Here is a 72,089-nt window from a genome sequence, read left to right on the forward strand (position 1 = left end):
TTACCTACATGAAACATCATAAATTATCTGTTTAATTAAAGTCTCACCTTAATTACTCATCAGAAGAAAATCAACAATGAGTGGACTGCAGCTGTGGAGCCAGCAGTCAGAGGCAGCATTACAGATATGTGATGGTGTGATTTACCTAAGCACTTTATTCATCTTCATTAAAGTTATGCTGAGTCATCCCCAAGGCTCCAGATGAGAAACTCAGACAAGTCTGTAGTCACCCTTACAAGCACAGCTATTTACAGGGTAGGAGTCCAACAGCCGAAATGCTTGCTACAAACAGTGGCCCAGTTCTTTAGACCATACTTTAAGTGTTGAATAGCTTGAGAAGTAATTCCAGTTCTGTTAAGACATCCACCATTATATGATACCATTTCAGAGAGAGGAATCCTGAAATCTAAAGTCTTTTCCATGACATTTTAATTATCCCAAAAGATCTATGATCTTGTTACCTGTTATGTAATTAATGTAATTAAAAATGTGATGGTTTGGGGGTTACCCCGCCCCCCCCACACTTTGTATTTGCCCCAGCTAACTCAGACGGCCTCTGGGAATATAGATGAAGCAATTTATTTACAGCTAGCAGAATTTACAAGCAGCTATTTACAATATATACAGTTATATATAATTATATACAGAAATATACAAAGGATAAACAATACAAAAGCACAACTCCCCTCCCAGAAACCTGAGTCCCCAGGAGGGGCTCTCAAACCACCCCAACACCTCCCCCCGGCCCTCTCAACCTTACCCCAGTTCTCAGGAAGAAGAGAGGTGCAGCCAAGAGGTTAGGGAGCAAGGTTAGTAGGAGCAGGGTTAATGAGATGTGACTAGGTCTAAGGCAAAAGCAAGATCTTATGCTGCACCTACGCAGAATGTTCAATGAGTTAGGGCAGCTGTATTCTCAAAACAGAAACTTCACAGCTCTGTGTCATTGGCTAGCTCTACTCTGTTTCAGGGCTTCATCAGTTTGCTTCCTGGTACTTCAGGTATCAGCATATAGTTCTGTAGAGTTTTTTATCACGTAGCATTGATGTTTCCATGAAACATTTAAAGTGAGAGAAGAAACAGTTATCTCACAATAGCAGTAAGATCAATATTCACACATTTTGTAGTTTAGTCATAACATAAATTTTAGTAGTTTAGTCAAAACATAATTTTGTTTCATTTCAAAGATTAAATTTAATATTTGACTTCTAAGACTTCAAGAACCAAGACTGCTCTGGTTATAATACCTATGACAAAATGGTACTGCAGCTTACATGCAGTGTTATTTTGTGAAATGTCTTTGTGGTGTAAGGTAATATGAGACACAGCATGGCTTGTGGAGCAGACATTGAGACCTCCTTAAAGAAAGATGTACATAAGTGTCTAGATACTGTTGCAGTGCTGATTTGTTTTTCTCTTTGCACATAAACCAAGGATGGTTACTCATCTGCTGTGATTAGGCAGCAGAACAACAGCATCTTCAGTCCTTCACATGACTGAAAAGTCATGGGATAGCTGCTGTACTTCGCTGGTACCCACACAACAGAGAAGTGTCATAGGGTGAGCTTTAGTATGCTGCTCTTCAGACCATCCTGCCCTATACCGGCTTCAAAATAAAAGTGCTGTCTGGAGCAAAGTATTATGGGGCTTGAAGTTCAGATTGCAGCACAAGAGGCTTCCTGTTCTTGCTGCTTTTGGGTTCTGGGTTTTTGGTGTTAGTTTGCTTCTGCTGGGATGGCTGCCAGGCAGGGAGGGATGGGTGAATAGCTCCCTGGCTTGGGATTTTAACCTGCTTCTGCTTGCAGCTACTTTTTGCTGTGCCTTTTCTGCAAACGAGGTAATTGTGCATTCTGTTAGCTGTTTGATATTAAACTCTTCTCTCAGAGTTTTTTGTGTGTCTGTTACTTTTTTTAGGTGGAGGGGAAAGACTGTTAAACTAGGGCAGCCTACAGAAGTTCCCATTCTGTTAGCTTAGGTAGTTCCACAAGAGCTACATTTCTCCCAGTAAGTGTCTCACTGCAGTGCAGTACACTATTAGGTAATCTATGATACAAACACGATGAAAGACAAAAATATCCACTTTTGAGGAAACAGCATTTTCAGCAACCATTGCGTGTTTAATAATGGAAAGATACTTTGAAAAGAGGATGTTTGGCCTCATTTTTACTGGCTAAAATTTGAAGTAGTCTGAGCAATGACAGTATAAGAGTTTCCTGCTCACGTAGCATGTTTGCACAATATGATGTTGCTGATAATGCTCACTATAAAGTTTATAACACCCAAGGATGTGCATGTGTTCTGGGAATTCCCGTGCTGCTTCCTGTCTACCAAGAAAGGGTATGTAAGAATTAGACAAAACCAACATCTCTGTGCTAATTATGCAAACTCTTATTCATAGTTTACCACTCTTCATCCTGTTGACCTGTGAACTTTATGCTTCACATTTCTGTATCTGCACAGTCAATCATGAAGCTGGTAGTAATCTGGCTTAGAAAATAAATACCATGCCATAACAAAACCAACTTTTGTTTTGATTCTGATTTGCCTGAGTAACTGTTCTAGGAGGCAAAAGGTGAGCCTGCTCTGTTCCTGGCTTTTCTCTGAACCCATAGAAACCCATAGGGTGAGTAATGGTCTAGATGCTGTTGTTGAGTGGAGTATGTTGAAGCATAGCAGGACATACCAGCAACTTGCACTCACAGTGTGGCCCCATACCATTATTTGTTTGGAATAATTTGCTCATTCTTGTGGAGAAAATTTGCATATGATTTGGGTTATATGTAGGGGTCTGGCCTTTAGATAGCTTAAGGGAATGGAACATCTTTGTTATGAGGAGACCCAGAGGGAGCTGGGGTTCTTTAACTTGGAGAGGAGGGTCCTGAGGGGATCTCATCAATGTTTATAAAGATGTAAAGGTGAGTGCCAGGAGACTGGAGCCAGGCTCTGCTGGGTGATGCCTAATGACAGCACAAGGGGCAGTGGTGGAAGCTGAGGCATAGGAAGCTCCATGGAAACACGAGGAGGATTTTTTTCCATGTGAGGGTGACAGTGCCCTGGAACAGGCTGCCCAGGGGACTTGTGGAATCTCCCTCTCCGGGCATGTTCAAGACCTGTCTGGATGTGTTCCTGTGTGATCTGCTCTAGGTGATCCTGCTCTGGCTGGGGTGTTGAGCTGGATGAGCTTTCAAGGTCACTTCCAATCCCTGACATTTTGTGATTCTGTGACTCTATCCTTTTCTGTGCCTCACTCACTGCTATCAAGCAAGTATCTTCACCTCTCCATGCCTTAGTTCTGCTTCTTGTGTGAAGTGGAGGCAGCTCTGTTCACCTGCTTTCCTAGAGCACTCTCAGATCTATGTACCAACAGCAAGCTGCCTTTGCCACAAACGAGTTGTGAGAATTGTCTGCTGTGGGCCACATGTGGTATAAGAAGGAAAATATGTAGGTTGTATGTAACTTTGATACTACTTGCATAACAAGATTATTGAAATTCTAAAAATAGGAGCCAGTGTACATCAGTTTTGTTGTTTCCAGCTAACTTATTTTTAAAAAAATCAAATCTTCTCTCTTATACCAGGAAAATAGACATTGATCCCAAATATATTTATTTTAGATAAGGTAATCAGAGTAAAAACATTCAACTGTGATACATTTCCTCCAGGGATCAGCTGTCTGCACCTTGAGTGCTGTGCTCAGCTCCAGGCACTGCACATCTGAGAAGGACATGGAGGGCGTTGGAGCCCGGACAAGGAAGGGTGACTTAGCTGTGGGGGGGCTAAAGAACAAGGCTGTGAGGAGCGGCTGAGGGAGCTGGAGCTTCGTCTGCAGAAAAGGAGGCTGAGGGGAAACCTCTTTGCTCTCTGCAGCTACCTGAAAGGAGAGAAGCAGGCACTGGGCCCTGCTCACAAGTGACTAATGACAGAATGAGGGGGAATGGCCTCAAGCTGTGCGAGGATAGATTTAGGCTGGACATTAGGAAAAATGTTTTTACAGAAAGTGTTGTGAGGCACTGGAACAGGCTACCCAGAGATGTGGTGGAGTTGCCATCCCTGGATGTATTTAAAAGCCATCTAGATGTGCTTGGGAATGTGGTGTGATGACAAGTTTGATGGAGTGTGTGAAATGGCTGTGCTTGATGATCTGGAGGTCCTTTCTGGCCTGCATGATTCTATGGTCCATATCAGTGGGATGCACAGCTGGAGCCAAATTTCCTTGAGTTTTGTTGACAATCAGTACTAAACCCAATAGTTGTTTGTGCTATCTCTCCACAGAACACTGCCATTCCTATCCTCAGTGTGACACAGTCCCATATAGTATATGTGGACCTGATGCTTTGGACAGAACAGTAACCACAACCTAAGCATGTCTGCTCTGCACTACTTACCACTCCTACCAATGTCATGAAGGCAAAGTTGAGATCCAAAGCAAATGTTATTTCAGCTTCCCTTTAGCTGTGCATGTCATCTGAGCAGACCAGTATGGCCGAGGTATTGTGTTTCTTTGTACCTGATTGCTCAAGCTTCTCTGGTAATGTGTTTGTAAATCAGCCCACGAGTTCTCTTCCACCTTGCAGCTCGCTCTTCAGGCTTTTTCATGAGAAGACAATGTTGGAACTTCAGTATTCTAGAACACTTCAGATTTCTGGAACTATCCCTGGTTTTGGTAACTGGAGGGAAATTCCTTATTCCTCTTACTCAAGATTCTTGCAAGTTTTTGTAATCTAGAAATCTTCATGTGCAAACCTCACTTCCTTCCCTCTAGTGATCAGTGAAGTAGATTTCTGTTACTGGCTGAAGAGTTCTATTTTTCATGCAGTTGTCCATTCTTCTTTACATTCTGTTAATATGTATCCTGTGGAGAGATAAATGTAATACAGAAAAGTTGGTGGGATATAGAAAACAAAAGAACTGATGTCTCAAAAGTTCCAAAGTCAGAAGCAAAAGCTTCTGCAACAGAAAAGTTAAGGAGACAGAGATGGGAGGAGAGAGGAGAGGTGTGCCGCGGGACAACAATCTTTGCCGCAGGACAACAGTGTTAACTGCTCGGGTCATCAGGGAGGAAACAGGCATTGTGAGTGTAGACAGCAAACTTTCTCAGACCATCTCATTGCTTTTGTTTTTGCCCTTTTTTATTTTCCCCCCTTTTTTCTTTCAATACAGAATAAATTTGGAAATCTGAAGAGCTTCACTTTTAGGCATTATTGCAATGGCAAAATATAGAAACAGACTGAATCCTATTTGTCTGTTCAGAAAGGTTGTTAAATATTAAAAGATAGCAAGGCTTGGGGACAAAACTAAAAGCAGGCATTCAGTATGATTCGTTGCTCATTGTGGTACAGAGGAAAGAAAGATGTGGAAGAAGATAGAGTGATAACTAAGGTCTGCAGTCTCTCCTGATGTCTCCACAAGCTATCACAGTATCTCATGCCTTAATCTTTATGGTGGTGGGAAGAGGCACTTGTCACACCATCCCAGTCTCCTGGAGGTTGTGCAGATTGATTCAGAGCCTGTGAGGTAGGCAGGCTGTTATATACCAGTGCTGGCATCAGAATGCAGAGCATGCCAGACAAGCTTAGCTTCTAAGACACTTGGCATCTGAACAGTAGTCACTATGTATAAATTTTCCTCCTAGAATGAAGCAGATTGAAGAATGATTTCTGTGGCTGATCCAGTATTTTCTTCTCTTTATTACATGCCAGTGACAATTATTTTTATGCTGACTTAATCAACCGATACTAGCTTTGTTTGTCTGATTTTAGTTTGCTCATGACCAGTTGTCTGTTCAGCTGTGGTTGGCTGAGCAGAAGTATGTGTTACTGCTTATTTCTGCTGCTAAGAGTCTGAAAACTTTTATGGAACAAATACTGAACAAACAGTTTCACAATACCCATTTCACACTGCTACACTGAAAGTGATGCAAGCATGGACCAGGTGATTTATATACTTGTCTTGCTGCATGTGCAGCATTTGCTTTTTCAAATCTGACTGGTATGTGGGCAGCAGCACCAATTAGTATGTCATTGTCAACATATCGCATATAGTTACCCACACCGTGGTGTCTGTATTTAACCAGTGATGACAAAATGTCAAGAGCCTGTTGAATATATCTATATTAAAAGTTTAAAAATGAAGTTAATTACTAGTAAAAACTGTATTAAAGCTAATCATTGATACCTAACGTATTGTGATTCAGGCCTACCCACTTGCCAGCATCTTTTCCAGAGATATATATGCCGTGCCTGCACATTTTAACCTGAAAGCAGTGAAGATACAGTGGGTAGACACTTTGACTGCTGAAACCTGGCAGAGCAAGCTGGTTGGTAGCCATGTGAATACATCACATGGCCACATTCACCTCGCATTGTTCTCTAAGTTTAGCAAAATTTAGAATAACAAATTATTTGGCTACAGCCTTGTCCTTTCTTCATCAGAAAGCCAGCATGTTCTCTGAAGTTGAATCTAGACCAGTTGTGACCAGGGTGTTGTGATCAGGTTTGCAGTGCTTACACAGGGTATCTGCTTGACAGCCAAAATATTTTTCTGTCCTTATCCTGCAGATAATTCCTGGTCCCTAGAATTACCTTCATAATCCTTTTTTTCCCCACTGTACTTTTTACTGTTGCAATGCTATTCCATTCCCAGATCAGGCAGTGATCATCTTGATTGCTCTGTCACTGAGTTCTTGACTAATTTAGGAAACAGCATAAAAATGTCTACGGTAAACTAGGCCGCAGGGCAGCAAATAATATAGGAAGGAGCCATGCAGTATCTTCAAGACTTTTAAACACAACACAAAGTTTACTTAACAATAATCTCTAAAGTATATTCTCTAGGGAAAAGAGATGTTATTAACTCTCCTCCATTTACACTATGCAGAGTGCAGTCTTGTTCAACCTAATGCAAGTGTTTATTCCTCTGGAAAAAGGACAACTGTTAAAAATAACAACTTGCTGAATGGTGATTAGCAGTAAATGTAGAATTATGTTATGTAGTATTATGTTATGTATGTCACCCTTGAAAGAGTCATAAGCAAATTGAAGTGCTGCCCTGACTAGCTTAATCAGACATATAGGATGTCTCAGGTGGAGAAGGTGATGCAGTGGAGAAGGTGGAATAACAAATATAAAGGTGAAGCCTATTTTCAGATGTACCCTGGTGGTGATCACAGTCATCATCTGCTTGGCCATTATCATATTATTATATGAGCACATGTGATGTTGGCTAAATCTCTAAGACTGTATTTCTCCTTTTCTTCCTCTTGTGTACTAGAGGTCCCCTCCCCTAAATCCTCTCTTGAATCACTCTTTGCCAAATGTTTTGTCTTAGCCTGTGCCTTCGCTGGGGCCAGAAAGGCTTTGGAAGTACCTTCTAGCAGGTCTGAATCATTGAGGCTGAATCTGGTTTAGGGTTAGAGGCCTGTGGACTTGAACTAGGTGAAGAAACAGCGGAGGCTTGAACAGCTGGACCTGTTATTGTCAACAACTGAGACTTTGGCAGTTGTCCCAGAACGTGTGGGAGGAGATGCAGTGGTGGACGTGGCGACCCCCTCTGGCTGTCCGGCTGAAGAGACATTGTTTTCACTTTCTGTACGGTTTATCTCCAGCAACTCTGTTTCTGAGTAGACTTGTTTTCTTTTTTTCCTTAAAGGAACCATATTTGAATGTCTATTGCACAATGCCAGCGTTAATGCTAAACCCAGAATTATTAGGTCTAAGATCACACATGATAAATACACCACTGTGTAAAATTCGCTACAGAGCTTTGATAACTCCATTTTAGGGAGAATTACCCTCATCAGAGATGTTGAATAAACTTCAGCAGATGTATTATTTCCTGGCCTATCCAAACCAGAGCTAGTAATAGTTTCAGTAATATTAAATCCAATCCAGCCAAGAAGATACTCTCCAAAATTGAAAGAAAACATTGCTTTAATCTTCCTCCAAATGAGATCAAACAAGAGGGCACCAATTTTGGCTGTCAGCCAGTGGTAAAAAAAACATGCCCCTACCAGGTACAAAATAGAAAATAAAATGTAAAATAACTTCATTCTTAATTTCCAGACTTAGCAATCCATCAAATTTGTTTAGCCCCACGTTGGACACCAAAATAAAGATGTTATAGTTTGGGTGTTACCCACTCCCCCACACTCAAGAAAATCACCCAGACTAGACTCAGATGGCTGGAAATTAAAGAATGAAGCTATACTTACATCTTAGCACAATATACAAGCAGATATACACAAATAAATGTAGATATATACAAATTAAAAGTAAAACAGAAACACAGTACCCCTCCCAGAAACAATCAAACTCCCCAGGAGGGCTCCCAACCCAAAACTCCTTCCCCCTCCTTCTTTCCCTCCCTTCAGAAATAACCAGATCAATCCACATATATCTCCCATCATAAATCTGGAGATGTGAGATGAGATGTCAAAAAAAAAAAAAGACAAGGAGGTTAGAGGGAAAAGGGGTTAGGTAGTTTAGAGAATTAAAGGCAGAGTCAGACACAGAGACCAGACTGCACAGCCCAAAGTGAGAGCTGAGCAGTGCGTGTGTGTGTGAAGTGCCCATCTTTTGACTAGTTGTGTTTCTCAGCAGAAGAATGGTGATATAGGTCACTGATGTTTTTTTCTTTATTCTCACAGCTAAGGACTTAATTTCTCTCAGTAAAAATTAGTCTCAAACCAGCACAGCACGCTATGAGAAGTGAAGCTGGAGGAACCACCTAAGTAGCAATGGATTCTGCAAAGTGGTATTTCTCCAGTGAGAACAGAAACATCTTACCAAGCTAACAAGGCACTTTGATAAGTCAGCCCTTACTGTACTCGGTTAGCTGCAGAACGTGCAAGGCCAAACTCCTCCCCAGTGTCACAGACAGTGCTACCATCTGCAGCATGCAACTGGTGGATCTTGCAAAGGATGATCCCTTTTGCACAGCTGTGTGATGCACCCTTGAAGGGATCCAGTTTGAGTGGGTAGTGCAGAGAAGAGGCACATGAAACTCCTCAGATGCCATTTCCCTGAAGACACTGCAGGGAATACTATTTCATTCTGATCCAACTCGCAATGGAAACAGATAGATACTAAATATTTTGACTTCTAATGTTTCAATGTGCTTTTTCCTAACTGAGGATGAAGAAATAGAATGTTTTGTCATCTTGACACCTTTTTCTCTTTTCCCCCAGAATTCTGTGAAAAGCTCAATATTTCTCTTGTGATGAAAATCTCTGTTTTAGTGGTGGAATCCCCATTCTGATTTTTGCATTACTGTATGAGTTGATTTGAATCTATTTTATTTAAATAAGACTTCAGCCAAGGTATTTTATGAGATAAGTATGCATTAAATACTTTGGTTAATACAAAAATGTTCTCAATGCATTAAAGAAATATTGTAAGTAAAATTGAATTTTTCATTCAAGACAGGGAGCTGTAAAATAAAAATATACCATCTACTCTCTCCACAGTCTGTGTAGTCTGAAACATAGCTTAAAATCCTCTCTGCCAAGTGTGAGTTTGCATTTGAGATTTATGATTTTAGCTCTTTATTAGGAAGGATTCAAGCATCACTGAAACTGTGTTTCAGACCCTAATTATTGATTTGACAATCCTCAGGAGTGACTTAAAGTGATTTTTCTTCTGATGATCCAAAATTTATGTGTGTACCAGTCTGGAGAAGTCCCGGGTATGGGAAGTTCGGATTCTCGGGCACAGAATTAAGGCACAAACAGTGTCAAATACATAGTCTAGTTTTATTGCATTCACATGACATACACACATGAGGAGAGGGAGGGATGAGGAGAGGAAAAGAGTAAGAGAGGTGGGGGAGGAAAAAGAAATAAAAGAAAGATACGCCTACATAGAGAGAAGAAAGGTCACCTCGGAGTTACTCGGCGTCCTGAAAGTCCATTTGAAGGAAGCAGGTGGGGAGCACACCACCTGCAGGTTGGAGCTTCCCTTCTTTTACCTGGCTGCCTTATGGAATATGCATGTTTTTCTGAGAATCACTTGGCATTTCCCAGGAGTGATTTGCTTAGCCAGTCCCACAGTCCACTGTGTTGGGCATCGTCGGTGTGGTAGGGGGTTTCCAGAGTTGAGCCCACTTTGTCCGGCCAATTTCTCTGAAATGATCACTACTGTTGATAAACCAGGAGCCGCTAGCCTGCAACTGGGTCAGAATTAGCATCACCTGTCATAGCAGGAAGCCTTCACCTCCTGTATGTGTTAGGTGGCAGGAGCTCAGTTCCAGGTGTGGTGGTCCAGAATGGTAGTCTTCCAGTCCATGATAGCTGAACAGTAAGGCAAATGATCCCATGTTAGCACGCAGAAGCTCACTCTGCATTTCCCGGCTATTTTTTTGTCCAGTTGTTGCATAGTGGGGAGCTGCTGGGAGTCTGAGCTCATGCAAGAGGGAATGTTCAGGACAGGGAGTACACCAGGATGCTAGCTTAGCACTTCTCAGAAATTTAGCTCAAAAGATTTTTTTTTCTGAAATGTTTGGACATATTGTTTATCTCAGTCTTTGACAATGTGCTCGCATAGTATTTGATAACTCTCTTGGTTGTGATGGCAAATCTAAATCTAGAAAGGACTTCACCCTTTATTTACTTAAGCAGACATTGAAAAAGAAAGGTAGAAATATGTAAAATTTACTATCATTGTGAAAAGCAGAAATTCAGAGGCAAATATCTTGTAGCTCATCTGTAGTTCACGGCAACTACAGATGTCAGTGGACTCCATCTAGGGCTGAGAAGGTCAAGCCATAAAGAGTACAATAGAAAATACTTAATCCTGTGTTTTTGTAGTTCTCACTTGGGTTTAGCTGTTGGTGTATCATAGTATCATAGTATCATCACGGTTGGAAGAGACCTCACAGATCATCAAGTCCAACCCTTTACCACAGAGCTCAAGGCTAGACCATGGCACCAAGTGCCACGTCCAACCTTGCCTTGAACAGCCCCAGGGACGGCGACTCCACCACCTCCCCGGGCAGCCCATTCCAGTGTCCAATGACTCTCTCAGTGAAGAACTTTCTCCTCACCTCAAGCCTAAATCTCCCCTGGCGCAGCCTGAGGCTGTGTCCTCTTGTTCTGGTGCTGGCCACCTGAGAGAAGAGAGCAACCTCCTCCTGGCCACAACCACCCCTCAGGTAGTTGTAGACAACAATAAGGTCACCCCTGAGCCTCCTCTTCTCCAGGCTAAACAATCCCAGCTCCCTCAGCCTCTCCTCATAGGGCTGTGCTCAAGGCCTCTCACCAGCCTCGTCGCCCTTCTCTGGACACGCTTAAGCATCTCAACGTCCCTTTTAAACTGGGGGGCCCAGAACTGAACACAATACTCAAGGTGTGGTCTAACCAGTGCAGAGTACAGGGGCAGAATGACCTCCCTGCTCCTGCTGACCACACCATTCCTGATGCAGGCAAGCAAAAGCTGTTTTTCACTGCTTTTTTCTCCACAGCTGTGACAGCTCATGACTGTGCTCTTCTCTCTGGACCTTGTTGAAAGAATTTTATCTTAAAGAGAATGTATTTAGATGAAAGGAACTCCCACCTATACAGATTGTACCAAACTAGGGTACAAAGAAGTTTTGATGGCAGAGGGTTAGGGGCAGCAGGACTAGCTACATCAGGTTTAACTAGGTGTTGTCCAGCTAGAGCCTTACTGAGGCCAACATGATGCTTCTTGTAGCCCATCGCTGACTCCATCTCAGCCTCTGCTGTGATGGCAGAGCATAGGCTGAATACCTCCTGAAGGAGTTTACTGTACTGTGGTCAGGGTTTGAATATGTTGTGATGCAGCAAAGGAATGAGTAATAATGCATTTAGGACAATCTCTCCATGATATACTTCACTTTCTCAGTGTTCCTGGTGTCTTTTTCCTGCCCCAACACTTTTGTCACTGTCACCTAGCCACCCTTTCGGCTGTGGGATGTAACTTTGACCCTGGCAATGTAACTGTGCCAGATTTGGCCTAAGCCAGAAGTGTCAACATGCATTATGCAGGAAGAGGAAGGTAACCAGAGTTTCTGCCCATCCAAGGAGACCATACTCCTTCCTTAGCACCAAGAAGGACTTATGTACCAGGTTCTCAGCCCTGTGGAAGCATTTCTTCTCCCAGGTCAGTGGGAGCATGCCCCCACACTTCTGTAGCACCCAGTATTCCAGAAGTCAGTTGAAGAAGCTAAGCAGTGAACTACAACAGGTCAGTGCAGAGATCTGGAACCATCTGACAGCTGTGATGCTTGAAATCATGTTCTGTCATGGCAGATTAACATTTAATTCACTCCACCTAATAAAGCATAAATCCAGTGTTCATCTGAAGAGAATAAACCACAAATTAAGTGTGGGCAGCATCTCTGTTCAGTTCTGCATGTGCCTTATGACAGTGGCACTGAGCTCAAAGTATGTGGAGAGAGAGAAGACATGAGACATCGAATCTGGAGTCATGGGATGAGGTGTAGTGTTAGTGGGGATACAGCACAGAGCTTTAGGGCCCTGGCCTGAGCGAGGTGGTAAGCCAGGCAGGGCAGCACTGAGAAGCTGTGGCTGCAGCACTGTTTTGGAGGCAAAGTTTAGAGGCTAGGATGATGATGGGAACCAGGTGTGGTGAGCAGGTAGATAGCAGGGCAGTGTTCCAGAGACAGGGAAGGTGTGAAGGAGTGAGACCTGAGGCAAGGGAGGACCATGAGAATGCACCTTGAGCATAATGAGGAGGTGCAGCTCATAACACCACTTCAGATGTGGAGCAGGTGGAGATGTGTGAGGCTTGGGGCTGAGGAGGGCCACCAGTGTGGGCCAGAAATGATTCAGCTCCTTGGCACAGCTACAGAGAAGACAGGCCTCAGCAGCATTTCTCAAGCATGGGCGTGTGCTGAGGCTCAGGATCTCAGAGGAGGGCTGCCAACCTGGGCCAAGGACAGGCACAGGCATGGGGACCAGGGCATCATATAAATAAGGAGAAGCACAGCTGAGAGACTATGAAACATCAAAATGCCCAGACCTTGGCTGTGTGCCTAAATAATGATAAAGAAGGGAAAAAAAAAGAGATTGTACAAAGCAAGCAGTAACATGCTCTGTGCCATGATCCTCTCTGCACCTTCAGAAGTGAAATAATTCGTGATGTCATTATTGTTGCCATTGTTGTTATTTTGCTTTTTCCTCCAAAATGTCTCCTTTCCCCAGTTTCCAAAAAAAACCCCATGAATTATATACTCCCTGTATCCAGCTAAAACTTGAACAGCTGAAATCTCCAAAGAAGTCAAAAAGAGTTGATTCCTGTGTATGAAACTTGCTGAGTAATGCTACCCCATAAAAAAAACCCACTCTGCTCTAATTCTTGCAAACTATTTGCTATTATTTCAGACCACATCCTCTAGAAATGGAAGATCTTGTCACTGTGTTGCATAACATCTGTGGCAGTCGTGCTTTTTATCAGCTTCATTGGCACTTCAATATAAAAATATTTTCCAGACCTTTTGCCTGTTCTGTCTCTGTATGCAAAACGCTGTGTCAGAAATTGCTATGAATAGTACTGCTACATTCCTTAGCACTGAGCAGTATTCATTCTCTAAAATGAGGAAGTATAATTCCAAACTTGCCTTTTTTTTTTTGTACTATGCATGTCCATGTATATATATATATATACACACATACAGATATATATATATAAAATACTTATCTGTGTGTGACATACACATGTATATGGCAATATAGAGTCACAGAACACATCCAAGCTCATCCAGCCCAACCTTCCACCCAGCACTGCAGGATCAACACCAAACCATGTCCCTAAGCACCAGCTCCACATACTGCTTAAACACCTCCAGCACTGCCCTGGGCAGACCATTCCAATGGCTGAGAACCCTCTCTGGGAAGAAATATTTCCTAGCATCCAGCCTGAATCTGTCCTGGTGCCACTTGGAACCATTTCCTCTGCTCCTGTCCCTTGCTACCAAGGAGCAGAGGCTGCTCCCTCCTCCCTCTAACCTCTCTGCAGGGATCTGTAGAGAGCAATGAGGTCTGTCCTCAGCCTCCTCCACCCTGAATACCTCCAGCTCCTTCAGCCCCTCCTCAAAGCCCCAGTCCCCCGCTAACTTGAAGCTTTCCAACCACACATCCTCAGGTCTGTAGCTCCCCAGGGCGTTGTTGTGCAGGCCCTGACACTTGGCCTTGTAGAACTTCATACAATCAGCCTTGGCCCATGGATCTGACTTGCCCAGGTCCTGCTGCAAAGCTTCCCAACCCTCTAGCAAACGGATACAGCTACCCAGCTTGGTGCCATCTGCAAGTTTTACTGAGTGTGTCTCAATGCCCTCATGTACACAAACATGCTGCTGTACACAAAGCACTGTTTCTAAATGTTACTCTTCATATGTTCTATAATATAAATAGAATATTTCAAACATAATTTTTTTTTACAACCAACCTCCATTACAGACACATTTGGGAGTGTAATGCCTCTTGGTAACAAGACAAACAGAAATACCACTTAGTTTTGTTTCATAGAAAAGAAAACCCAGCACAGAAATACAACATGAATTCAACTTAGAGGAGCTTCTTTCTATCTACCTTGCTAAAACCTAATCATGTCTTAACACTGCATTCCTAGTGAACCCTAAAATCTTATCAAGGTTGGTAAAGCAGAATAAAGTGAAAGTTGGGAGTTAAAAATATATTCACACTGGTTTGTGAATGAATGTTGAAATAACTCTAAGTTTTCTATGGGTCACTAGGATGGAGAGATGAAAGTTTGTTTTCCTTGGAAACAGATCTTAGTGTAACAATAAGAACCTGCTCACTCAGGTCACCTTCCACATCTTACTTTGTTTGCTGGTTAAATATTTCCATGAATAGAAGTGTCTAGAAACGCACAGTGAGGCGTGGAAGTTGTAGCAGTGTGCTATTGAGTACATAACCTCTAAATGCCTGGATTGCTAACATTTCTCTCCACTGCTCAGTCCATTCAGCAAACCTACATCTCTCCATCATGGCCAGCAGGATGTTGTGGGAGACCCTGTCAAAGGCCTTGCAGCAGTCCAGATAGGTCACATCCAGAGGTTGTCCTTTGTCTGCTGACACAGTCACTTTATCATAGAAAGCCACTAGACTGCAGGGGCAGGATTTGCCTCTGATAAAGCCCTGCTCGCTGTCTTGAATCACCACATGTCTGTATTTTAGTAGAGCACCTTCTGAAGTCACATAGCTGCTGTCTCTTACACAGATGGGCTATATCTGAGAGAAACTTTGTCTAATCTCTACACCAGCCTGCATTTGTTGATTTCAGTCCCTTTGCCAAGGGCTCTCTCCACTGATCCTGAAGTTTAGCTTATCATGCATATTTCTTCACATCACTTCCTTTGATGTGCTGCTACAGTCAACTTAATACTACTATTATGTCATAGGACATGTGTTTCACAGACCTGCAAGAAAAGATGATGGCTCTCAACGCATGAGAGCAGAGCAAATATTGAGAAGCTGTGCTCTTGCAGCAAATACAAAGACAGGTACATTTCTAAATGCAAACAAATGCTCCATAGCAAAGCTGAGTTTGGAAATGGCTTTGCCTAAGTGCTTATTGCTCTGTGACCAAGTTTCCTTATCTGAGGATGGGACAGTATCATCCAGATTTTTCTTTCTCAGATTAAAAAAAAGATACCATTGACAGAATTACTTTGGTTTGCTTTCTTCAGAACACCTTGAAATACAAGAACAAACACATGTTCTTTGTCAGAAACTGTGGGAGTAAGGGCGCAATACTCATACTATTATGTACTAGCACAAGGAAGGAGCACTTTATGGCATATGATCAGGAACCAGTACAGTGGTGAGCTTCTTGGAGATAATTAGTTTGGGCTCAGACGCAGGGAAGACTTGCAAAGTTAGAATTTGGGTTTGATTTTACATTCACACTGCGTTGAACTCCTTGAACCTACTGAGATTTCAAAATTGTGATGATGACTTCATGATGAAAGAATATCCTCCTGATTTTCTGACTGTCAAATTGGCTTGTGTTGTGATGAAAATAATGTAAGCACAGTATTTCTCAAGCAATTCCTATGCTTTTTTTTTTTTTTTTTTTTTTTTTTTAAATTCTGGTCAGAAGTCCTAAGCATCTGGTTTAGAAGGCTTTTGAATCCCTTTTTGTAGCATATGCAAACTGGGTATGAGATGGTACAAGAACAAGATTTTCACCTTTGGGAACTTGATCCAAATCTGGGTCTGATCACATACATACAGAGGTTTAAAGTTTAGCACAGTAAGAATATTTGTGATTAGGAGACAATAGAATGTATAACTATCCAGTGCCCATAATATGTAAAGAATAAAATGTAGAATACTAAATGGAAGAGCAACTACCATGCACTCCCTTTGGCCAGCAATAGTGTTGGGGTTCGAAGGCTGGCGAGAGGTGAGATCGGGGTACTGACGACTCAGCAGCTGCTATGCATCAGTACGCTTTATTAAAGCAATACAGCGGTTTATATAGTGCCTCAGAGGAGGTGTGCACAACCAGCCTGGGGCTGGTACAAGTGGAAGGTACAGATTGGCTCAAAGTTATGCATAAGGCAGAGATAGGTTACCCTGTGGTAAATAACCTGTGGTTCCCACCCCAGGGGGCTGGCAGGGGTTAGCCCCCTGGAGCTGTGCCTGCCTCAGGGGCTGGCAGGTTCCACCCCCTAGCAGGTGTGTGTGAGTTGCTCACAGTCCACAGCCTAGCTTCCTGGGAGCCTACAAGACTCCAAGGACATTTCCCATCACAAGATCTGATGTTTACAGCTCCTGCCCCGCTGTGGGAGAAATTCTCCCACACAATAGTACAAATATAGACAAGCATTTTGCACAGTAAGCTGCTGCATTGTCAAGCTCTGTAGTTTGGCAATGGCAGCATAAGATGTGTGTCTGTTTGCCTACTTGGCCCTGAAGAATGCCTGGCATTTATTCCTTTTGCTCAGTTCTGAGTGTTACCGCAGGTAGTGCTTGAGGCTATCCGTGTAGCAGACATCTGGAGTCTGACTGTTTACAGGATCATCTGGCATGTTTCTGCTAAGACAAATTGTTGCAAAGGGGAAATTAATTAATGAGAGATTATATTTTTTTCCAAAATTAATATTGCTTATTTTGATATTCAAAACTCTTGCCACACCTAACTGCTAATTTTAATAATAATCCAGTTATTACATGGTCATGGGAACATTCTATAGCTAATATATACATCTACTAATAACCAGCAAATATGTAAACATTAATTGAACTGGAAGAGAAGATTCCTGTGGCCAAATGCCGCTTGCAGTCAATATGCTGCTTGCCCACTAGATGGACTCAAGGAGCTCCTTTCTGCTTGTGGCAGAAGGCAGTGGAGAATCACAAAGAGGCTTTTAAGCATTTACTCACAGATTATTATCACTTGACTTGTGGGGCTGGCCACAAACTCAGGCAGTACCCAAGCACTTTCAGGGAACTCTGTCTTGGCTTCTGGGGAAAGGAGGCAGACAATCTCTGACCTTCTCTCCTGACTCCTCTGGACAATCTGTGTGTCTCCAGGACTTCTAGTCTTTGCAGGAGACTTTCAGGTGCAGGCAGGATGTCTGGCAGTGTGCAGTCTCAGCACGATGCCACGATGCCTATGCAGGCCAGTCATGTGGAGGCATTTAGAGTCTGTTTCCAGTAAACCCATGACAGTGGCGTTTCCAGGCAAACAATAAGGCAGTATGCAATAGCAGCAGACAGTGGTAGGCACGAATAGCACACCATAGCACGGCAGAGCACGTTGTTTAGCTGCATATCTCTTTTTTATCAATGCAGGCCGAGATTAATTGCCTTTTGGACACAGAATAGCCAATCAGAATGGCAGTTAGCCAAACCTTACCATATTAGGCAAAGCCATAGGCTTTCTTTACCCAACTTTGGGAAAAGCATAGGCCTTGCACAAAGCAGGCACAAACTAAGTGTGTGTACCTTGTTTACCACAGGACCAAGACAAGTCTAGGCAGGCCAGAGTCCTTTGACTTCGTGGCTCAAGATTCCTTTGTCTTCTTTCCCATGCTTGCATCTCGCACAGAGCAGAAGAACATGCCTGGGCAAGCCAGGATATGTATAAGCCTATTTTGGGCCTATCAGGCCTACCATGACACAAATGTCATAGAGTCAGAGAGCCCTTGACTCGGAAGGTCATTCTGAGAAAGCTCGGTCTGCTTGGGTTTGAAGGCATAACTCTGTTTGCATGGGCTTTTTGCATGGAGTTTGTTGCTGGGAAATGTATTGGCTTCTCTTGAAGTGAATCAGAAGTTTATCAGTGTAAACATTTATCCACCCTACATAGCTCTGCTTGCAAAGCATTGTAAACATAAGTTATGTTTATAATCAAATTGTGTATCCAGACTGCGCACTTGAGCTCTGGGTGAATTTGCTGGCTTCAGGAAGAGAGCATTTCTGTGCCTTCGACCTTGTCATACAGTCTTGTTAATAGTCTGCGGAAGCTAAACATGGGCGTGGCCTATGCCTGCTCAGACCAAGTCTGCCACTGTACATCCCATAATATTTTGCAGTAATATCAGATAATAGCCAGGTTACTGTATTGTTCTATGACTTACTGCTCCACCTTATCAGAAATACAGGTTACCAAGCCTATCTTTGGCAACCCACACATCTGGAAGATGTCAGGATCTTAGCCTGCTTGGTCCTGGGACTCATCTTTCATCTTGCAGCATAAAGGTATGGAAAAAGAGTGTTAGATGGTTGTTTCGTACCTTGGTCCAAATAAACAAATAGAAAGAACAGAGCTGTCTAGATAAAAACTTTGCAACATTTTAATTAGATTTTGTTTCCAAATGTATCAGTTCCAAATCCTCTGGAAGAGTGAGAACTTCAGCATTTCATGTCTTCCTGTAGGTCCTGGAACAGGCTCCTGGAGTGGGAGGCCTCTGGCAGAGTTCTGGGTACGCAGGAGTCAGACATTAGGAGCAAAGTTCCTTTGAGTTTGGAGCTATTTCAGCCACGCATTTGACTTTAAAACCCCACCTTGGTTCATTTCCAGCATATTTATTTCTTTTGAGCAGACGAACATCATCAGCCTGTTGGTGGGGCTTGGCTTTTGTTCCCTCCACTGTTAACTATTGCTTTTTCAGTTTCTGAATGAAGAGCTTTATGAGGGCCTGCACTACTATGCAATGCTATTTCTTTACTTCTGCACATGGTCATATGAGCCAACTACTCTGCAGCTATGGAACTGCAGTCATCATATGTAAATACTTGGTTATTTTTCAAAAAGTTAGGGGGGTTAAAAAAGAGTAACAAAAAGGTAAAACTCTCATGACTGAGTAGCTTCTAAAGGCAGCAGAAGCTGGCCAGACTTCATCTTCTGTCCAAGAGTGTCTGTCTCACCATGTTCTTTGTACAGTAGGGCATTTTCAACACACTCCAAAAACCAAACCTCTCACTTCTCAAATCTGTTTCTGCTGCTGCTCTGTCTCCTCATTACTTCTCTGGTTTCTGTCTGCACAAAAGTGCAATAAATCAGCACACTCCTGATCTTGACTGGGTCTACCTACTCACCACTTAAACCAACAGCACTGGTAACTGACAGTGGGTAAGAAGAGTTAATGAAGGTGAGTTTCTGAGAAAACAATAAGCTGAAGTGCTGGCCTTGTAGCTACTAGTAATGGAGGGATCCAATTGCTTTGTTCAACTCTGTTTTAAGGAGATTTTCACCAGACATATTCATGAGAACACATTCTACCATAATAATTTTTCTGTCATAGTTTTCCCTTTTACTAGGGTGGAAATAGAAACAGTCATCTGGCTTCACTGCTGGCCACTCAAGTCTGTCTGTTTGATGCAAGAGAGTCATTAGACTTGCCTTTTTTATTAGACTGGAATTTTGTGAGCTGGGAGTAGAAAGACATAACTATATGTCTCGACTGTGGCTTAAAATCTGTGCTGAGATGATGACTAGAGATTGTCTGAAATTAAAAGTCACATCCTACAGAAAGAAAATTCCTTGGTATTGAAAAATACCTGGCACTTGATTTTTGGTAGTTGTCCACTTAACAATTCACAGACTAACTAGTTATTTTTCCAGAGATTATAACATCTTTAGGTTTTAAATGTTGGTATTTTTCAGCACATTGCTCAGTTCTCAAGTACTTTCAATGTCTCTGCTCCACAATTCTGGAAAAGATTAATGTAAAAGTGGGAGGCTGTGGAAAAGGAAGAACATCTGACTCACACAATTAGAAATCATGGCCAAACCACTGTGGAAGGAGGAGGTAGAATGTCCTGGGAAAAAGGAAAACTAACTGCTAAAAACAAGAACTGTGTTCAACAGGTCTGTGGGAGTCAGTCTGTTTGGGGTCTTTCTCATGTACTCAGCTACACACATTTGAAATTACTATGGTGGAAGCTGGCACAAGTTACAATTGAATGAAATCAATTAAAATAACTGCCAAATTACTAAGGCTTCTCTGTCTTTGACAGGATAATTTGGATATTTCTATATTAAAATTAGGGGAACATCTGCCAATAGTGATCATTATGTCAATTAAAATTCAAAGTATTCTCTTGGCACATGAAAATGACAGAACTAGGACACTGTAACTGGGAGGATCACAGAATCACAGAATGTCAGGGGCTGGAAAGGACCTCGAAAGCTCATCCAGTCCAGCCCTACTGCCAGAGCAGGATCACCTAGAGCAGATCATAGAGAAACATGTCCAGGCAGGTTTTGAGTATTGCTAGAGAGGGAGTCTACAACTCCCCTGGGCAGCCTGTTCCAGGGTTCTGTCACCCTCACAGGGGAAAAAAATTTCCTCCTCATGTTTCCATGGAACTTCTTATCCCTCAGCTCCCACTATTGCCCCTTGTGCTGTTGTTGGGCATCACCCCACAGAGCCTGGCTCCAGCCTTCTGGCACTCACCTTTACATCTTTATAAACATTGATGCGGTCAGGTTTCAGTCTCCTCCAAGCAGCACAGGTCCAGCTCTCCTTGTACCAAAGCTGTTCCATTCCCTTCATCATCTTTGTGGCTCTGCGCTGAACACTCTCAAGTAGTTCTGTGTCCGTCTTGAACTTGGAGGCCCAGAACTAGACACAGTACTCCAGATACGGCCTCACCAGGGCAGAATAGAGGGTCAGGAGAACCTCTCTCGACCTACTAAACACAGCGTTTCTAATACACCTCAGAACAGCATTGCCCCTCCTGGCCACCAGAGTACGTTGCTGGCTCATGGTCAACCTTCCATCCACTAGGATCCCCAGATCCCTTTCCCCTTCACAGTAAGGTATACTGGACCTCCCCAAAGGCACTAAGGTTGAGAGGCCTGATGGGACAGGAGTAGAAAATAGACACTGCCAAGCCCTGGCTGAAGTCCCAGCCCTTGGGTGTGGGTGCTTTCACTTGTAATAGTAGTGTGGGAAGAAGTGGATATAAGGGCAGGTTCTGGGACTTAATCTCTCCTTATTGCCCCCCAGATTGGCTAATGGGCCCAGATACTTAAGAAGTTTGGGGGTTGGGTCGGTTTGTTTTTTTCATGCAATGGGCTGAATTACTCCATTTTTAATTTAGCTAGCAATAAAGATAGAAAGGTATTCTGTTGGCGCTGCTACAGGTGTGCTTGGGCTGGTTACCTGTATGTAATGGTAAACATGAACAATACAGCCATGGTAAAACAGGGAGCCAGAGGATGCCATAAAGGGGAAGGAGCAGCAAAATCAGGTTCTGGTGAAGCAACTGCTGTCATTAGTAACAAATCCAATAAATAATTATTAAGACTCAGTAATAACTAGCAGCAAATCCAACAGAAACTACAGGAAAACCAGTCCTGTTAGTAATTACAGCAATGCCTTGCATAACATTGCAGTTACCACAGCAGAAATTTTAGAGGGAGAACTAACAGCGATTTCTGCTCTTGTCTGTGAACCCATGAGAATCAAGGTCACTGCCGTGGCACTGGGAGATGCTACAGTCCTCTTAAAGTGGACTGCAATTAACTCAGAAGCTGTGACTAAAATGTTTGAGATTAGTAGCTTCCAAAGGGGTGAAAGAACCACTCAGATGGATACTCTCTTGCTGGGAAATGCCACAGAGCGAAGTGTGGAGCAGAACAGAGAATCACTACAGACCTCTATATGCAGCCAATCTAAATAATATTGGCCCAAGCAGGAAAACTTTATGGTGGTGACTTTGGCAGAGAAACCCCCAGAAATCCAGCTTTAAGATTAGCTCGTATAGATGTGGAAACTGAAAACCAAAGCAGGTTGCAAAGGAGGGCAAACCAACTTTGCTGTATCCGTGAGATGGACTTTGGTCCCACCAGCAGTTTGTATTTCAGCTACAAGAGCCAATACACCTGATAAAAGTTACTCAAAAACGGAATTGGAATACCAGCTGAGGGCCGGGAGAGGGATACATCTCAGGAGAGAAAGCCAAACATTGGGCCCTTTTTTGGCACAATTAGTCTTGGTTTTCCTCAGTGTTGTCAAGCAGCTAAAAGCTTAGCAATTGCAAAAGGCACACAGGTGGTAAAAAGAGGCTCACTCTTTGTTTATTCTTGTGATCAGGTAACCAGAACAGAGAGTGCCTCTTTTCGTGGCCTCTCCTCTACTTCAGGCACTAGGGAAGATCCAACTGGGAATGGTGTTTGTCATGGCTGTGTATGTGTACAGGATGCTACTGTGACAATGCACATTTCCAGCTTATGCACAGGAGGACAAGGGTGATATTAACTGGCACTAAGCCACTGTGCTACCCAATCATACAAGCCTGAGACTGGGATGCATAGGTCTGGCTCCTGAGAGCAGTCTTGGAACATTTAGTGGAAAAATATTGTCCTTCTTCTGACCCTCGCTTGTTGATCATTAGCCAGTATCCTTCTGAAAATGGTGCTGAGACAGCAGAGAGATCTCTGTAGCCCAAAGGGATTTGAGGGGGGGAAAAACCCTTTGAGTGCAGTGCAGTAGAGAAGCTCAGGAAAATACCTTGGGAAACAGACTGCTCCCACAGACCTTCTGCAACTGGCTGACAATCTCCAATATCAAGATAGCTGTTGTCCATGATCAGAGTGTTATGAAGAGGAAATTAATTTATTGTGATATGATATTTTTCCAAAATTAACACTGTTTATTAATTTTGATATTCAGAACTCTCACCACCCCTGACCACTAATTTTAATAATAATTGGTTCTTCACACAGTCCTGGAAACATTCTACAGATAATAACTAGATCTGGAAATAACCAGCAAAAATATAAATATTAATTGGACTGGAAGAGAAGATTCTTGCAGCCAAATACCCCTTGTGGTCAATATACCTCTTGCCCACTAGATAAACTCAAGGAGGGCACTGTGGTAAAGGGTTGGACTTGATGATCTGTGAGGTCTCTTCCAACCTTGGTGATACTGTGATACTGTGTGATACTGTGAGCGCCTTTCTGCTTATGGCAGAAGGCAATTACCAAGAGGCTTTAAATATTTACTCACATGATATTACCTCCCAACTTGCAGGGCTAGTTACAGCTTCAGACTGTATCCAAACGCTTTCAGGGGATTCTGTTACTGTCTTGACAGCTGCTGAGACTTCTGATTCTTCCCAGGCTTCACAGGCTGGGGGACAGGAGGCAGACAGTCTCTGACCCGGTGCTCTGGATGATCTGTGTATCTTCAGGACTTCCCCTCTTGGCAGGAGACTTTCAAGTGTAGGCAGAATGTCTTGTGGTGTGCAATCTCAGCACAACATCACACTGGCTATGCAGGCCAATTGTGTGGAGGCATTTAGAGCCTGTCCCTGGTAAATTCGAGACAGTGGAGTTTCCAGGCAAACAGGATGCACTGAAGCAGTAAGCAATAGCAGCAGGTAAGCAGCAAGCGCAAATACAATAGCAGAGCGCACTGTGTTTACCTGCATATCTCCTTTATCAATGTAGCTGAGACTAATGGGCCTTTGGACACAGAACAGCCAATCAGAATGGCATATAGCCAAGCTCGACCACATTAGGTGAAGCCATAGGCTTGCTTTACCCAAATTTGGGAAAGCATAGGCCTTGCACAAGGCAGGCACAAGCTAAGCATGTGTACCTTGGTTACCACAGGAGAAAAACAGGCCTGGGCAAGCCAGTACATGAATAAGCCTATTTCACAGTATCACAGTATCATCAGGGTTGGAAGAGACCTCAAAGATCATCAAGTCCAACCCTTTACCACACAGCTCAAGGCTAGACCATGGCACCAAGTGCCACGTCCAACCTTGCCTTGAACAGCCCCAGGGACGGCGACTCCACCACCTCCCCGGGCAGCCCATTCCAGTGTCCAATGACTCTCTCAGTGAAGAACTTTCTCCTCACCTCAAGCCTAAATCTCCCCTGGCGCAGCCTGAGGCTGTGTCCTCTTGTTCTGGTGCTGGCCACCTGAGAGAAGAGAGCAACCTCCTCCTGGCCACAACCACCCCTCAGGCCTACCATGACACAGAGAACCTTGTGTTTTGTACATCCTGCTCAGGAGATGGTTGATCAGCTTTCTTTATTCTGAATTTCCTGGGGATATTGATCCTGACACAGGAGCAGGACAGGGGGTTGAAAGCACCCACAAAGAGACAATATGTTCTTTGGAGCTGTTCACTACTTGAATGGCTGTATGGAAAGCAGCCCAACAAAACACTGCAGCTCTGTTGGGAATATGATCAGGAGGCCAATTGGTTCTTTTGTATTTGGTAGCAAATGCAGCGTCCAGAGCTAGTGTTTATTCAATGTGTTGGATTACAGCAATATGAGCAGGCTCCAAGAAGGCATGGTATTGTATAACCACAACTCACAGGACATAAGCAAACAGTGTTAAGCCCAGAGGTCAGAGCATTTTGCTGCGTGTTCTGGGTACTGACATGTCTGGAATCTCCTCTTTATGCTACACAAACTCCCAAGAACACTTTAGAAAGTGCCCTGATTGCCTGGTAGGTGATGCTTTGGTGATTTCTGCCAACTAGTATACATGCCAAGCTCCTAGAGAACATGCACACTGCCCAGGAGTCTCCACATCAACCTAACTAAATGTCAAGTCAGGCACAAATGAACAAAACATGAGGCAAAGCTTGAAGAATTAAACTGCCTTTCATCAAGAATTAATATGAGCCCTCATTAGGTAAGTTAAGATTTCCACTGAAGCCTCCTGTTCTGCTAAGCAACAGAGAACATCTTTTGGTTGATTTCAACGATCACAAAGCCATCAGGATTTGCTAGTAAGAGGAAAACAGAGAGCTCACTAAAGTGCAGAGGAGATCTGCTTAGATGCACTTGGCATGATACAAAGCAAATACTAGGTCGTGCGCGGCAGGTGGCTCCTTCTGAATGATGTTGTTATTCTGGGGGGTTTTAGTTGCTACTCAATGTCTCTCATTATTTATTACTGCTTTAATCTGTGTGTATAATGGGGTCAGTATAAACCCACTGATAAAAAGTTACCCACAGCTCATTCAAACAATGCATACAAATTCTTTGCCAGAGGTAAAAGCTAAGTTTTAATTATCAAGTTTTCATCATTATTACTTTGTCGTGGGTTTGATTTACCCCTAAAACGAATCACCAGACTAGCTCAGAAGGTTTGGAAGCAAAATAAAGCTATGTTGACAAAAGCAAGATAAAAAATGTGGAAGTATAAAATGCAGTGATTGTGTATAAAATATATGTACATATATTTACAATTCAGGAACAACACAAGTACCCCTTTGAATTGTTCCCTACCCCTCTGGACAAAGCCCAGAGGGGGCTACCAGCAGCTTCCTTCTCCCTCTCCTTCCCTTCCCAGTACCTCACAGACAAAATACACCAGCAGAAGTTCAGGAAAATGAGCGACATAAAGCAGAATCTCAGAGAGAAGCAAAAAGGAGAAAAAAATGAATAGTTTCTGTGACAAACTTTATCCTAATCAGCAAGTGAATGGAATGATATAGACTTGCCATTATTTTTGTTTTGTATCCAATCCCCTATTTTTTCCTGTTTTCTACTCAACATCTCTGGAATTTTCCTATGCTTGTTTATTATTAAGACACTAAGCTAAAGTATTAGTTTTAAACTTAGTAATACCTCTTGTATTTTTCTTAGTACGCTATTGCCTTTCTATGTATTAAAGTTGTTGAATGCACTGTGGAGCCCAGAGCTGCACTGTGAACTTACCCCTTATTCCAGTGAATAACAGAATTGTGTTTGCAGTAGTTTGCTTGGAAGAGTGTTCACAGGCCAGAAACAGCATCGGTATGAAACCTTGGCATACGTCTGCTAACGGTTGTGCAGTTTTGTACAGCATATTCTTTGCAAACTGCCAGATAATGATTTCATGTGCTAAGGAGGCAAGAAATAAAGGTTTGTATTATTTATCTGTGTTCTAAAAATCCACATATAGGTGATTTGAAGTTCATTCAAGACTGTCTAGAAGAGCTTCTTAAAGACTCCAGAGGACTTAGGACAAAGGATCGTGGTCTTTCCATGGATTATGAAATGTGGAGGCCCTTTTCAACCCTTCAAAGGAAGAAAGAGACACCATACTCTCTTATTTCTGCCCTTTTCTGCCTCCCACTTCAACATACAGAATGATACCGATGCTAAAATGCAAACCCATCTGTTCTATTGCACTGTACAAAATACAGGCATTTTACTGTAATACTTCCCTACATCTCATTATATAACACCTGAGCAGTAGCTCATTCAGCAAGATACCATGTAACTGAACTTTTGTTATTAAAACAGAGAGACAGCTACAGGAGTTTGGGTAAAAGACAGGGAAGATGTCAGTTTTTCATGCAATCTTAGCCTAGCAGCATGGCCATTCATAAACAGTGATTCACTCCTGAGCTGAGCATTTCATAGAGAACAATCATGGATTCACCTATTTTTCCGACACCTCTTTTTTATTTCATTTTTCATCTGTTACTATTAAATCCTCTTCATGCTCTATTCAATTGTTTTCTTTTAATGCTTCACTAATTTATTATTGCCTTGCATAAAAGCAAGCAAAAGAATCATACAGATGGAACAAAGAGAACCAGGATCAGGTAAAAAAGTGAGTAAAGACCTAAATAGAATTTTATTGATGTTAACTTCTAAATGCACATGAATCACACACAAGGGGAAAAACATGACACAGTACAAAATCCTGCCAGCAATCTGCTCACTATTTTCAATTAAGGTCCTGTCACAGAATCATAGAACACAGCCTGTTGGAAGAGCCCTCCTCATCCAACCCAACCTTCCACCCAGCACTGCAGAGTCAACACCAAACCATGTCCTAAGCACCAGCTCCACAGGCTGCTTAAACACACTTCCAGGGATGGTGACTGCAGCACTGCTCTGGGCAGACCATTCCAATGGCTGAGAACCCTCTCTGGGAAGAAATATTTCCTAGCAACCAGCCTGAATCTCCCCTGGAGTCACTTGGAACCATTTCCTCTGCTCCTGTCCCTTGCCACTGAGGAGCAGAGGCTGCCCATTCCTCCCTTCAACCTCCCTGCAGGGAGCTGTAGAGAGCAATGAGCTCTGCCCTCAGCTTCCTCTTCTCCAGCCTGAACACCCCAAGCTCCCTCAGCTCCTCCTCGCAGCCCAGCTGCTTCAGGCCCTTCTCCAGCCTCGCTGCCCTGCTCTGGACAGGCTCCAGCCCTTCAATGTCTTTCCTGCAACGAGGGGCCCAGAGCTGAGCACAGCGCTCGAGGTGTGGCCTCCCCAGAGCTGAGCACAGGGACATGATCCCCTCCTGTCCCTGCTGCTCACCCTGCTCCAAGCCAGGATGCCATTTGCTTTCATGGCCACCTGGGCACTGACATTTTGGCAAAGTTTCTTAAGTGTATAAATACTTGTGCAAGGAAATCCAGTGGTGTGAATCCAGGAGATAAATGAAATAGACATTGAGCTTTGACTGAATACAGGGTTCTGATAGTTCCTGAATACCAAGATGTAGTGTCCTAGCTAACACTGCATATCTGGATATTGGTACAGTCCTGATTTTCAAACCTATTCAAATTCCCCGTCACTAATCACTGAAGCAAGAACAACTCAAAGCTGAAGGAATTGTTCTATTTTGCCAGTTTTAGGCAACAATTGAGTACTGTCTCAAAATAAAGAAAATAAATGTGACATTAGCATAAATTTAAGATGTGATCTAAAAGGCTGAAGGTCTGTTACTTGTAATTCAGCTTGATTAGCGCAATAATCATCCTGATGTTGGGGTGGGACATCTAGACTATATCTAGTACTGGCTGAGATGAGTACTTGGAGAAAATGCACCTTGTATTCTTTATAATAAGCCTAAAGTTTTAGTATGATCTGCCAATTTCTCTCACTGTAATGCTGTGATGGTTTGGGTGTTCCCCGCCCCCTCACACTTTAGAAATCACCCAGACTAGTTTCAGCCGGCTCTGGGAATATAAATGAAGCTATTTATTTACAGCTAGCACAATATACAAGCAGATATTTACAGTATATACAGTTATATACAGAAACGTACAAGGTAAAAGGTGATACAGGAACACAACTCCCCTCCCAGAAACCTGAGTCCCCAGGAGGGGCTCTCAACCACCCCTGCCCCTTCTCCCTGCCCCTCTCAACCTTACCTCAGTCCTAAAGAAGAACAGAGGTTCAGCCAAGAGGTTAAGAAGCAAAGGTGAGTGGAAGGTGAGGTGTCTTGGGTGCAAATGCAAGTTCCCAGAGACTCTTATAAATTTAGTAGACCCAATGACAATTTATAGAATTTATAGAGTGCCCTCCCCTCTTCCCCCTCCTTTCCCCAAAAGACAGGGAGAGAGATAAAGGTAGGGACACCCAAATAAATCAATCTCACTCGATTTGGAAGTTAAAAAGGAAAAGTTTAACAATAACTTAGAAAAAGGGATTGGAGGTAGGGGAGTTTACAAAGGATAAGGAAGGGAAAACAGCAAAATACAAACAGGGATGGATACAACCCGAGTAGTGTGATGGTGTCTCTGCCTCGTGGCTGCCACGTGGTGTGCTGGTATGCAGTATGAGTGTATGTGTGTGTAGTGTGCACACAGGAAAAAGAGAATGAGACAGGAGACTCCTGTCTCTTTTATACCACAGGAAGTGGAGGAAGTGGGCTAACCATCACCTGGAGTGTGGCCCACCCCTGGGGAGGGGCCAAGACCCCTAGGGTCAGGTTCAGGGTTACTCCCCCAGGAGTGTTAACCCTATACATTCCACCCCTTGGTTAGACCACTTCCACCTTCCTACGAACAGTCTTCTTCTCCAAAGATGGGAAAAATGTGTCCATGGGTTAAGAGTTCTTGAAGTCCTTCTTGGTCCCCAGCTGTATCCCAAGGCGATGTGCTCCTCTGGTCCGGTGCAGGTTGGTGAGGTGTGAGGAGGACAGGAACGGAAGAAAAGGTAGTGAAAACAGGAACAGTTCTTGTTGGAACTCAGGAAAGAGTCTTTTTCCTCTATGAAGAAAAACATCAGGAACAGTCTCTTGGTGTCTGGCATCGGGGGAACAGGTGTAGATGAGATGGCTGTAGACATCCTCTGGAGGGAAAATCAGGAACAGTCTCTCACTGCAGGGCATCAGTGACGAATCAGATGCAGGGTTCTGGTTGGATGCCGTGGTGTGATGCGATGCTGTAGGACTCTGGATAGCTGCTGGTGTGGTGTAGGTTCTGTTGGACGCCATGTAGTGGTGAGGGTATAACTACAAAAACAACTTGTAACCCCTTATGAACTATAATACAAGTATTGCACAACTATGATACAAGTATTGCACAACTATTATACAACTATAATACAAGATAACCTGAAATATCTGGAACACATGGAATCAACTCTGAGATTTCAAAACCTTTTCGGCTAAAGAGAGATTTCTCTGAGGGACACACTCTATAGTACCAGTTTCCATCATCACCCAGTATGTATGACCAGGACCCTCTGCAGATACCACCCCTTTGATAGGTTTTCCCCCACCAGAGGCAGGAGCAACCCACACAGTCTTTCCCAGTAGATTCCTTTCACAGACTACAGGAATTCCATCTCCCTCAACTATGGGCAGTAGGGCAGACTGAGCAGGACCAGCTCTGTTAACTGATCCCCTGCTGTTCACCAGCCAAGTGGCTTCTGCAAGGTGCTTCTCCCAGTTTCTGAGAGTTCCACCTCCCATAGCCTTCAGGGTGGTTTTCAGCAGGCCATTGTGTCGCTCAATCTTTCCTGCAGCTTGTGGATAGTATGGGATGTGGTAAACCCATTCTATCCCATGCTCTTTTGCCCAGTTACTTACAAGGTGGTTCTTGAAATAGGTCCCATTGTCTGACTCTATTCTCTCTGGGGTACCGTGTCTCCACAGGATGTGGCTCTGCAGGCCCAGAACGGTGTTACGGGCAGTAGCATGAGGTACTGGGTAGGTTTCCAGCCACCCCGTGCTTCCCTCCACCATGGTTAACACATACTGCTTGCCACTGCGAGACCGAGGCAGAGTGATGTAATCGATCTGCCAGGCCTCCCCATACCTGTACTTTGACCACCGTCCCCCGTACCACAAAGGCTTCATGCGCTTAGCTTGCTTTATGGTGGCACAGATGTCACATTCATGGATAACCTGAGTTATGGCCTCCATGGATATGTCCACAGATCTGTCTCGGGCCCATTGGTATGTGGCATCTCTTCCTTGGTGACCAGAAGAGTCATGTGCCCACCAAGCTAAAAACAGTTCACCTTTGTGCTTCCAGTCCAGGTCAATCTGGCAGATGTGGGCAGCCTGGTCAGCTTGGTGGTTATGCTGCTGTTCTTCAGTGGCTCTGCTCTTTGGGATGTGAGCACTGATGTGTCGGATTTTAACTGGTATTTTGTCCAGGCGTGCAGAAATGTCTTGCCAGAGATCAGCAGCCCAAATAGGCTTCCCTTTCCTCTGCCAATCATTTCTCTTCCACTCTTTCAGCCACCCACATAAGGCATTTGCTACCATCCATGAGTCGGTGTAGATGTATAGCATTGGCCACTGCTCTCGTTCTGCAATGTCCAGGGCCAGCTGTATGGCTCTCACCTCAGCATACTGGCTGGATTCACCTTCTCCATCTCTTGCCTCTGCAACCCTGCGTGTGGGGTTCCAGACGGCAGCCTTCCATTTCCGCTTGCTGCCTACAAGATGGCAGAATCCATCTGTAAACAGAGCAGATGCCTTTTCCTCCTCAGGAAGGTCACTGTATGGGGGGGCTTCCTCGGCACGGGTCACTGCCTTCTCTTCTGCTGGCTTTCCAAAGTCAGTGCCCTCTGGCCAGTTGGTGATGACCTCCACAATGCCTGGACGCTCGAGAGTCCCCATCCTAGCCCTCTGAGTTATCAGAGCCATCCACTTACTCCAAGTGGCATCTGTGGCATGGTGCGGAGTTGAACCCTTCCCTTTAAACATCCAAGTCAGGACTGGAAGCCTTGGAGCTAAAAGGAGTGGTGACTCCGTCCCAATCACCTCAGAGGCAGCTAGGATTTCTTTCTCTGTGGGGGTATAGTTGGCCTTTGAGCCTTTGTACGCCTTGCTCCAGAACCCAAGTGGGCGGCCTCGTGTCTCGTCAGGAGCTTTCTGCCATAGGCTCCAGCTAGGACCATTCTCACCGGCTGCTGTGTAGAGAATGTTCTTAATCTCTGGGCCGGTTCGAACTGGTCCCAAGGCCATGGCATGGACCACCTCTCGTTTGATCTGGTCAAATGCCACCTGCTGCTCAGGTCCCCACCCAAAGTTATTCCTCTTTCTTGTAACGTCAAAGAGGGGTTTCACAACTTGACTGTACTCGGGAATGTGCATCTTCCAAAAGCCCATAAACCCCAGGAAGGATTGTGTCTCCTTCCGGTTAGTGGGTTCCACCATAGTGGCCACTTTATTCACCACATCCATAGGGATGTGGCGTCGGCCATCCTGCCATCGAACTCCCAGGAACTGGATCTCTCTGGCAGGCCCTTTCACTTTGCTTCTCTTAATGGCAAAACCAGCATCCAACAGGATATTGATGATCTTCTCACCCTTCTGGAAGACCTCCTCTGCTGTCTCACCCCATACAATGATGTCATCGATGTACTGCAGATGTTCCGGAGCTCCACCCTTCTCCAGTGCAGTCTGGATGATGCTGTGGCAGATTGTAGGGCTGTGCTTCCACCCTTGAGGCAGTCTGTTCCAGTGGTACTGGACTCCTCTCCAGGTGAAGGCAAACTGTGGCCTACATTCTTCTGCAATGGGGATGGAGAAGAAAGCATTAGCAATGTCGATTGTGGCATACCAATGGCCTTCCAGTTCATACTGCAGCTCCAACATATCAGGCACGGCTGCGCTGATTGGAGGAGTCACTTCGTTCAGGCCTCGGAAATCCACCGTGAGTCTCCACTCCCCTGTCTCCTTCCGCACTGGCCCTATCGGGCTGTTGAAGGGCGAGTGGCTCTTGCTGATGACAAGCTGCTGCTCGAGGCGGCGAATCAGCTGCTGTATGGGTAGCAGGGAGTCTCTGTTGGTGCGGTATTGCCTGTGATGAACTACACGAGAAGCAATAGGTAACTTAATATCTTCCACCTTGTGGGTACCCACCACGGAAGGGTCATCTGACAAGCCAGGCATGATAGACAGCTGCTCTTTGTCTGCAGTCTCTACAGCTGCTATGCCAAAAGCCCACTTGTTCCCCTTCGGATCTTTAAAGTACCCTTCCCGGAGAAAGTCAATCCCCAGGATGCAAGGTGCATCAGGGCCAGTTACTATGGTGTGCTTCTCCCACACATTCCCGGTGAGGCTTATCTCAGCCTGCAGCACAGTCAACTCCTGAGACCCCCCTGTGACTCCTGCAATTGTAACAGTTTCTGTCCCCGTGTGGCTGGAGGGGATCAGAGTGCATTGGGCACCGGTGTCTACCAACGCTCTGTACTTCTCGGCTTCAGAAGTGCCAGGCCATTTCACAAACACGTCCCAATATACTCTGTTATCCCTGGCCTCCGCCTGGCTGGAGACAGGGCACCTCTAATTCTGAGCAGTGTGACCGCATGAGGCACATGGACCTGAGTTACTGGCTTCACCACCCCTTGAGCGAGAGGGCTGCCTGCGGGACACTGGGGCAACCCCTCTTCTGGAGGAGTTATCCCCTGTGTTTGTCCCCTGCAGTTCCCTTACCCTGGCCGATAGAGCTGAGGTGGGCTGGCCATGCCATCTGTCCATGTTTTCCCCATGCTCACACAGTATTCTCCAGAGTGAACCCCTGTGTGTACCCTGTCTGTTCTGGGCTGGTCTCCTGCGGGGAGGAGGAGGAGGAGGAGCACGGCGGTGTGTGTTCCTTACAGCTGAGACTTGCACCCATTCTGAAGGTGAAGAGCAGTCATCCTCTGCCTTCTGCATTTCAGAGAAAGAGGCTTTTAGCTCGTTCATTTCTTGGGTGAGGGTCTCTACAGTGGCAATTAAGGTTTTCCTCAACAAACTGTCTTCAAACTGTCTTAGGTCATTCACAAACTCCCTGATTGTGGGAAGGTTGTTGGGGTCTCTGCCCAGCAGCAGTGCTCCCAGTGTAGGGAGCTTCTCTGTTCCAATGCATATACTCAGATTGATTCCATGTTCCAGAAACATTTCTAAACACAGTGATATTACTAACAGAATTCAGGAAATAGGCATAGACTCGGGCAGGCAAATGCTTAGAATATTCCCAGAGCATACAGAAGACATGGTAACTTATAAACTTTAACAGCCAGCCCCAAAACAGCCATGCAAAAGCATGAATGATTAAGACTCTCAGAATATCCATTTTTTAACTTCCAAATCTTCTCTGAAAGAATTCTTTCTACCTAGCCCCACGTTGAGATGCCAAATAAATTGTCTTGGGTTCAAATGCAAGTTCCCAGAGACTCTTATAAATTTAGTAGACCCAATGACAATTTATAGAATTTATAGAGTGCCCTCCCCTCTTCCCCCTCCTTTCCCCAAAAGACAGGGAGAGAGATAAAGGTAGGGACACCCAAATAAATCAATCTCACTCGATTTGGAAGTTAAAAAGGAAAAGTTTAACAATAACTTAGAAAAAGGGATTGGAGGTAGGGGAGTTTACAAAGGATAAGGAAGGGAAAACAGCAAAATACAAACAGGGATGGATACAACCCGAGTAGTGTGATGGTGTCTCTGCCTCGTGGCTGCCACGTGGTGTGCTGGTATGCAGTATGAGTGTATGTGTGTGTAGCGTGCACGCAGGAAAAAGAGAATGAGACAGGAGACTCCTGTCTCTTTTATACCACAGGAAGTGGGGGAAGTGGGCTAACCATCACCTGGAGTGTAGCCCACCCCTGGGGAGGGGCCAAGACCCCTAGGGTCAGGTTCAGGGTTACTCCCCCAGGAGTGTTAACCCTATACATGAGGTTAGGGAGATGCAGCTCAGTCAGTGCCCAGCCAGAGAGTGAGACAAAATGGCGAGAGCATTATCTAATGTTTTCCTTTCTTCTTCAGCAAAACTCTGAGGGGAGTAGACATCACTATTGTTTTCCTTTCACAGCCTATGATCTAGTTCTTCTCACCAAAACATTCTACCCTGCTTCAAACTAGCACAAATGCTAAAACCTAAACAGAAAAGGCATACTCCATAATCATTTTTAGCTGCTTGGAAAAGCACAGTCCTACCTAGCTTGACATGGTAGCCAGAGTAAAGCACTGAAAACAGTGAAACACAGTCCTAGTAGAAATAAAGCCAGTTTCAAGTAATGAAGACAACCAATAGAAAAAAGAAAAAAGGGGAAGCGATACAGAAAGTAGTGCTAAAGTAAACTGAATGGAGTAAGGTGTTTTTTTTTATAAAAATGTAATCTCTGCTCAAACTGACTTTGATCCACTCTAAGCTAACACATAGCCCCCTGTGGAAGTCAACATGTTTATTTAATCAAATGAAAGCAGAGAAGAACTTCAGGTGACACTGCTTTTTCACCTAGTAGTGCTGTTTTGACTCCTCACAGTGTTCTGTGTGCGTGTGTTTTTCTCATACCACAAAGAAAGAGCACATATGTATGGCATATCTTCAGTAATTGGCTTTCATGTTGTGCCCTCTGGAAAGTACTCAGCCCTTCAGAATAACAGAATTATAATCCCCAGTTAGAGTCAAGAGATGGAAAAACTGCCCAGATAGATGGATCCGAATGTGCCTATGCCCAGATGTGTGGCACACATAAGAGTGTGCCACAGGCTGCCTGTTCCAATAAAATACTTACAAGAAGTGCATCCTTAGAACCACACCTGAAGGAGTAAATTCATGCTTGAGAACTAGATCCATGAAGACCTTTCTCAACAATTTTGCAATCTCAAACCCTGCAATAGATTATGTTGTAGATGGTGCCCAGATGAAAAACTCTGAAAGCCTCCATGGCAGCAAGCTGTATGAGTTAGCAAGGAAGCAGACAAGGCTCAGTAATAAGGCACTGAATGGTATCAGAAGCTCTTTAAAACAGATGTACTCTTTGCCATTGGTTTGCTTAACCAAATCACAGTTGTCTAGTAAAAACCTGTTAAATAGAAGATTTGTGACATCCCTATCACCTCTTAATAAGACCTCAACCATTCACAAATGGAAGGAACAATCTTTTCCTTATTTAATTTGTTCCACTGAACTGCTCAAAATAAGATCTAGCAGATCCAACACTGGAAAGCTAAAACAATAAACACCTAGCAATATGAAGGGAAAGGAATGGGAATATTACATTCCATGTCTTCCTCCAATGGTATGAAGCCAAAATAATCTAATTTTGAGACCCTATTACTCTTGAATAGGCCATCTTTAACAGACACATTAAGAGCTGCAGCATCTATTGACTCTAAAGAAATGATGGCAGGAATAAATCTGATAGGATTAAGGTGGGCAGTGTCTTTACATATGAAGACTTGTGGAGAGGGAGTTGAAATAACAAGGAAAGAATCAGACATTTCACCTTATCTATGTGTTTGTAAATCACAAAGGGCCTCTGCTAAGGGCCTTGTCTGGGTCTTGCTGTGAATCCCTGGGGCCCGTCTGAGAGTAACAGGCACTGAACACAGCCTGAACTTCTGAACTTTCAGGACCAAGTAGGCTCAATAGACTACTGAATATTAACTTCACCTAGAGAAGTGAAGAACCTAATTTCAATGAACATAGGATGTCTGATGTAGGCGAGTTATATGTAAAGAGGTTGCATGTAGCAGGCGTATTGGGAAGACTAAGTCTTGAGTACCTCAGCCAATGGGGAAAGAGAGAGGGAAACTTGTGTCCAGGGATTTAGGATTAAAGGGAAGCTGTGCTTCCAGCAATTAGAAAGACCCTACAGGCATCTGCCCCATGGACTCTCCTGTTACTGGAATAAAGTTTTACAGGACTTCTCTGTCTCCATTGTGATCAAACTTCTAGATCAGACTAATTTTCCTTACGAATCTGTAGCATTGGTTTGTTCTCTGTTTCAAGACCATGTACAAATTCTGTCAGTTATAAAGTTTTGGGTTTTTTTTCAGTAACTAAACCCCATCCTTAAACAGACAAAGCATCCTATGTGGCCAGCATTCTACTAACATAATGTTAATTTCCTTAAAGCAGCAGCATGTGATGGTTGTAAGAGCAGCTCTTCTTTCTGGAAACCGTATGCATGATCTAATGGCCTCCAGATGTGCACTGAAAACAGCTTTTGGTCTCTTTCCTAGAGCACCAGATGGTCTCACATTATGAGATTCCACTCACATGTGATTATCACAGTCTATATGCTTAGTCACTAGAGCTATAAATAGTCTAATTCTAAGTTTGTATTAATTTATTTTTACCAACAGCATTCATCAGGCCCTTTCACAGGAAAATCTCTCTCATGGGAATAACAACAGCTTGAACATGGCCAGATGAAACTATGTATGTCCAAACTTTCTAAAATGTAAGTATATAACTTCTTAAAAGAAATTAAGATTAATCGATTTTTAAAACTATTGGAATTGTTGCACTGAGTTCCCACAGGAAAAGAAAAAAAAAAGGAAAAAAGAAGTTTAACTTTCAGTGGTTGGTGTGGGAGGAGAAGGCAGGAGGAAGCTGGTAACAATTAGTGGTCAGCATTTCAGCCCTTTGTGTAGTCTGTCTTCTTCTGGGACTTGCCACATGTGTTCTTCATCGCAAAAATCTGCCAGAAAGGATCACTGTACTTAGCACCTGGGTGAAGATGTCAGCTTCCCAAGGCTTCTGCTAGGAACAGCTCTTAAAACAGTATAAAAGAGCCTCATTTAACCCTGTGCTTACTTAGCCATTCTCAGCATGTCACCAATGCCACTTTTAACAGAAAGCCACAAAGAAACTCCACAGACCATAGACATGGAGGGACATGAGCTAAAATTCATCTGACAAATGACTGAGAAAAGAATGATGTTAAAAGAATTTCAATTCCGAAGATACTTTTCACTCTGAAGTGATTACTTCCTCTCTTCCCTGAAGAATGGTCTGTTTGAAGGGGACTGAAGCCTAAATTCCAGTCTCAAATTCTTCGCATATTTTGAGGAACCACTCATTGAGGTCTGGATGATGTAGCCCCACAGTAATGGCTGAACCAAGCTCTCAGTTACAAGCACGTTCAGGGCTAAAATTAACTTATTTGATTCCACCCCTGTTTACGGGGGTGGGGGGAGTGGGGTGCTGGTTGTGGTGGTGGTGGTGAGTTGGCTAGGGGAGGGGTGGTGATGGGAGGGGTGTTGGGGCCTGGAAAGGAAGTAAGGGAAGTTGGGAATTTCACCTGTGAACTGTAAAGTTTAACTAATGGTTTGCCATCAGGTCAAAGCAGAAAAGACCCCACGACAGCCACAGTGCACTTTTGGTTGCCTAAACCACAAGTTCTCACTGTAGAACTAAAAATTTCAATTTGTTTAAATGAAGCACTCACTTCTAGGCAAATTCACAAATCTGTTCATTCTTTCTGTTTTGAATGAAAAGAAAATATTTTCTGAGGAGGTAACAACAAACTGTCTGAATACATTTTGCTAGCATTTAAATACAAATTTCAATATTCTTTTGATAATTTTTTTTGCTTCAAATGAAATAATGTGTTTATACCAGTGAGATGATCTTCATATTGACAGAGGCATAGTTCACTTTTCAAAGGATATTTTCTCTCAAATCCATTTTGATTCCACGTGCATTTCAATGAGTATCTCCCCAGGCACTACAGGCTTGACTCATGTACTAGGCTGATCGATGATCGGTGGGAAGCACTTTGTGTACTCACAGATGTTTTCCGTGACACATGTTGCAGCTAGTATGAAAAGCCTTATAAGGCATTGCCCTGGTTTGGCCTTCAGCACATCATCCTGGGAATTTTTGACCTGATTTGCAAGAAATCAGCAGTTACACAATCCAGACTCTGGAGATGTGCATCAAGGAAAAGCCTTGCAGAGATTAAGCGATGTGGGGGTTGAAACAGATAAACTGCACAGTAAGAGCTGGTAGTAGGCTTCACTGACATGGCTTTATCTTTCCAATTAATTAAACTAATAAAGCTTTTAGAGAAGCTGACTGTTCTTCTAAGCACCGTTCTGTCTGGTACCTGTGCACTACCAGATGTCACCGAGTATTTCTTAAGCATGCAAAGTGCAAGTACACTCACTCATGGCAAGGAAGGTTAGGCAAAATTGGATTTATTGTACAGTAGAACCATTAGCTAATATAGCAGGCACTTGTGTCTCTTCTGCCATTCCCTTTGGCAAGGCTGTGTTGGTGGGCTGGGCTTACATGAGGTTGCCATATTAGCTAGCTACGAAAAAATGAGTATCACACAATCAAGTCCCTCATGGTTTAACTGCACAGTAAACTCTGTTGATAGCGAGAGGCAGAACAATCCTCACTACCAAGATGGACTGGGGGAGGAGGTGACAGAAAGCAGCCCTTAGGACAAGTACTTGGGGGTACTGGTGGGCGAGAGCCTGGACATAAGCAGGCAGTGTGAGCTTGCAGCACAGAAGGCCAATAGCAGCCTGGGCTGCATCCAAAGCAGCATGGCCAGAGATGTAGAGAGGGGATATTACCCCTCTGCTCTGGTGAGACCTCACCTGCAGGGCTGTCTCCTGCTCTAGAGCCCTCAGCAAAGGAAGGGCATGGGTCTGATGGAGCAGGTCCAGAGGAGCTCACAAAAACAGTCAGGGGGTTGGAGCAGCTCTGCTACAAGAACAGGCTGAGGGAGCTGGAGGTGCTCATTCTGGAGAAGAGAAGGCTCCAGGCGGACCTAACAGTAACCTGCCAGTACCTGCAGGGGGCTACAAGAAGGCTGCGGAGAGACTGTTTGCTAAGGCCTGCAGGGAAAGGACAAGAGCAGTGGCTTCAAGCTAGAGCAGAGCAGATTTAGATTGAATGTGAGGCTCTGGGCAACTTGATCTAGTTGAGGAAGCCCCTGCTGAAGGCAGAGGGGTTGGACTGGATGACCTTTGGATGCCCCTTCCAACCCAGACCATTCTGTGATTCTGTGATTAACAGGTCTAGAACTACAATATTGTCTCAACAACTTTATGGCAGGTCATACAGGATTCAGCAAAACACAAGAAATATATTGAGAGGACACCCAAATAAATACATAAGCTAAAGCTTTTCCATTTTCCAAAAGTATTCAAATCCTCATTTCCCAGTAAACTGAGTATGGATTTTTCATATCCCACACATAGCTTTGACCGGTAAATATTTTTAAGGGTCCCCATAGGGACAGCTGTTGAGATCTCCTGCTCAGTGCTTTCTGCAATATATTTAATTAATTTATTTGTCCTTGAGCAAAGAGTCAGTATTCAATAGTGCTACAGACCTCATCAGGTGATCAGCTACTTCTGTTAGGCCTAATTTACAGATGTAACTGGAGTTAGTAAAACATGTTTCTGGAGAAGCAGAAACAGTATCACCCAGCCCCTGGTTTTAGAAGTTTGTGGTGAAAAACCCAACCAACCAACAAAAACCCAGTACCAAATGATAAAGCAAACAACACTGAAATGTACTTTTGACAGAGTGGAAAATAGAAAAGCCATGTCTATGAAAAACCGATAAATCAACAAAGGCACCAAGTTCCTATTTCAAAAATAGAATTACACATTTTTCATAAGACTACCCTGTAGCAGTTACATATCTTTTCTTTAAAGGAGCCCTGTAACATAGACCTGACAAATGCTCAAGGACTTGTCCAGAAAAAATATTATCTGAAAAATTAGAGAACATCCATTTAATTTTTCTGAACAGTAAACCCTTCTGTCACAACGTGGCATTGCAGATGTGTAGCTTCAGACTGTTGTGTTTAGGTTTTCTTTTGTGCCATTTAGTAATCTCAACAGATATGGCAAGAGCTTGTTGCTGATGTATTGATAGAGTGAGGTTTTGGTGGGCTTGTTTGGTTTGTTGGGTGTTTTGTCCTTCTCTTTTTCATTGCAATGTGGCAATAATCTGTTTCTGCTTGTGCTAAGGAAGCACACTTGGCCTTAGCAGAGACTCTCAAGAGTATTGAAGCTAGAACAAGTGGTTTTGGCAGAAGTTAAGCAATTGGAAGAGTTCATTTTGAGCAGGGCATGTTTCGATAATTCACTCTAGAGATTTTCCAAAGAAGAGTTTGTCATGGAACGCCAATAGGCTTGAAACATGTCCTGGCTTGCCCCACCCTTCTGCTGATGGGGGAAGCAAGGGCAGGAGGAAGACAAAGGCTTGGGCCATTATGACCCCTCCCAAAGTGACAAACAGGTACCCACAGGTGTTTATGCACTTGTGACTGTCTTGCCCAAATAAGGGTAAGCAAGCCCTGGTTTCACATAATATGGTCACCTTGGCAAAGTGCCATTCTGATTGGTGAATCTCTGTGGACAAAGGGGACATTACACTCGGGCAAATAATATAAAAGGAGCTAAGTTGCAAACAGTGTGCCCTGCTCTGCCTCATGCTTCAGACCAGCTTAGCTTTGAAGTACAAGCTTTGGCTAACTGGAAACTTGCTGTGTCTCAGGTTTACCAGGAGCAGACATTAAGTGCCTCATGATGTGACGACATTGTGCTCTCTGCACGTCTGCAAGACATCCCGCCTGCACCTCTGCAAACCTCCGTGCCAAGTCTGGAGTCCAAGAGGAACCAGGATCAGGTCAGAGATCATCTGCCTCTTTCTCAGAATCCTGTTAGAGCCTGGGAAGCTCTAGAAGCCTCTCAATGGCACCAAGACACCAACAGAACTCCCTTCAAGTGTTTGGGTACTGTCTGGAAACTGTAGTTAGGCCTGGGAATCCAGAGATAATATTTTGTGAATAAATATTCATAAGCCTCTCTATAACTGAATTCTGTTGTGTCTACTGCCTTAGCAGAAAGGAGCCTCTCGAGTCTCCCTCGAGGGTAAGTGGCATATTGGCTGCAAGATACTCTTTTCTAAAGAGTTAATGTTTGTTATATTATTGCTAGTGTTCTAGATTCCCTGTTTATTTCCCCTCTGTGTAATACTTTCCATCACTGTGCAAAGAATCTATTGTTACTAAAAATTATGGTCTGTGGCAAGCTTGCTAAATATCAAAATTAATAAATGATATTAATTTTTTAATAGATCCCACCCCTACTGTTACAGAGTTACAAAAAAAACCAAAAAACCCCAAGGACATGAAACTTGAGAATGCCAAGAAGAATGACATTTGCTATGTCAATACGTGTATCAGTCATCAGCATAGGAACTTGATACAGCAAACCACCTCAAATGCAACTGGACTGTATAATCTCTTGAAAAATAAACTAGCATGAGCTCAGCTGTATAAGTAAAATAAACCCATTAGAGGTCAAGTAGTATCCAACAAAAGCAGTTACCCAAAAGGAACAAACTGTACCCACCTACAAGTAGGTGCAGTGCACAGACTGTCTGGTATATGTTCCAAGACAGAGAGGAAAAATGAGAAGGAACGTAAGCAAAGTATAACCAGGTCTTCACATGTCTCTCTGGGCTGGGGAAAAGAAAGGACTCTTCATAACTTACCCTTCCTTCTTAGCTGGAGGGATGCAGACTGCCCAAGACTTGACAAATAACTGCCATTTAGAGAAAAGTGACAGTAAACTATGAGGATTAAGAGGCATTAATGCAGCCTAAACCACCACCATGTTTCCCACAGCAAATAGGTGGGGTGTTGTAGGGCATTAGAACTCCAATTGGCTAACTATTGGAGGGTGATTAGCTTAGGACTACCTTTCGTGCTTAGTCTTGCTGTGTAAAATAGAGCACTACTAACTGACATTCCCAAGGTTCCAGCATTTATCATGAACCTTTCAGCAACACCAGTGTGCTAGTTTGAAGCTAGCTAGAATGTTTTGGTGAGAAGAACTAGATCACAGGCTGTGAAAGAGAAACAGTACTGATGTCTACTTCACTCATAGGCTTGCTGAGATGTATAAGAACAAGAATCCAAACATAGATAAGGCACTTCTGCTTGGGAGCTCAGAGCTGCATTTCTCTCTCTAGCCTCTCTGCCGTCTCTCTGATTAATCCACTTTGCTTCCTAACCCCCTGGCTGAACCTCCATTCTTCCTTGGGACTGGGGTAAGTTTGAGAGGGGTGGGAGAAGGTGGGAGGGCAGTTGGGAGCCCCTCCTGGGGACTCAGGTTTCTGAGACGGCTGTTGTGTTTCTGTATTACCTTTTACCTTGTATATTTCTGTGTATAAATGTATATACTGTAAATATCTGCTTGTATATTGTGCTAAGCTGTAAATATAAGCTTCATTCAAATTTCCAGAGCTGGCTGCGTCTAGTCTGGGTGATTTCCAAAGTGTGTGTGTGTGTGGGGGCGGGTAACTCCCAAACCATCACAATCAGCTACTCCTGCAATCTGTTTGCAGTCTGTCCTTCTGCAGTAGACTGATGTCCCCAGAATTGTGAAGCCCTGCAGCCTTGCTCAAACAACACACGTTTTGTTAGACGTGTAAAGAGGATGCAGAAACTCACAGCCACACATTTTTTCTGTCATCTGAGGTTCCCTAAAGAGGTGTCACTACAGCTAGGCTGAGTAGGGCAGAATTCCATCCATTTTACTCATTATTGTTCTACAGAGCAAACAGCCCATCCCAGTCCTAGAGGTTTTAAATGTGCAGCTTTAAAAAGTACCTGAGTAATAGTGTGCCTTATAAAGACAGTTTGGATTTGTGAGTAATCTCAAGCATTATAAAACCTACCATAATATTTACATCTGATGTTCTGCTTTGCAGCGGCTGGAGAAAGTCTGCATTTTATTACTAATCTGAAGATTGCCTAGCTTCTATATCCAAGCACTAGCTGGCATTTTGAGTGCTTCCACAGACTTAAGAGCATCTCCTCTTTGTTTTAGACTAACTGGACTTGTTTCTTGGTGTTCACATTGAGAGGTAAACAGGTCGAATTAGCTTGTTATTGACCTGAGGAAGGCATGTTTTTCTAGTCTGCAGTTATTTGGTTATAATGTTCATGTTACTACACTGAAAACAAATGGTTAAACTCTCAGCTGATTGCATCTTGTTTTTAAAAATGACACTGGATAGTGATTGAGGAAAGGATAGTTTAGTAATTAGAGAAACAACTAGAAAAGAACCTATTTTTTCTGGCTCTAGGAGGCAAATAAGTTAATGTGTCTAACCAGGAAAGGGACTGAAGTTGCTACAGAACATAATGCTTTGTTCTTTTTCTTTCTGCTCTTCAGTTGGAAGGTCAGACTACAATTATTTGTCTTGCTATCATTAGCATTAATTGTGTCTCTGGTGCAGTACACTTGAAACATAAGCTGCTGCTCCCATGGTGTGATCTGTAGTGAGTCAATCTTGGGAGCTAGGCTAGTAGGAAACTATTCTTTTGTGTGATCAGTTTTCTGGCAGTTCAATTGTCAAAACTGTTCCCCTGAAGTACCAGACAAATGCCTATGCCCTACATGTGAGGAAGTGGAACTGTGGCAGAACTGAATTACACGGGCCGAAGCAATTCTGGAGCTGTACCTTCTCTGCCAGATTAGCACTGTGCTGGTTCTATCATCTGCAGATAAAAGTATCTCTTATGAATCCATTTCCTTTGCACAAGAAGCGTGCCCTTGCAGCTGACAATGCTCAAACTTCTAGGTTCTTTGCAGCAGGCATAAAGCCAGCAAACAGCTGGAGATATGAGAGCCAATTCTGACCTGACTTCTTGATGTACTTATAGCACTGATATGATAAAACCTTAAAAACTCTAGAATACTGGGAAAATCCAAACTTCAGAAAAGACCTAGGCAAAATGCTTTTCACGGTCTCAAGGATAAAAGGCAACACCCAGCTTTGCAGTGGCAGCAAAGAAAATTCCAAGAATGAATCAGTGAGAGGCCAGTCAAGTTTGAACAGCTTTGGTGCAGGAAATTGGATATTGAGGTGTGCTCAGACTTGTCAGATTCTCACCTCTAACTTTCTGTCTCCTCCTTCTCTCCAGACCACAGTACAGGACTCTCCCCCAGGCCAGCCCCTTTACCAGGCCAACTTCACCTTTTATCACCCCACCTTATCTCCCCTCCTGTGTAATCCACCTGCCAAGTCCAGCTCTGCTGCATGCTTCTTCATCTGGCCCATGCCACCACTAAGAGTAGGTGAGACACAAAGGGAGGTAAAGGCCTCCTGCAGCACCAAGGCCTGTGCTTGTGTTCAAACTGGCTAGCACTTGGTCTGGCAGATCTAGGGAACATGCAGAGAAGCCTATTCAGACACTGGTCACGCAGAACTGGTAGGAGAACAGGAGATACAGCACAAGCCTTTGGCATCCCTCTTGAACACCTCTTCCAAATCCCTCGTGGGGCTCCGCTGCTTGCTTTCAAAGGTCTGTGGCAAATGCTAACTGCTGTTTGTCCCTGTGAAAGACTGGGGAACACAAAAAGGAACAGTAACAGCTGTTTTTAATGCTGCTGCATTTACATCATTGTTCTAGTACATAAAAGCTGTGGGTGCCTGAGTCAGGGGAATTCTTGCAGCTCAAAAGAACCTTTCCAGCTTTATACAAAGACAACACTCTCAAGGGGAAGGAGAAAAACAGGAAGAAAAACAAAATCAGGCCTGGCTGGCTCTGGATTTTTACTAACCCAGTCTGGGTTTCTGTCCAAAGCACTCACTAAAGAAAATAGCATAGGAATGATCTGCACAGCATTCGTGTCATGTCAATAAGGCCTTCAGTCCAACCAGTCCACTGAGCTGCACACCATACATATTATCACACGTGCCTTATGATGAAATACTTACATGACACATGTGTGCAGTGCAAGGCTAAAGGTTCTTGGCTTATTAACAAGAGACTACACAACTACATAGAAATTTTAAATTTAATCCATTTGATAAGCTTTTCAGCTTTGGTTGTGTAACTGCTGAAGATGCTGGAATGAATAAGAATTTAGTTCATTGAAAAGATCAGGATTAGAATTAGATGGGGAAATCGCCATCTATAATGTTAGTTTGGATCTTGGTTTTTGAACCTGGTGATGTTCAAGGATGTGAGATTTTCTCCAGTTCCAAAATATTTTTGCATATATTGTTTTATTATGACAGAGTGGTATTTGGCTGAACATATGTTTGCACAGTTCTGAGGAAATTCATAGGATCATAGAATTACAGAACTGTCAGTGCTGGAAGAGACCTCAAGGATTATATAATTCCAACCCCCCTGCCATGAGGAGGTACACCTCACACTAGACCAGGTTGCTCAGAGCACCATCCAGCCTGACCTTAAAATCTTCCAGGGATGAGTCTTCCACCACCTCCCTGGATAACCTGTGCCAGTGTCTTACCACCCTCACGCTGCCAGTCCCACCATCAGAAAGCTGTGCGCCAGCCTGACAGCTCTTCTCTTCACAGATGTGTCTCCGCTGACATGGCCAGCTCCCTACCACTATTTTCTCTAATGACCATTCCGGAAAGGTAAATTCCTCTTGTCAGTTTGATCTTGGAAACCTAAGCAGAGAGGAGGCGTTCTCAGTGCTCACCAATGTATTATTGCCTCAGTATTTCCGTGTGCAATGGCCCTATTGTCTCAATCCGAAGGCTGGGAAGGAGATGTGGCTCTTTCAAATGTGCCGGTGAGTGAAATTAAGTCACAAGAGAGGTCAGATATCAAGACAAGACTGTTAGAAAGAGAACGGAGCAAACAACACAGATAAAGAAAGAAACTGGAGGGAGAGAGAGAACGGAGACAGAGCATGATACTCACTACCTCATTGTTCTTCTTTGGTGATGGGGGTAGGGGGCAAGGGATGTTGTTCGGCTGCTGCTTCCAGCCTCAGATGTCCCCGATGTTGTTCTTCCCGGTAAGTTGCCACAGCCCAGGACTTTTATCATGTTCCTGGTTCATTCATCTTAGCTCCTCCTGGCTCATATCAACAAAGCATAAATGGATTTCCAGAGGACCTTCCATGTGTCTGCAGGGGTCAGCTCTGAGCGGCCCTTGCCCCTCTTTGCCATCCACTGTCCACCAGACCCCCCAAATGACACATCAGGCAGGTTGTTCAAGATGATTTTACCTTTGTTGAGACACTTCTCAGTTCTTAGTCACCACCATCACGAGGTGATTTACATGCTCAAGAAAGGATTCTCTCAACCATTTACACTAGATGTAGGAATTTATTTTCTGACTCCAGATAAAGCAGTGTGGGACTTAGTGCATCACTGCAGCAACAGTAGTATTTTTATTTGTAAAATCATGACATTGCTATATGTATTTGCTTATGTATTCTCAGAAACAACTTGGAGAAGAACGTTTTAAAACTTTAGATTTTTAAAATAGGGGAAAATCTGACGAGCACTGCAGGCACACTGACCTCTCTGAGTGAACCTTTCCTCTTCCAGTATCAACAGGGAGTTTGAAAAAAAAAAAAACAACCTTGCGTTTCTTAATGTAAATACTCCAATAGTTCTTTCTTTGCCACATTTGGTCTCTAAAATAACATCGTGAAAAGTGAGCTGCAGGGTCACAGGTTCAGCGGCTGAGTGGAATTTGTGCAGTTGCTGAGTCCCTCAGTTTTGTCTCCTGTGCTCTCTCTGTGCCCACTGTACTCAGTAGACAGCAGCTGCATGAGACCTGCCACACTTAAACTCCTCCATTCAGTATTAGAAATACCACTTAACACAAGAAATCATGTTCAAAGCCCTATTTCCACTTCGCTTTTTATCGCTATTCTCACTTTCTTACCGTATTCCAAGACCAAGGAGTTAGCGAAATTTGGTCTTCTTTTGCATCTTCTCATCACCAGGCAGTAAGTGTAACCGGCTACAGTCTGCGTGTGCTTCAAGAAGTGTCCTCGCAGCTGACTGCTTCCACAGTGTATCTCACAGTATTAGTAAAGAAAACGTCTTGCAGCGTTTATCCCTCTCGGCGTGAATTAAAAAGACTTCATTGTTAGAACAAATCTGTCTGCCAAAGGGCTCGCAGGCTGGTCATGTCAGCACAAACTGCAAGAGCTGTTCCTCCCCTGTGTCCTTCAAGCTTTCTGAAGCCTTTTACAGCTGTTCTTGCTCCCTTTCTGAAGTGATGTAGCTTTTATATTAAAGACAGATTGCAAGCTGCAGCTTCTGAGATTGAAGGACAGAGCCAATTTAGTTTCATCTTTTTATTTCTTACCTGAATAAGTTCTGTCCTGGCTGTACATGGCTCAGATATTTCCTGCATTTAAATTTCGACAATGAAAGCCTCAGACCAAACTTCTGAACTCTTATCACACTCTCACTCATTATTTTCTACATTCCTCACAAGTCTAGCTGTGTTTGTGCAAATTTACTTCCTGATCTGCCTTGCCTTAGCTTACAAATAAGTCAGTATTGCAGTACAAACAAGTGGATTGAACAAAGGTTTGTGTAATCAGATTGATTAGCATTCAACTCCAGCCCATATCACGAGGATGCTGTCTTTTATCTCTTCATATAACCATTAAGGTGGGTTCTCTAGAGGGCCGTTCTGAGCAAGACCCACTCTATCCTCACTGACTGAAAAGGAGGTGAAACTGAAAAGACAAACTATATGAATATCCTCTAACTCTCATAACCTAGGTAAATTCTGCATTGTTAATCATATTCTCCCTGTTCCAACTAATTTTCAACACACATTCATTCTTTATTTTTCATTCAAAGTAGCCACCGTATTTCAAATGGTCTCAAAACATCTGCACGAATTGGTACTTTGACAAGGGCTGGCCATCAAGCCCTACCTTGATAGTTGTAAAGTTTTAGAGTAAACAGAAATAGAAACAAGCCAAACATAAAGCCCCAACAAAGTAAGAGGTTTTATTAATCCTGCACCACCAACCCACGAAAATTTTCTGCAATAAAATAGAGCCTTAGTGGAAACAAAGTGTAAGATGAAAAAGCTCTGTGGGGTTAACTGATCACAGAGCGGTGCTGAGACACTGAGACTGTTGCCGGCCTGTGGCCCCATGCAGCCCCACGCTACATCAGAAGTGTATCCAGCTGAAAAGCATTAGCGGCTCTGTGCAAGTCTTCATCTGAGTTACTGCAAGAACACTGCTCACCCATGTTAATGAGAGAAGAATTGAAGGTTCCAAAAGTGCAAAAAGGAGGCAGGAGTTTGACCAAGGGGAAAGAGATTTCATCTGACAGAAAAAAAAAATCAGAAAAAAAAATTCAAGTAAGACATGAAGCCTGTGAGCTTTATACGTAAGTGTGCGGAGGGAAACCAAAAATTAGGAAAAAAATCCTATACGGGTTTAAAATGAATGTAAGCACAAGGTGACTATTGGTACTTTAAGGCTGTTACTCATCAGAACTGAGTATTTACTAGAGCAATCTCACTTTAGAACAGTCCTGTAGTGGAAGAAAACCCAAGCTGCTCATGAAATGAAGCATTTTGTGATAGATGGCATTGGTTGGCATCTTCAGTCAAAATTCCCACAGTTCTATGTTCTGACTGTTTTGGAACACATTGTGACAGCTTACAACCACTGCAAGTGTACCTACTGTTGCCTTGTTGTCAAAGGCTGAATGGAAAATATGCATAGGAGTAAAATTAAGTTCAAAACCAAATAAAAAGTGGGATAATAACGAAATATGTTAGAATTCTCCCAATGTCTGTCTTTAAAGTATTAGCATCGGTAGAGTTTGGCAGCAGTATGTTGAATAATCTTTTGACAGGGAGCTCCTTCAGCATTTACTAGGTACTGCAGACAGGGGCAACAGTGTAAACTAAGAATTAAATCAATAGCAGGATTACGGTTAGACTGGTTAAGTTTTGGATTGCTGCCTAAGAAGTGTATTTCAGGACAAGTTCTGATTACCCCTTTTGACCATCCTTTGTTGCAATTGCAATTATTCAGCAGTCAGATGATTCACTGATTTTCTCTCTATCTACCACAGCAATAGCCTTATCAAGTACCTCAAGGAGAGGTATGACACTTGGATACTGCTGTTTTTACTGGCTGCATGAATAATCTGAAAGTTATAGCACAAACACAAAGATAAAATCTTACTCAATCTGCCATGACCATAAAAGGCTGAGAACACAAATCCCCATCATGACTTGCTATGTAAGCAGATCTGACTGCTTATATTTACATACCACTCTGAAACTAGCTAAATAGTATCTACTATGGTTAATCTGAATTACCAGTACTGCAAAAGATGTATAAGACAACCAAACAGAAGATTAGCTTTTAAAATCATAATATGCCCCTCTCTTCCCTCTGTGGAAGAATCTTTCTGAGGAAGAGCACACACATCACCAGCTATAGCAATTGCAATGCTTAAGAGAAAAAATAACACAGAGTAAATGGCATCACGAACTGTGGAGGTCACTGACAAAACAAGCAAGAGAGCACAGAATTCTGAAGAAAGAGGAGGAATGAGATGAAGAGAGAACTGCACAACAAACCAGGCACTAGGAAGTAAGCCTCAGAGTGAATCTAAGTCTGCAACTAGACATTTTGTGTCATTTCCATAGGGGTCTGGGTTAAAGGTGTGATTCAGCCACATTTGAACAGGCAATTGTCACTATAACATCCGTTACAGTTGCATAATTATTGTGCTGCTGTGGAACTAATCCTTATTTCTCAGCCTCTCCCTCAAGACAAGAAGAGCAGGGGCACACAGATTTAACGAGCCCTGCAACACATTACTGTTAGCTCACTGGAAGGAAAAGAGGTGTTGCTGAGTCCCCATACCATGCTCTGTGACATATCCTTGTGTGAGTCATGAAACGAGAGTGGAGAGAAACTCTTTGTGCATCCACCTGTACTTGTCTCTGAAATAGTCTGTTGCAATTTCCACTGAAGGGCAAGGTGGTATCTACCAGCACATGCAGCACATGCAAGCGAGGGTTGTTAAGCAACAAATACCATCTTGACTATTTTCTTTACCAGTGCCAAGAGCTTTTCTTTCACGAGTGGAAGGTGTGTATTTATTATAGCAGTACACACCCAGAAGCATCTCACTGAGGTTATTGCTCCCAGTTAGCATTACACTGAGTAAATAAAAATGGTCTTACTAAGGTCGAATATTTGCTATTGATCTATTTGTCTTGTCAACAGCAGTAAGTTACAAGCCCATTCTTTTGTCATATCCTTTAGTACTTTATTTCAGATGATCAGCAATTTCTTGGATTTCAGACTACTTTGATCCCATTTGCATCAATTGCCTGCAATTTACTGGCTATGAATACATAACTTTTGGTTCCAATTTTATCAACATGCCAATTTCAAATGTCACTCAGGATGCAAGTTAGCCTAGATGATGTTTACACTTACCAAAAGTCATCAAGAGTCCTAGAAATGCCTTGTTTGAAGTTATTTCCTATTATGGTGGACCTGATTTTCTTCTCCTTTCTGTCGTTAAACTAATTCCATAAAACTGTCATGTAGTGAGTGTAAACAATATTTAGAATGTACTTCAACTAGAGTTGCACAACTACATAAATATTACAAATAGATGGTCATTTGAAACTCAATTCCAAGGTTCTCAGGTTCAAACTTGTTATGAACCACATGCCTTGAAATCGTAAGTCTGAACTGCAACTGAAAACTCTTCTGACAATCTCTCTTGGATCTAGAGACAATTTATTCTGCTTCAAGAGTGGAAGGTAACTCTTGATCTGCCTCAACAGTACACACTTCAGCATTCAGCTAGCAGTGTAGAAGGAAAATCTCTCAACCCAAAGTAGGACAGAAGAAACTGACTTTCATTTGTTGTCTTTCTTCTGAAAGCACTGTGGCAGGGAAATGAGTAGAGTATTGGGTCATTCATCTTCACAGCAAAGATGCTTGAAAGAAGACAAAATGAAAAAGTCATTATACATTTTCTAGTAATTGCAAGAGCAATTTCAAAAACACTTATAAAGCTGGAGTTGAGTCTCTGGGTGTATCCAGATTGAAAGTATTTCTGCAATTAAAAAATGTCCTGAAGAGAAAACAAAGTCTCTGGCCAAGTAAATATTTTGACTGTGAATCTAAATCCATACTGACATTTTTGGTAATGTAGCTAGACCTAGGTAACTTCTGAGGACAAAGGCCTCCCATACAGCTGCCTGTGTATTCCAGCCTTGCTATGACAGGTTCACTCTTCTGGCACAAGTAACTTGGAATTACTGTTCTGAAGAATAAATAAATTCTGGGATACAAAATTAATATAATGTTAATTCTATCTTCATTTGACATAATACTATTTGTTACTTTCCACTTCTATACTGAGAGAGAGTACCGGAAGAGTTGGAGGGACAGACCTAAGAGGAACTGGAGAACCCAGCTGTGTGAAGGCAATTCAAAACACAACTAATAGGAGAATTAGTTGCTGAGCAACAATTATGGAAGCATGTGGAACACAAGCTGTATTTGCCAACTGATCCAAGCAAAGTGCAGAGCTATTACACATCCTAACTAGAGTGTCAGTTTGACTTAACAGCATTTTCACTAGCAACATTCCTTTTAAGATAACAGACCTTTCTTTCAGAATTATATTGGGGCAAATTATGAATGTAAGTTACAATTGGCAAAGAAAAAAGGGATGGTAAAAGAGACTAATAAAAGCTGGCCCCCTGCCTGCCTGTCTCAAATGGGAGTCTACACTGCTGAGCACTGGTAGAATAGCCACAGAACAAAATCTGCCTTTTTCTTTCCTGGCAGCAAGAAAATGTGTTTCTCTCTGTACTTCTCGTAGGTTCCTTCAATTTCTAGTTTCTTCTGTGTCATCAAGTCTAAGACCTAAAAAGTCTGACTCTCTCCTTTCTTTCAAGGCTTTTGTGATTCCAGCATTTTTTGGTTTGTCAGATTCCTGGTTCAAATGAACCATTGATCAACGCCTCTGTCAATTCATGAGCAAAGCTGCCTGGGTTTATATAGAGGAAGTGTCTGTTTCAGTTCCCAGTACCACCTCCTTTCTCTCCTAGGAAATTAAAGTACCACAACCTTTATCATATGAAGTTAGGAATTAGCCAAGTAATGAGAGAGGAAATTCTTAGTGTGTGCTTAATCCAAAAACCTCATTACAGAATCAAAACTGTTGTGTACTTTGTGCACTACTACATGTGATTTCCTAATTAATTCAGGCAGTTTTTTCAAACAAAGTAATGAAGAATAAACATTGACTGAACTTTTAATTCAGTCGGACAAGAATCCGTAAATTATTCGAACATATTCAAGAGAGGAGAAGGACCGGAGGCAATTTTGCAGATTCTGGGGATTCAGTTTTTTACTTGGCAAAGATATAAATCTGCAAAGAAGCAGAACTGTGCAGTAAGAGTTCAAAGACTGTATCAAAAGAGCCTGAAAACTGAGATCCAGCTGATTCTGGCTACTCTTACTGGAATTCCACCTCCCCCGCTGAATAACTGTTTCTGCCTGGCAGTGCTGGGATGTCTTAAAGGTAACACCTTGAGTTCAAATTCCTCCCAAGATTTTAAAATTCCGGAGTGATACAATCTCGGCTTAAGCCTCTGCTGCATGTCAAGAGGTGTCTACACCCAGCTTGCTTCTCAGAATAAGAGGAAAGGATCCTGCGAACAATTTAAAAAATGCAGTTCAAGATTTTGTTTCCCTAGCCAGATTTTGTGTTTTAATTGACAGGCTCTGAAGGTCTTAAAACTCCAACAAAGTTAATAACAAATAAAGTAATACTTAAAATTGGAATCAGGCAGTCTAGGAATACACACTTATTTTCTCTATAGCATTTTAGAGAAACTTCTCAGGGCTGATCATGAGCAAGGTAGGGAAATGGCAATGCCATCAAAGACTGTTAACAGCAGGCCCACATTCTCCTTTATTCTTCTTGGGACTGCTGATTGAGCAGTACACTGTTACCTGTCTTTGGTGTCTTGTAGCATCGTGCAATATTGCATTTGATACAGGAAAAGATCCACATAGGTAGTACAGGTTATTCACAAGGAAAGGCGAAGTAACACATATCTAGCTAAGTCTTTCCATATCTATCAAAAACTAATGTGCTGATGGTGCAGAGACTTGCTCCTGAGTTGATAGTCAGTGTACACATGCCTGACACAAAGATGTCTATGCAGAAATCATGCAAGTTGTACAGCTATCTTTTTGCCCTACACACATGACTTGCACCAGAAAATGAAAACTGCCTCCAACAAGATTCACTTCTGGACATGCAGAGATGTGATTCAGCATGAAGTATACTGTGACTGTACATCTGCATGGAGGTAAGTATGCTTCTGCAGCATTGCCAGACACAATTCTGTTCTATTTGATTCCCTCTTCTTACCTCCTCTCCCCAAAAGCCAAAGTGAAAACACTGAACAGCAGGGAAGACTGCCCTTGCTTTGCATACTCCTTGAGCATCAGGCTTATTGGCCTGACAACCATTGTGTTTCTGAAATGTGACACATTTTCAATTCAACTGCACTTTGTTATGTGAAAATCATATTAAATGCCATTCGAGTCAAATGCGATGATGGAAATGCTGAGCTTGTTTTAATTTTTGTAAGCAGATCTTGTAAATAACTTGCTACATGGTGATTTAGAGGCTACTTTGGAAATTAAGAGCATAGTAATATCAACTGTAGCTTGGAGATCTCAGGAGAGTAGTAGTCTGTCCTACTCACTGTAACCTCTTGGTTGTGGTGATGAGTAGACAATTCTTTTGAAGGCTCATTTCCTGTGCATCCTGTTCAGAAAAACCTGATTCTCAGGGAAAATTTGTTCAACTGTGTGCCCATAGGCAATACCCAAGCTCTAATTCTTCTAGAACATGAACCCCAGATGCAGAAAATGGTTAAGAGCTATTTCTTCAGAGGAAGAACCTGGAAAATCTGTGGTTTTCCATTTCTGCATGCTCTTACTCCACATCACAGTATTTGTTATTGAAGTGGGTCCAGGCATCCACTGGATGTCACATAAGAGTGGTTTCTGTGGAACAGGTAGATTTCAGAGCAGCATTACCCATCCCTCAGCTGATTTCACTAATGTCTTCTCTCATTCACCAGTGTCCGAGATGGACAAGTGCTTACAAGGATTCTACAGATAACACTCCTCTAAGTTTACAACATTCTGGACAGGAAAAATGGTTTTTCTTCACAAATTTCACCCTAACATCTTACCAGGAATTATTTTAGATATATTTGTACCAGTATTAGAAAAGGTCTCAAGACCCTGCTTTATAAGCTTGGAAAAATCTGGGAGTTACTAGGTGACAATCCACGCCATTTGGTTGTGGCACTTCCCTATTCAAGTACTTACAAGTTTTTGGTTCAAGTGTCCCACAGGGGTCCCACAGGGAAAGATAAGCAAACGCCTGTAAACTAATGATTAGCCACAAAACTCAGAGCCTGTAGTGTCCGAGATAATTTTAGAATTCTTCTTACAAAGGAACCTCTATTGCATAATTAACATCATTTGCTTGTTTCCAGTTTATTGTGTCTTGTATAAAAAGAAAGGGAGAAACAGGATGAGAGACATAGCAAAGAGAAGCAGAGAATGAAGGACTGCTGAGAAGCTCAGGAAGTAAACGTAGGGACCTAAACTGACTCTTGTAAAGTCTATTACAAGCCACGAAAGATTGTGGGGAGAAGCTAGAGAACAGGACTGGGTTATGCAGGAAAGAACGAGCAGAGAATTTGAATGTGCACTTTAATTTCTCTTATAGCTTATTCTATGTGATCCTATTAAAAGAGCACACAGTTCTGATATTTTTTGTCTAAGAGAAAGCTAGTTTGGAGTCAACAAAACAGTTTAAAGTGCTAAAGTGTGCAGCATTTGGAAAAGACCTAAGCAATGATATTTCGAAGTTTCCACTGACCAGGGCCCCTGCCACCAGCAGATGTACTACTTACTGATGAGAAGTCTACGTTTGCAATTGGAGGCTTACAGGAGGGTGGTTTAGATGTCTCAGGTAGCCAAGGAGTATTTTCTCTTTATATGAAATGTACTTTTCCTCCTATACTAACAGTTGTATCAATCAGATGCCAACCGCATTTAAATGAAATGGAACTGAATCAGGAAGTAAGGAGACACATTGTCCAAGATGTCCCTGTGAGTCCAGTGTACTTTAGATGAAGGACTGATACTAAGAAACAAAAACTGATCAGATGTTATTTTGAAATTAAATACTATACAGAAAGAGGAATCATGACTGGACTGAAAATCAGGTTTTCAAATTTAAAAACCTGTGCTGTCTCTAGCTGTTAATAGAATAATCTGGAAGCAGACATTCTTCATGAACAAAAGCATTTGAAACTGAGACTGGTCAATGTTCATCACTGTTAGTTTTCTTTTGTTCTACTGAAAACGTTCAACCTAAGAACCTATTTCCTCTGTGTGCTTCACATTCCATTCAAAGCTCCAAACATAGCTACTCAAACAGCAAGGTGTCAAAGCTAACAGGCCGGAATGCAGCATTTCAGCTACACAAGAGACCTTCAGATGACCCCTAACACATTAAAATACAAAATACAGTGACACGGTAGTTTTAAAATCAGGGGTCAATATGAAGCACTTTGCTGCAGAGTATACAGCTTTGCTGCTGGAAAAGGGCATACAGGAGGGTTACTGGAAGTTTCCCCTCAGCAGCACTGCTCTCAGTGATACGGTGAAAGAATGCACTTGGGTGCTGGCTGCTACAGGAGGATTGCTCCACACGTAGGAATGCAATACCTTAGTACCCGCTGGTGTTGCAATCATCTTGTCCAAAGCTGGCTGAGTTAAATTCATTGGTGATGTTCCAATACAGGGGATGAATGTGTCTGCAAAGACCAGTGTATGGCACTTCCAACCTTCTCCTAAGATGCTTCTCCTACATTATACTGGACAGCTAAGATGCTGACTAGCAACAGCTATGTGCTTATCTTCACACGGTTGGTTTTTTTTTTTTTTTTGGTCAGGGCTAAAATGTTAAGGTCTGTATGCTGGCCTCTGTGATTTGAGTTGACAAGTACCCTGAAGCAGCAGGGAACATTTTCTCAATGCTAACTGGCATCAGAGAACCAGCACGAATCAAATAATTCTTTCACTCAAGGCATCTGGAAGAAAAAAAAATCCTATTTTCTTGTCATGACGATGAACTCTGAGCTCAAATCAAAGGTCTTTCTTTGTTCCTTTAAAAGAAATTGTCAAGTCTGACACTTGCACTAATTTCAGTAACTGTTGTGTCTAGTTCACATTATTGTGTATATATATATATATAAAAAATTGTACAGTGATATTTAATTACTCATTGAATTGTGAGTAATTCTGTCAAGTTAAATAGATAATGTCTGTAATGTTTGGATAATATCCCTTCCATTGTGATTTTATTAAAGAATCAGATAAGACTTCAGTTGTACTTTTCCAAGCAGTGCATCACTATTCATTTTAAAAGCCCCTAAACATATTTTGACCATATTTTATAAAATACAATTCTAACTCTCATTGGTATGCTTCATTCTCTAAGGAAAATAATTAAATGCCAGTGATTATAATCATGTATATGTTCAGTAAATAGAAAGCTCAAAGTGACAATCATAAATCAGCTGTTTCCTGTCATAGAAAACTTCCAGAGTATTAAAGACTGCCTCCAAACATCAAGGCAATCAATGATGAGTCTTGTAGTAAGCTAAAGTAACATACAAATTGAAATGTGCAGCTCTGCTGAGCTGCTGTTCTTCAGGTAGGAGACAAGTGCAGTAATATGACAGAGCAGAATGACTGAAAAGCTGGAGAAGGAAAAGCTGCATCTACCTGATGCCATTACAGGTGCACAGGGTGTAATTCCCCAATACAGGAAGAACATGGACCTGATGGAGCAGGTCCAGAGGAGGCCACAAAAATGATCAGAGGTTGGAGTAGCTCTGCTACAAGGACAGGCTGAGGGAGCTGGGGGTGTTCAGACTGCAGAGGAGAAGGCTCCAGGGAGATCTAATCGTGAGCTGTCAATACCTGCAGTGAACTACAAGGCTGCAGAGAGACTGTTTGCAAAGGCCTGCAGGGATAGGATGAGGGCAATGGCTTCAAGCTAGGGCAGAGCAGATTTAGATTGGATGTGAGGAACAAGTTCTGCATCATGAGGGTTGTGGAACACTGGAACAGGTTGCCCAGGGAGGTGGTTGTGGCCCCATCCCTGGAGATATCCAAGGTGAGGCTGGACAGGCCCCTGAGCAACCTGCTCTAGTTTAGGATGTCCCTGCTGACTACAGAGGGATTGAACTGGATGAGTTTTGGATGTCCCTTCCATCCCAAAGCATTCTGTGATTCTATGACACATGCTAATGAAAAAGTTATCTATATACTCTAGTGCTAAATGGGAACTTTTGATATGTTCTTCAAGTGTTTTCATGTTTGATAAGCTCATTGACTCTCCTTGGGTGTGATACACATATGCAGATTTGGGAAGTGGAAAGATCATTTCAGAATCAAGATGCCTGGGCTTTAAGATAGAAGAGCTACACCACCATAGCAGGATAATTCTGTTGATCTATTTTCCAATTACCTTTTATCCACTCACCCCCAAGTCAGCAATAAGCTAGCATCAACAAAGTAATGTAGTGCCAACGAACAGAGATGCAGGGTATTAAAGAAATTCTTGATTTAATTTTGCTGGTTAGCTTTAGTACAGAATGTTGGGAGTTTTAATCAAATGAAAAGAGGAGGCTGTACTACAGGAGGATTAAATATGTAATAGCTAAATCAAACAGAGTATGGCTTACCTTTTCCTCTCTCATAGTTCCTAAGAATATGCTAAATAACAGTGAATATTTGTTCAACCTGAAGATTTGTTTATTTTATCCACCTAGTTGCCTAACCTTCATGGCATGCTCACACCCAATATTTTTAAAGAGCACTAAATGTGACTACAAAAACCTTCACTCTCAGGAGAGATACGTAGAGACTGGAAGATTCATTTATGTAATTAGGATGTTCAGGGCTAATTAAATTACTGTGAGAGACTACTTCACATTTGTAGTGGAATACCTAGAATAAAGATTCAACCTCATAACAGTCTGGTTAGGACAGCCAAAAGCATCTAGACGCAGAAGGAAATGGTACAATTTAGTGTCTCTGTTGCCATCGTTTCTGTTGAGCTTCAGCGGCTTTTGTTACTACTCAGAACGACTCCACCCGTTAGCAAGAGAGCATCGCTCTTGAATAAGCACAGCTTTGTATAGCAGGACCTTGCCACCCACAACAACGCATCTGTGGCATTTACTACAGCCACTCACTCTCAGAAGTCTTCCATGCATCAAAACAAGTCAAGTGCAGTTCAAATTTTCACTTCCACAACCTTATTCACCCCAAGGCATCCACACCTGAAGATAACAGACACTGAATATGTAGGTTCCATTCCCTTGTAAGCAATAATATTGCAAAACAGTTTTGAGAAAAGCAATATCTGCATCACACATCATGATGTGAATAAGAAATAGAAAAGCATCCAGTAACTGGGAGCTGATGCCAAAGCAATGTTGACAGAATTTTTCAGTGTGAGAAAGGCTCAAAGCCTCCCTCCTCAGTACACCTCCCTTGCCTCCCAAGCAGACATCATTTCCACACTGGATCCCAGAATCAATACAGACACAAAAATGCGCACAAGATTTGTTCTTTTGCTAGTGTCTGATTTAAAAGCATTTGTATGGTAAGTGAGGGGATGCATGCATGAGAAATCAGATTTTGAAAGCAGGATATAAGAAAAAACATACAAAAATTTGCTTCAGGATCTCTAATATCAATGAGAAATTAAGACTGACCATGTGATCCCCCTGTAAGAAACCTGGACATAGTTTTATCCCAGTGCCATCTTATGCTACATATGATCTTATAAAATCACAAGGTAGCTTTAGACTCTTAGAACAATTCACAGCAGTTTAGATAATAAGAAAATTTGAGATGCACAAGGAATTTACCACACTGGAAGTTCCACTGGCATGGAGAATTCAGGAATAAACACTACTTTCTGTTACAAACATTGGTTCTTCACTCCATTACACTAGGCAGTTAAATTACACCAATTCAGTTTCTGTGCAGCAAAAAGGAGACTTGGTAACTAATTATACAACATTATATATTAATTGCAGATATACATAAACAATTTTTGTCAACACAGCCATTTATACACAAGCTGTATGTAATTTCTTTTTCTGACTTGAAGTTCTTTCATGTAATTACTACTGTAATTCACGTTACCTTTAGGGAAGATGCAGCTTTTTAGCAGCTATAAAAATAAGCCAGCATGACAGTACACTCCAGAGCTGCCCAGTGAGCTGAGTCACTTTTGACCAGTGCCTGTGTCTAATCAACTCTCTCACTAGCTCTGGCATACACCTGTCATACTTTAGTACAAGCAACTTACTCAGCATTTAGATACTGATGACTTTATTGGCATACTGAATTTAATTTTCTTTATTCTTCCTTCCTCTTCAATAGACACTTTCTATAGCTAGACATTTTTCTTTGCTTAAAAAGAAAAAAGAAGGCATCATCCAGTGATTTTGACACAAGAGCAGAAATTAATATAAAATCAGGGTATTGTACATTCCTGACCACCACAGACTTTTGGCATATCCATAGAAGAGGTGGGCAAACAGTTTCCTTCCTATGGATAAAAAGGGTGCAATACAACTCACAGGATGTATATAAATCAATTGATGATTTTAAGGTATTTACAGGCACATACAGAAAGTGTTGATATAAACTCGCTCTCCATTCAAGACTTTGAAGAGCCTTTTCCTTTTAGAAAGTTGGTTGGAAGTGAAAAATATCGAAGTAACCAAGACCTATGCCAGGTACACACAGTATATAGAATACTTTGGGTTGGGAAGGACCTTAAAGATCGTCCAGTTCCAACTCCCTGACATGGGCAGGGACACTTTCCTCTTGACCAGGTTGTCCACTTTCAGGTTCCATGGGACCAAACTGAAGGCAATTTTATGTTACTGAAATTCCCAGCCTGTCTGCTAGCATTATATATGGATATGTAATACCTAACAAAATTCTTTCACTTACCAAATATATTAATTATAGTGCTGCTAAAACACAATGTATAAAAAGGCAATGGTATTTGTGAGTCTGTGCATGCATTTATAGCACAGCACTCAATACAGCAGCTCTGACAGATAAATGCCAAGGTACTTAGAGAAGCAGGTACCAAGTCAGAGATTGCTCCCTAACCTTATATTTTATCTAATTAAATATAATTAATGTATAAGTAAATTACCCAATCATATATGTCACAGAGACAATCAAACCAATAATCTGAAAAGCCAAGTGAAAGGGAAAATATCAGAAACTATTTCATATTGGAAAAGCTCCCAGTGGTTCCAAATCTTAGACAAGTGAATTTTGCTCTCATGGTCACTACAATATTGCTGACTTTTAAGTTAGCATGGAGTGATGAATGTTTCATAGTACTACAAAATTTCAATATATTAATAATTATTACAAAATTTGACCTACAGTCTTGCACAACTATAGGTGTAAGGAAACTGATCTAGTCCTGATGCCATGTGAGGCATTCCAGTTCAACACCAACAACTATATAGGCTAGTCCATAAAACACCATGTCAAAATCGCTTTGCTAAGCAATAAATTATGTGTAGTTCTCTCCCAGACAACTGGTTTAGAGATCTGGCAGATCTGTGAAAGTTGGGGCCCAGGCTACGAGAGTTGGGAGTTCTTCAGCCTGGAGAAGAGAAGGCTTTGAGGACAACTTGTAGTGGCCTTCCAGTATCTGAAGTGGGCTACAGGAAGACTGGGAAGGGACTATTTACAAGGTCTTGTAATGACAGGATGAGGAGGAATGGGTTTACACTGGCAGAGGGGAGATTTAGACTAGATGTTAGGAAGAAGTTCTTTACAGTGAGGGTGGTGAGACATTGGTATAGGTTGCCCAGAGAGGTTGCAGATTCCCTCCCTGGAGGGCCAAGCTGGATGAGTTCAGTGGGAGGTGTCTCTGCCTATGGCAAGGTGTTGGAACTGGATGAGCTTTGAGGTCCCTTCCAACCTAAACCATTTTATGATTCTGTGGTTCTATATGTTAAAAACAGATACATCTTGATTTCACCAAGTTTGTCAAAGTGAAGAAGTCACACAGCAGCAGAGGTCATCTCCTAATCTAAATCATGCAGCCCACATACTCTAAAAGAGCCACAGTGAGAGCCTGGCCTCCATCAATAGAAATGTCTCACTTACTTCAATGCTTTAAGAGAGGAATATGACTTGCTTTAGATGCCTATATCAGGATAAGATGGATTTCACCTTAGGAATGGAATTTTTCTTTGCTGACTGTAAAGTAAGCAGAAGATGACCAAATTGGTTAGAGTGTCTCTGAAGAGTCGATGCTTACATTTTGACATTCCACTATGGGAGCCAAACTCTAAATTTCTAGACAAAGTGGCAGAGTTCTAAGTCAGCATAATACTTACCTGCACGTAGGAACACATTGAAATAAGAGGAAAAATGTCTGTCTTAAATGAGCTAGTGAAATACCACTGAAGTGGTCAGGAAATGTGATCAGAATGACACAGTTACGTCATCAGCTGCTGAGAATACTTCCAGTTCAGAGGCATCAGCCCATGTCAGGCAGCACGGGGTTCCTCTCTTCTCTCACCCTGCCTGGTGTCTGGAGTCAGGCAGTGCCGAACAATTCTCACTCTTCAGTCAAATCTGCACCAACAGTTGGTGAAAGAGGAGAAAGAAGAGCAGAGGCCACAGCAGTAGCAGTTCCTCATCTCAGTGCTTCTGCCTGGTCTGTCACAGTCTTCCCCTGCCAACCTAATCTGCACAAGCTCCCTTGGCATGCTGACTTCCCCCCCAGCTTTCAGATTTTACCTTCAACTTCCTTCCCTCAGAATGGCCAGAATGGCCTCTACCCACACAATGCTTCCCATGCCCTGCTTGACTGCTTCATCCATACTCATCCTTTTGCTCAGGCTCTGCTTCCCACCACTCTGGTAACCTGATGGCTTCCTTTCATGCTGTGACATGAAGTACAGCATCTAGAAGTCAGGCATTAGCAAACACTGGAATAGCTTGCTGGAAACTGGAAAAAGGCAACACTGGTCAAGCTTGTTAGTCTGGACAAGGTCTGGAGGGTTCCTCATCTATTTCAGGTATGGGAGGTCATGAAAGAAGTGTGAGAAGGATGAGCAGGAGAAGGGAGTGCTGACATTATCTCCATAAAAAACCACCATGACCCACTTCCCAGCTTTTGTGACTTAAGTACAAGGAAATTAACTGGAATTGGAGCCTAAAGGTGATTGAAGCTTTATATAAGCATCTCTTTTCTCTAAACAAGTATGTATTGTTTATCTTTGTCAGGTCTTCTGGAAATTCACTATGATCTTATAAGGCAACAAACGTGAAAATCTAGTCACACAAGATCTGTACTCCACACAAAGTCAAAAGCATGCAAGCTTTGTGGCTGATATAATGCTGACAGACAGCTGCACAGAGACAGTGCTGAAATTTGATCAAAAGCAAGGCAGGAAAATTAGAAGGCATATGGCTGGTTTTAATGAATGTCTGCTGATTGTTTAAAACCTCAGGCACCTTGGAACACACCATACGAAATCTAATGCAAACTCTGATTGGAATGGGTATTGTAGTTCGGTTGTCTGCATTTATTCCAGCAGAACTGATTGCATGCTTTTCAATCATGAAAATAAAAGGCAATCAAATATGAATCTTCCTTGTTTGTCTTCTCCTACCTGTATTTTTCATGTATAAATCAGCATCAAAATAAAGAGTCCTTTTAACACTGTAAATTGCATCTGATTCCAAATTATATAATAAGTTCTACTATACTTTCCCACCTTCCCCACAGAAAAATCACAGGCTAAGTGAAAATCAGCTCCCTCTACAGCTTGTGTATTCAACGAAATATCACCATGCAAATCCCTGGACATTTCTAGTTCTGTGTGAAAATGGCATTCCCAGTTCTGTGTGAAAATGGCATTCCCAGTACTGTGCAAAACCGGCATTTCCAGTACTGTGTGAAAATGCATTTCCAGTTCTGTGTGAAAATGGCGTAATCTTTTGAATGTAAGATAGGGGAAGGTTTAACAGGCTTACAGGAGAGGTGAGCTACAAATCCCTGAATACTTGAAGCTTATTCGCGGTCTAGCAGGGCAGGTGAGCCTTGCCAGGGCTCCCACTTTCATGTGCGTGAGCCTCAGGGCTGTGAGCTCGTGTAACAGTCGTGTCAAACGTCTTGTGTGGTGAGGTGAGGTATGTTTAGCCCTTTAGAATTTACAGCACCTAAGTTATTGAACCTCATGCCACTTTTTCAGGATGAGCAGAGCAGTTGCAGTGCCTGCACCTCTCGCCCCCTCGCCTTGACAGCCAGCCAAAGGTGTCCAGCGGGTGTAACTCCTTGTTTCTTGCTCGGTTGCACCGATATGCCTTCCAACGGCTAACAGAAGGAAACCGAGGAGTGGAACAAGTACAAGGGGACACCGAGAAGGTGGGGAGACACGGGCCGCGGGCATGTCCAGGTGTGCTTGCACACACAGATGGGCGTGCGCCCGGGAACATTGTTCTGAGGCCGGAGCGGCCCGAGGCCACGCCGCTCCTTCCCTCGCTGCTCCTCTCCTCACGGAAAAGCTTTCCTCGAAGTTCCCCTCCTTCTCTTGCCTAAGCAGTTCCGCCCGCCTCGCTCCTATTCCCCATGACCCCGTCTGGGCCGGCCACCCACCCTTGCCGTTCCCACCGCCTTCCTCGCCGGGCTCCCCGCCTCTCCTCCCACACATATAAGACGGCGGCTCCCGCCCCGTCGGCAGCTCACCCGTCGACTTGCCTGGGAAACCGCTGGATCCCTGCCTCGAAGATGCTGCACTTCGTTGCCGGAACACGGGCGCTGCTGCGAAGCGCCCTGCTGCTGAGTGTCCTGCTGTGGCGTCTGGCTGCCGCCGGTGAGTAGCGACGGGTGGGCTACCGGAGGGCCGCTGCCGCGGGCGGACTGGGGTGCGGCGGGGATCGACCCCTCTGACAGACGCCGGATTCCGAGGAGGGGAGCCCCGGGTCGTTGAGGGAGGGCTCCGCTGCTCTCGCGGCGGGAGCGCGGCGCTCGCCCGAACCCGATCCAGAAGCGACTCCGCGTCAGCGCCCGGAAGGTGGAACGCTCAGGGGGCCGCCAGGGGTCGGCTGCTTCTAGGTGGGAGCCTTAATGACGACATCTGCCTCAGAGATGGGGAGCGGGGGCAGTCACCGCGGGTCGCCTGCTGCAAGGTAGCAAGGAGGCATCTTGTTACCTCTTTTGCTTGTCCCCGGTGCCATGCTTGGGCACTAGGGGGAGTGGGCACTGGGGAGAGGTAGAGAAGGTGGCACTTAGGAAACGATTGGGATACGGCTCAGCGAAACGCTCGATTTCCAGCGGTTACAGCGCTTGTGCGGGGTTTTCCGCTCCCACTTCCTCCTGGGCAGTTCCCCGAAGCTGCGGTGGCCTCTGGCGGGGGCGCGGCCTGGCGGGCCACGGCGGCCCGTTCGCCTCTCCTGCCCCGAGTGTCCCCCTCAGGTGCGAGCGTGTCCGGACATACACTGGCCAAGGGCCAAGCGCCATTCTGTACTGCAGCGCATTCATTTGGTGCTTGGACATTCTCATGTGTATCTCAAAGCTTCTTCAGAGGTCTTGGATCAAAAAAGCAGCGTTAGACAGGGCTACAAATAGTGCAGCTCAGCAACCTAGAGTTACAAGAAGGAAAATAATTTTCTTCTCTTATTTCTCACGTGTGCCAGAACTCATTCCTTTAGCAAGACGAGTATCATCCCAGAAGGCAGGACAGAGACTTTTCCCCCAGAAGAACGTTTTTGAGCAGCGTTTAACAGCAACTGCTTTATTTAGCCAGTGACTGCAGGAAACCAGTAATTGCATGTAATATGACTGATGGCACTCTTCTCTTTTCGATATTTAAAGGCAATCCAGAGCTACCAACAGCAGTTAATATAACTTGGTCTTCAATCAATTTTAAAACTATACTGCAGTGGCAACCCAAACCATCAGGTTACTTCTACACGGTAGAAATACACGGGTAAGTAGGCAGCAGCACCAAGGTCTCTCCACTAACGGCAATGGCAGAAGGTACAAACAGGCTGAATGTTATAGGACATTACCTACATGTGATGTGAGGATTCAGGAGAATGGACAGCTCAGCTGTTAATACTTCTTTATATCCATCTGTAAGAATACCTGGTTCAGGCTTCTGGTTTTGCCTGCTTCAAAAAATTAGAGTCAAGCTTTAGATCAGTGTTTCTAGTTCTGGGGTTCAGTGCAGGCCACTTACTCTGGAGGTCTAGGCCAGCACACATTGAGGAAATTAACTTGGTCTGGCATAGCACGTATTAGATAGACCTTCACCTTTCTGTCTCTTTCAGGGTGTCTGGACTGAGTCTTTCATCTTTAGTCTTGGGAGGTGTATGATAAATATGAGTCTATTAAAAATAATCAGTGAATCACAGTGAGTAATTTGTCTCACTGGGTAATAATAAAACTACCTTTGTTCATCTACCTCTGCTGAGACTTCCTCTGTCATCCTGTAAGGTATGAAATACTGTTCACATAAACGGTAGCTACCTTATATGGTGTCTGACTCCTTCTTCAATACTGCACAAACGTTTCCATGAGGTTCAGTAATAAAGATTTGTTGTTCTCAGCTCCTTTATTAATTCATAGACCACTATTAAACATGCCCCAAAGGGAAGCTGCATCATCAGTTCTACATGTTAATTAAAATGTGGTACTGTAGTCTCTTCCGTCTACAAAATGAGAGCTCTCTCATTACTGGTGGATGAAACACCCATGCAGTGGCCTAATGTGAAATTCACAGACTTAACATCCCACTACTAGCAGAATTAATTTTATTAAAATGCAGCCAGTTGTGCTTGCAAAAAAAATGAAGTCTGAAGTTCTGATACACAGGCATTCCTTTAGAGACAAGTTGCTCTTAGGGATGAAGTGTGCTTGAGCATTTGCTTCTGTGTGCATTTATAGGGTACATTTGTTTGATCACAAAGATCCTATCTCCTGTTCCTTTTTAAGGCATCTTTAGGACATTATTACTAACTCAGCTGTGATATTATTAAAAAAAAAAGAAAAGGGAAGGGAGCTCAGATGACTTAGAGCTTGGAAGAAAACTTCTTTGTTAACTTTCAAACAGTTGGCACTCTTGCTCTTTCAGCTTAGATCACAGTAGTTGAGCAGCAAAAAATAGGGAAAAGAATTGAGGTGGTAGTCTAATCTGAATCTGTATTCTGTTCCTTCTTATTGAGGAGTAAAATGGGGAGCTGACAGCCTTGTCCGTATATTTCACCATGATTTCTCAAGCAAATGGACCTGCTTTCTATAATTTAAAACTCAAGTGCATGGGTCAAGCTTTTTGTCAAGACCTATATTATAATTCTGCTACTGTCTTGTTCTTAGTGACATTTGCACCTGTGTAGATGCAAGCATAAGGGACATAAATGAGGAGATGTTGTCATATTCAACAGTTAATATTGGTGTCACCAGAGCTTCCTACTACAACAGATGTTTCTTAAGGCAACAGGGATAACACTTTTAAAAGTGACTTGCATATCTTGTGGTTTGTTGTTTTTTTAATAAGTCACAGAATCACAATATGATAGGGGTTGAAAGGGACCTCCAGAGATGATTGAGTCCAACTCCTCCACAAAACAGAACCACTTAGGGCAGGTCACACTGGAACACATCCAGACGGGATTTGAACGTATCTAGAGAAGGAGACTTCACAACATCTCTGGGCAGCCTGCTCCAGGGCTCCAGCATCCTCATTTTAAAAAAGCTTTTCTCATGTTGAGATGGGATTTCCTGTGATGGCATCAGCTGCAGAGAAGCCCAAAATCAGAACTAGTTATGTTTTCTGTTCAGGTCATAAAAAAGATTGAGTTTTAATTCACATATGTACCCAGTAGCATATTTCTATAATTAATATGGCTCATATTTGATGCTACTTTGAAGTGTGAAATACAGATGCACAGGATAGTAGGGGTAGATTTTTTTTTCTTCTCCTTTTCAGTGTAGTACACCTGCAGGACTTCCACTGGATGAAGAAAACCTGTACCTTTGGTGGGGGCACAACTTATCTAAAGCTGTAAGAATCAGCTTGGAGAGTACCAACACATCTTTCCTACTTTTTTTCAGGCAGACATCTAACACCAGGAAAAAGTGCATACAGACAACAGAAACAGAGTGTGATGTTACTGATGCAGTCAGGAATGTAAAGGAGACCTATACAGCACACATACTGTCTGTAACGTCCTTTGAGATGGACAACTTTGAAGAACCACCTTTTGCAGTCTCTGAAAAATTTACACCGTATAATCAGAGTAAGTAGGATTGCCAATTACATTTTATCATAAACTTCCTCTCAGGATAACTCCGTAGGTGGCCAAGGAAGCCAGTGGCATCCTGGCTTCTGTTAGAAACAGGGTGGAGAGCAGGGACATGAGGGGATCATCCCCCTCTGCTCAGCACTGCTGAGGCCACACAAGTGCTGCGTTGAGCTCTGGGCCCTCACTCCAGAAAGGACATTGAGGGGCTGGAGCTTGTCCAGAGCAGGGCAGCAAGGCTGGAGAAGTGCCTGGAGCAGCTGGGCTGTAAGGAGGAGCTGAGGGAGCTTGGGGTGTTCAGGCTGGAGAAGAGGAAGCTGAGGGCAGAGCTCTCTGCAGGTCCCTGCCAGTGAGGTTGGAGGGAGGTTGAAGGGAGGAGGGGGCAGCTTCTGCTCCTTGGTGGCAAGGGACAGGAGCAGAGGAAATGGTTCCAAGCTGCCCCAGGGGAGGTTCAGGCTGGATGCTAGGAAATATTCCCAGAGAGGGTTCTCAGCCATTGGAATGATCTGCCCAGGGCAGTGCTGCAGTCACCATCCCTGGAGGTGTGTTTAAGCAACCTGTGGAGCTGGTGCTAAGGGGACATGGTGTTAACCCTGCAGTATTTCTTCCTTGTGCAGGATTTTACTGTGTTATCCTGGCTCTGTCAATTTTATATAGATTTGAGGAGAGCAGTGGGTAGGGGGAGGGAGTAGAGGATGCTGTGTAGAAAAGACGATGGTAGATTTTAATTCTAAAATTGTTGTTTAGCTGTTGTTGGAAAACCAGAGATACAGAATTACAAGCAGAAAGGTTCCAAACTGAATGTTGTGTTCCAAGACCCACTGACACCATACACATTTCCTAATGGAAGCTTCCTAAGTGTTCGGGATATTTTCCAACATGACCTGGAATACAGACTCTATTACTGGAAAGATCAAAGTTCTGGCAAGGTAAGGTCCAGCTCTGCTTCTGACATGCGGTGTAGCTAAGGGATAGTGGCACAATTTGCCTGCTACCTTCAAGTGCCAACGCTTCTGCAAAGAACACTTTCCTGACATCTCTTTTGTTTTCCTTCCCAGAAAGATGATACTTCAAGAAGCCATACATTTGAAGTGAGCGTCGACAGCACAAATAACTATTGCTTCTACATCCAGGGCATCATTCCCTCCCGCAGAGAGAACCGGAATGGTCAGGAAAGTCTGGTTCTTTGTACCAGTGTGGGAAGGAATATCCTGGATGGTAGGTACCTGCTTATGTCTGTCTTACAGCTTTCAGCATGCTGACAAATAGAGACTTCAATTCTCAGTAGGTTTTTATACCTCTTTAAATTATGACACCCACGTTCTAAAATAAACTGTTTGCTGGTCTAAGTGATAGGACACAGACTGAACTCGTGGGAAGATCCCACATTACATGTGCACCGTGTTTGGCTACTAGAGGTTGCTTTGAGTGTCTTGCTAAAGTGGTTTGATTAGTTTTAGTGTCTGAGTTGATGGTTGTCACTTAGGCTTCAGATCTCATACGCCTTCAGCATTGGTTTTTTTTGTTTGTTTTGGTTTGGTTTGGGGTTTTTTGTGGGTTTTTTTGTGGTTTTATTTGTGTTCTGATTATCTTTTCCAGGTAGGTCATTCCAATAGCAGGTTCCATAGTAACAGTTGGAAGGATTAACTGTGAAACAGGAGTGCTGGAGCCCTATCTAAGAGGCATTTACATGGACTCGTAGTTTGAGCTGAGCTTCAGCTATTTTCTCAAAAGTAGACGATGAGACTAGGACTTTCTTTAGTGTTCTATCACAAGGTTAGAGGTTGGCAGATAAACATGCTCAGCAGTAAATACATCGGGAGCGTGGTTGGTGAATCAGCCAGTGCAATTTATGACAAACAATCTGACAAGCACTTTATTCAAGCTAATTCATCACTATTTATTAAATAACATCCCACTGCAGTAGTGCCTTTCATCACCAGCAGATAAGAATATTGACACTCAGAGTAGAAAAGCCTTCTAAGACTGCCGATTAAGTCTCTCAAGTTAACCTTCTTATCTATATTTGGGTTTGTTTATCACAATAGTCAAATTCTAGTCAATTACAACTTGAATGGAAATCTCTGTGGGTGTTTTGTAGCTTCTAATCTAGAAAAAATTTCCACTTGGACTTAGTTTCAAAGAAGTGATGCAAGGGTAAGGGGAATGGTTTAACTCACTCTTGTGGTGGCAGTGTGCACTGCACAAGCTAGATTAAAAGCTGGAAAGAACCACGTGAAATCAAGCTTTACCATAGTCCATAAATGCATGTTCAAACAATTTCAGTTGACACTGAAGTGGTCACTCCACTTCTGTGATACTGTAAACCACAGAAAGCATTATTTACAGCAGTGGAGTGTTTTCTGGGACATTGTGGCATTGTAACATTATGAGTTCTGATAATGGAATTTTGAAAAAAATGTTCCCTCCTGTACAGAATACAGATCAGAAGTCTTCATCATCATAGCAGTGGTAGCAATTGCGGTCATCACTCTCGCTATCGTCCTGCCGGTGATCCTGTGTAAACGCAAGAAAGCAAAAGCTACAAGAGAAAAGGAACCCCTTAATACTGCCTGAGGAAAACTTAATTGTGGCTGTAAGAGGATCTTGCTGATCTTACAGTAGCCTAATCCTGCTCCTGCCCTCTTCCTAAGAGCCTTCTATTCTCCTTTGTGGAACTGGATTCTGAACTAGATGGACCTTTGACTTGACAAGGTACAGATGTTCTGCAAGTATGGCCTTCCTGAGCCAGATGATTATGGTACTTGTGAGGGGACAAAACCACTACTTTGAAAAGATGTGTCCTTTGCCTAGCTGAAAGGATCATCTTTCTGTTTCTGTGAAACAGATCTGACTTGCTTTTAACATTATTAGTTGTTGGAATGAGATGTTAGCCAATATGTGACAGAGAGGCTGCTGTTTTGTCTTGGATAAAATTAACTTGGGCTATTTCTATTTGGATAAAGATAATGAAAGGTAAATGAACTGAAACTACTATACTGGTGACATAGAAGGAATACTCTTGAAGTAGGTAGCTGCTATCCATCTGGAAAGCATATCCAGATTACACTACACCTAAAGCTATAACTGAACTAAGTAGTCTGATGGTTCCAAGTAAGTGTAAGAACAAATACTTGGCAGGTTCTGAGTCAGTAGCAACTCACTTCATGCAAGCACTGAGTAGGTAGCAGTATTTACTGCATTTTAATTAAATGCTGGGCAAATGAATAGTTTATCTTGGTGATGGGATTTGGAGGTACCTATTGCTTTGACTATTTTAATATTTATTTTAGAAATGCAAATTAATTTTTATACCGGTGAGACCTGTATTTATGATGGTAATTTATACTTTTCTAATGAAATAAAGGTGACTGGGAAAAGAAGACTTTTTTTTTTTTATGAAGTACAGAATTCATTCCAGGACTACATTAAAAATACTTCAGGGAAATTTATCTTGTGACAGCAGTATGGAGAAGCTGCCAGAAGTCCAAGCAAGACACTGCAAAACAGAGTACCAGAGCACCTACTACCTAAGGGGGAAAACATGAAAAGCCACATTTCACTAATTGGTGAAAGGTTTTGGAAAGGCCCAGGCTGTGTTTCAGTTGCCAGTCCTGTGAGGGGTTGTTTCAGCCCACAGGAAAGCACACCAGGCATTTCCTTAGAGAAATCACGTTGGCACATCCACAGGGGTGCCTGCGTGCCTGTGGCATTGATGTTGAGGGCATTATGGAGCCTGGCCCAGAGGTGAGAACCACAGTTACTGGTGGCAGCTACTGTTGGCAGATGTTTGTTGCTGCTAATGATGGCAACAGGCCCCAAGAAAATAAGAGAATGAGAACCCAAAATAAAGTGTTTTGCATTGGCACAAAGTGGCTATGGATCTCAAAGCTTTTTATGTGTCTTAAGATATCCACTACATTTATGAGAAGTAACAGAAAATATCCCGATCCACCAATTTTTACTGGAACATACTTTACGTTTTTCACCTCAACTGCACCATAGATACCTTCTTTGGATTTTAAGGCTCCTGTAAACGTGGACGTTCTCTTTGTTCTTTAATTCGTTTTTTTATAGAGGGGAGAAAACAACTCCCATTCCCCTCAAAACCCCCAACCTGTTCATTGAATACTGTGAAAGAAATGCTGTCTGCATTTTCTGCTGGTATGTGAGCCTTGCATGGAGGAGGGCTCTTACAACAGGCATTAAAAAACAACTTGTGGGAGTGCATTTGAAAACATTCCAAAGATGTCCTCATCGCGTCCATTCTACCTCCTCAGCTCCATCCAGCAGTGTGCTGGGTTAAGCCCAGCCCAGGAGGGCCGGACTGGAAACCTCACCCCGAGTGTGCAGGGACCTGGCCCCTCTCCCCCGGAGGATGTGACCCCCGGGTCAAAGTTTATTCCTCCCCGCACTATCTGCCCACAACACTTCTTC

General features: G+C 43.0%; 1 protein-coding gene and 1 long non-coding RNA gene across 2 annotated transcripts; one reads left to right on the forward strand and one right to left on the reverse strand.

Annotated features, from left to right (window-relative positions):
* Positions 1–717: 717 nt before the first annotated feature.
* On the reverse strand, positions 718–47,129 carry LOC135177397 (uncharacterized). Its single transcript, XR_010303051.1, has 3 exons — positions 47,084–47,129; positions 4,382–4,848; positions 718–1,014 (listed from the first exon to the last, which is right to left on the reverse strand). It is a non-coding gene; the product is annotated as an uncharacterized LOC135177397 (long non-coding RNA).
* A 16,826-nt stretch (positions 47,130–63,955) lies between these two features.
* F3 (coagulation factor III, tissue factor) lies at positions 63,956–71,035 on the forward strand. Its single transcript, XM_064147305.1, has 6 exons — positions 63,956–64,222; positions 65,224–65,338; positions 67,465–67,649; positions 68,400–68,581; positions 68,711–68,870; positions 70,090–71,035. Exons 1-6 carry the CDS (start codon positions 63,979–63,981, stop codon positions 70,227–70,229), a joined length of 1,026 nt encoding a protein of 341 aa, XP_064003375.1. The 5' UTR covers positions 63,956–63,978; the 3' UTR covers positions 70,230–71,035.
* Positions 71,036–72,089: the final 1,054 nt, after the last annotated feature.

Source organism: Pogoniulus pusillus, chromosome 8, assembly GCF_015220805.1.
Source record: "Pogoniulus pusillus isolate bPogPus1 chromosome 8, bPogPus1.pri, whole genome shotgun sequence".
Taxonomy (NCBI): Eukaryota; Metazoa; Chordata; class Aves; order Piciformes; family Lybiidae; genus Pogoniulus; species Pogoniulus pusillus.

Excerpts from the sequence above, each read along its gene's own strand:
- F3 (XM_064147305.1), top strand. The coding sequence starts at position 63,979 with ATGACCCCGTCTGGGCCGGCCACCCACCCTTGCCGTTCCCACCGCCTT. Across the intron at positions 64,223-65,223 it reads GTGGCGTCTGGCTGCCGCCG|GCAATCCAGAGCTACCAACA; the intron begins GTGAGTAGCGAC and ends CGATATTTAAAG. Across the intron at positions 68,582-68,710 it reads AAGATCAAAGTTCTGGCAAG|AAAGATGATACTTCAAGAAG; the intron begins GTAAGGTCCAGC and ends TTTCCTTCCCAG.